Source organism: Bufo gargarizans, chromosome 2 (genome assembly GCF_014858855.1).
Source record: "Bufo gargarizans isolate SCDJY-AF-19 chromosome 2, ASM1485885v1, whole genome shotgun sequence".
Lineage (NCBI taxonomy): Eukaryota > Metazoa > Chordata > Amphibia > Anura > Bufonidae > Bufo > Bufo gargarizans.
In genome coordinates this window covers 556421340-556479837 of record NC_058081.1, presented here as the reverse complement: position 1 = coordinate 556479837, position 58498 = coordinate 556421340, and the positions used below count along the sequence as shown (strand labels likewise).

The window sequence follows — 58498 nt, the reverse complement described above, 5'->3', positions numbered from 1 at the left end:
ACAACTTCTTTAAGTATTATCTGGTATTGGTTGGTATTACACATATTTATATATAAACATATTCCAAGTTTTGATTTATAACTGCTTAAAATCAAGGAGTGTTTTTGTGTTCAACCTGTACAATTTATTATTTGACCTATATATCATGAATAGGTGATAGGTCCATAATGTTTGATTGGTGGAGTCAGATCCCAAGTTGAATTCATATGCAAGTGAGCACTCGCAAGTGCCCAGGGGCTGCGTTTAGTGTGTAGGTGCCCAGGCTGCTCTGCCTTCTTTTCACTTTACTCCTCCTCAGACTCTGCCTTTGCCCGCCCTCCAAGTCTCTTGCCTCATCGATATGGCAAAGGAAGAGGCTGGAGTAAAGTGAAAAGAAGGCAGAGCAGCCTGGGCACCTACACACTGAACGCCGCCCTGGGCACTTGTGAGTGCTCATTTGCATATGAATTAAACTTAGTTTTTCCTGCTGGTGCAAGTCTAAAGAAAAGAACAAAGGTACCGTTACAGTCCTGTATAGGTGTGCTACAGAGCCATGTAAGCACTGTATATGACCATATGGAGGTGACAGACTCCCTTTAAGGCTGAGGCTCAGACCCCACTAATAAAACATTGATGCTATATCTAAAAGGGGTCCGCAATATCTGATTGGCAGGGGTTCGACACCCAGGAACCCCGCCGATCAGATGTTTGAAGAGAAGGCATAGTGGTCATTCCACTATGTGTAATTACAAGTACTCGCTCCATCCAAGTGAATGGAGCAATTACTCGTCATTACACTGCACTTCTGAGACGAAGTGCAGTGTAATCAACAGGAAGTGGAGCTCACATGGAGGGCAGCCTCCTCTTCAAACAACTAATTGGCAGGGGTCCCATGTGTTGGACCCCTCCTATCATATATTGATGACCTATCCTTAGGGTAGGTTATCAATATATATCGCAGCACAACCCCTGTAAAGGGTACCTGAGTTTTCACAAAAAGTCTGCATAATGGCTGTCCGTGTGGAGCTTAAAGAAAATGGTTTTGTGAGATGTCTCCCTGGGGCTACTGCTAGAAGAGATAGAAGACGTATTATTAATATTGTTAAGCAAGCAAAGCAGGAAGGGGACGTGGATGTTCTTGTCCATCTAGGGACAAATGACCTGGCTTGCAATGAAGTGTCAGAGGTGAAAAAATCTTTTATCACACTTGGTAATGACGTACAGGATTTTGCATCCACCATTTCATTTTCTGAAGTTCTGCCTGTACATAATGTTCAGAATGATAGGCAGAGGCGCATAAAGGAGTTTAACATATGGCTTGGTAAATGGTGTCAAGAGCAAGGATTTGGCTTTGTTTCTCATAATAGCTCTACTTGGAACAGAAAGGAACTGTACAAAAAAGATGGTTTGCATCTTTCTCTCAAAGGAACAAATGTACTTAGTGAACAACTCCAAGAATTTGCGAAAGAGTATTTAAACTAGGAAGGGGGGGCAAAAGAGTGAAAATAAAAGAGTCCAATTGCCCCCCGAAACAATGCCAGAACAGGTCAGATGCACAGAGGTTAAGAAATGATAAGCTCAGAGTCCTCTCTACAAATGCTCGCAGTTTAGGTAAAAAAATCAATGAACTTGGGTCAATAATGGCATCTGAGAATGTAGATTTAGTGGCTGTTACGGAGACATGGTTTAATGAAAGAAATGACTGGGACATAACCATACCAGGGTACTCTTTATACAGAAGAGACAGAGAAGGCAAGAAAGGAGGAGGAGTGGCCCTGTATGTGAAAGATAGCATTAAATCTAACCTAATACAAGTTGGTGAGGCCAACATAGAGTCAGTTTGGGTTACGTTGCAGTTTGCTAATCATGCAGTAACTCGTGTAGGTGTGATATATAGACCACCTGATCAAGTTAAAGAACTAGATGATCTACTAGTTGAAGAAATAGCTAAAATGACAATGAAAGGAGAAGTTATCATTATGGGAGATTTCAATCTTCCAGATATAAACTGGAAAACCAAAATAGCAAGTTCTACCAGGAGTACAGATATTCTAAATTCCCTACTGGGGTTATCCCTACAACAAATGGTTGAGGAGCCAACCCGGAGGGAGGCCATTTTGGATTTGATATTCACAAATGGGGATTCGGTATATGATGTCATTGTAGGCGAAACCTTGGGATCTAGTGATCACCAGTCAGTGTGGTTTAATATAAGAACTGTGAAAGAGTCCCACCACACAAAAACAAAAGTTTTAGATTTTAGAAAAACAGACTTTTCAAAAATGAAATTAGTCATAAATGAGTCCTTATCAGACTGGAACGGATTACATGGAGTCCAGGAGAAATGGGACTACTTAAAAGGTGCATTATTGAAGGCAACAGAAAATTCAATTAGACTTGTCAGTAAAAGCAAAAAAAGGAAGAGACCACTGTGGTACTCGGCAGAAGTGGCCCAAATCATTAAAAATAAAAAGCTAGCATTTTGTAATTATAAAAAAACCCAGAGCAATGAAGATAAGGAAATCTACAAGATTAGGCAGAAAGAGGCCAAGCAAGTTATAAGAACTTCTAAAGCGCAGGCAGAAGAAAAACTAGCTCAGTCTATGAAAAAAGGGGATAAGACATTCTTCAGATATATAAATGAAAAAAGGAAATTAAAACAAGGAATAACTAAATTAAAAACAAAGGACGGAAGGTATGTAGAAGAGAATAAAGGGCTAGCCGACTGCCTTAATGAATACTTCTGTTCAGTTTTTACAAAAGAAAAAGGAGAAGGACCTCCACTAGAAAGGATGACTAATAAATCGTTTGATGCATGTGTCTTTACAGAGGAAGATGTTCTAAGTTTGCTGTCTAAAGTGAAGACAAATAAATCACAGGGGCCTGATGAGATACACCCAAAATTATTAAAAGAGCTTAGTGGTGAGCTGGCAAAACCGTTAACAGATTTATTTAACCAATCATTAGTAACAGGAGTCATCCCGGAAGATTGGAAATTGGCAAATGTCGTGCCCATTCACAAGAAAGGTAGTAGGGAGGAATCGAGCAACTATAGACCAGTGAGTCTGACATCAATAGTAGGCAAATTAATGGAAACCCTATTAAAGGATAGGATTGTGGAACATCTAAAATCCCATGGATTGCAAGATGAAAAACAGCATGGGTTTACTTCAGGGAGATCATGTCAAACAAATCTTATAGATTTTTTTGACTGGGTGACTAAAATAATAGACGGTGGAGGTGCAGTAGACATTGCATATCTAGATTTTAGTAAGGCTTTTGACACTGTCCCACATAGAAGACTTATCAATAAACTACAGTCATTGAGCATGGACTCCCATATTGTTGAGTGGATTAGGCAGTGGCTGAGGGACAGGCAACAGAGGGTTGTAGTCAATGGAGAACATTCAAAACAAGGTCATGTTACCAGTGGGGTTCCACAGGGATCTGTACTGGGACCAATTTTGTTTAATATCTTCATAAGTGATATTGCAAAAGGCCTCGATGGTAAGGTTTGTCTTTTTGCTGATGACACAAAGATATGTAACAGGGTTGATGTTCCTGGAGGGAAACGCCAAATGGAAAAGGACTTAGGAAAACTAGAAGAATGGTCAGAACTCTGGCAACTGAAATTTAATGTGGATAAGTGCAAGATAATGCACCTGGGGCGTAAAAACCCAAGGGCAGAATATAGAATATTCGACACAGTCCTGACCTCAGTATCTGAGGAAAGGGATTTAGGAGTAATTATTTCAGAAGACTTAAAGGTGGGAAGACAATGTAATAAAGCAGCACGAAATGCAAGCAGAATGCTTGGATGTATAGGGAGAGGTATAAGCAGTAGAAAGAGTGAAGTGCTTATGCCGCTGTACAGAACACTGGTGAGACCTCACTTGGAGTATTGTGCGCAGTACTGGAGGCCATATCTCCAGAAGGATATAGATACTCTAGAGAGAGTTCAGAGAAGAGCTACTAAACTAGTACATGGATTGCAGGATAAAACTTACCAGGAAAGGTTAAAAGACCTTAATATGTATAGCTTGGAAGAAAGAAGAGACCGAGGGGATATGATAGAAACTTTTAAATACATAAAGGGAATCAACTCGGTAAAGGAGGAGAGCATATTTAAAAGAAGAAAAACTACCACAAGAGGACACAGTTTTAAATTAGAGGGGCAAAGGTTTAAAAGTAATATAAGGAAGTATTACTTTACTGAGAGGGTAGTGGATGCATGGAATAGCCTTCCTGCAGAAGTGGTAGCTGCAAATACAGTGAAGGAGTTTAAGCATGCATGGGATAGGCATAAGGCCATCCTTCATATAAGGTAGGGCCGGGGCTATTCATAGGATTCAGATATATTGGGCAGACTAGATGGGCCAAATGGTTCTTATCTGCCGACACATTCTATGTTTCTATGTTGTACAATCTGTTTCGACTTCCTTGATGTTTTTTTAGCCATATCATTCTATGTTTCAGCTGCAGAGCTAGATGCATTTCACTCAGAAGCAGTTCTTGAGCTCACAGAACAGATAAGGAGGGGAAGTCAGATTTAGAAGGGCAGGCCACTGTTATCTTCAGAAGCAGTGTGTACAGTTCTTTTATCAGGCTCAGGATCTCAGCTAGCTCTGACAGGCCCCCTTTTCCTCTCTGCTGTGTTCTGCGCCTCTGTTACTAGGGATGGATCTTACCTGACAACAGACAGTGGACTGTAAATTAGGTGGAAGTGAGACCCCTAGTGGTCGTGACATTACAACTTTTTTCAGGTGGATGGAGGCATATTTTTTTATGAAGTGATTTAGAAATGTGCTAGTTACACCATTCTCTATTAAATTAAGTGAAATTGTGTGAAGGTACAGTGACCCTTTAAGAATTTTCTATCAATAATTTTGACCTAGAAACCAGATTTAGCATTAGAAAACCAGGAATCATATTTCCTTACACGAGGTCAGTTTTAGCCAAAGGTGGAAATCTACGGTCTTACTGTGACAGATTTTTCAGCTTAACGAGTTTCTCTGGTTACAACCTCCCACATCCTCAGCGCTTCCTAGAACTCCTAGTACCTGAGGATATAACTAGGACCAAGGCTATACACAGAATATAACACATGATTATGTAACACACAGTCATTCCTTCATGCATGAAAAATCATAACTAAATGATAGTGGGGCTGCCCTACAGAGGACAGGAGACTGCTGGGGCCCTGATGTGATGATGGACCCCATCTACAACGATGCCCATACGGTGCAGGCGCAGAAGAGTTTTTGGTGCTTGATAAATATAAATGCTGGGACTCGAGTCACATTTGCATCCCTCCCAACCACCCCAGATCTGGCGGGACAGTCCCGGATTGCAGTGGCAGTCCTGGTATAGGAAGTAGAGACGGCTGCCGTAATGATTAAGCAAGAGCCGTCCATCAGCTCCCTGCTCCATCATTCCTTCCCCTGCCTGCACTTCACACTACAGGTCTGGGCAGAGGGTGGGGCAGGGGGCGGGGCCTGGAGCTCCGTGTATCATCCTTCCTAAGGAACAAGGTGAGTATGTGAAGTTTGTTATTTTTTTTACTGCCCGTGAAGGGGGCACTTTACTTGGCATATTACTGTGAGGGGGCACAACTGGGCATATTAGTGTCAGGGGGCACAGTTGGATATATTACTGTCAGGGGTCACAGCTTGGCATACTACTGTCAGGGACACAGCTAGGCATATTACTGTCAGCTGGCATATTACTGTCAGGGGGCACAGCTGGGCATATTACGGTCAGGGGGCACAACTGGGCATATCACGGTCAGGGGGCACAACTGGGCATATTATAGTCAGGGGGCACAGAATGGCATATTGTGAGTGGGCACAACTGGGCATATTACAGTGAGGGGGCACATATCTGGCGTTACTACTGTGAAGGGGCACATACAGTCAGGTCCCTAAATATTGGGACATCGACACAATTCTAACATTTTTGGCTCTATACACCACCACAATGTATTTAAAATGAAACAAACTAGATGTGCTTTAACTGCAGACTGTCAGCTTTAATTTGAGGGTATTTACATCCAAATCAGGTGAACGGTGCAGGAATTACAACAGTTTGCATATGTGCCTCCCACTTGTTAAGGGACCAAAAGTAATGGGACAATTGGCTTCTCAGCTGTTCCATGGCCAGGTGTGTGTTATTCCCTCATTATCTCAATTACAATGAACAGATAAAAGGCCCAGAGTTCATTCCAAGTGTGCTATTTGCATTTGGAAACTGTTGCTGTCAACTCTCAAGCTGAGATCCAAAGAGCTGTCACTATCAGTGAAGCAAGCCATCATTAGGCTGAAAAAACAAAACAAACCCATCAGAGAGATAGCAAAAACATTAGGCATGGCCAAAATAACAGTTTGGAACATTCTTAAAAAAAAGGAACGCACTGGTGAGCTCAGCAACACCAAAAGACCCGGAAGACCACTGAAAACTACTGTGGTGGATGACCGAAGAATTCTTTCCCTGGCAAAGAAAACACCCTTCACAACAGCTGGCCAGATCAAGAACACTCTCCAGGAGGTAGGTGTATGTACAGTACAGACCAAAAGTTTGGACACACCTTCTCATTCAAAGAGTTTTCTTTATTTTCATGACTATGAAAATTGTAGACTCACACTGAAGGCATCAAAACTATGAATTAACACATGTGGAATTATATACATAACAAAAAAGTGTGAAACAACTGAAAATATGTCATATTCTAGGTTCTTCAAAGTAGCCACCTTTTGCTATGATTACTGCTTTGCACACTCTTGGCATTCTCTTGATGAGCTTCAAGAGGTAGTCACCTGAAATGGTTTTCACTTCACAGGTGTGCCCTGTCAGGTTTAATAAGTGGGATTTCTTGCCTTATAAATGTGGTTGGGATCATCAGTTGCGTTGTGGAGAAGTCAGGTGGATACACAGCTGATAGTCCTACTGAATAGACTGTTAGAATTTGTATTATGGCAAGAAAAAAGCAGCTAAGTAAAGAAAAACGAGTGGCCATCATTACTTTAAGAAATGAAGGTCAGTTAGTCCGAAAAATTGGGAAAACTTTCAAAGTGTCCCCAAGTGCAGTCACAAAAACCATCAAGCGCTACAAAGAAACTGGCTCACATGCGGACCGCCCCAGGAAAGGAAGACCAAGAGTCACCTCTGCTGCGGAGGATAAGTTCATCCGAGTCACCAGCCTCAGAAATCGCAGGTTAACAGCAGCTCAGATTAGAGACCAGGTCAATGCCACACAGAGTTCTAGCAGCAGACACATCTCTAGAACAACCGTTAAGAGGAGACTGTGTGAATCAGGCCTTCATGGTAGAATATCTGCTAGGAAACCACTGCTAAGGACAGGCAACAAGCAGAAGAGACTTGTTTGGGCTAAAGAACACAAGGAATGGACATTAGACCAGTGGAAATCTGTGCTTTGGTCTGATGAGTCCAAATTTGAGATCTTTGGTTCCAACCACCGTGTCTTTGTGCGACGCAGAAAAGGTGAACGGATGGACTCTACATGCCTGGTTCCCACTGTGAAGCATGGAGGAGGAGGAGGAGGTGTGATGGTGTGGGGGTGCTTTGCTGGTGACACTGTTGGGAATTTATTCAAACTTAAAGGCATACTGAATCAGCATGGCTACCACAGCATCTTGCAGTGGCATGCTATTCCATCCGATTTGCGTTTAGTTGGACCATCATTTATTTTTCAACAGGACAATGACCCCAAACACACCTCCAGGCTGTGCAAGGGCTATTTCACCATGAAGGAGAGTGATGGGGTGCTGCGCAAGATGACTTGGCCTCCACAGTCACCGGACCTGAACCTAATTGAGATGGTTTGGGGTGAGCTGGACCGCAGAGTGAAGGCAAAAGGGCCAACAAGTGCTAAGCATCTCTGGGAACTCCTTCAAGACTGTTGGAAGACCATTTCAGGTGACTACCTCTTGAAGCTCATCAAGAGAATGCCAAGAGTGTGCAAAGCAGTAATCAAAGCAGAAGGTGGCTACTTTGAAGAACCTAGAATATGACATATTTTAAGTTGTTTCACACTTTTTTGTTATGTATATAATTCCACATGTGTAAATTCATAGTTTTGATGCCTTCAGTGTGTGAATCTACAATTTTCATAGTCATGAAAATAAAGAAAACTCTTTGAATGAGAAGGTGTGTCCAAACTTTTGGTCTGTACTGTATGTCAAAGTCAACAATCAAGAGAAGACTTCACCAGAGTGAATACAGAGGGTTCACCACAAGATGTAAACCATTGGTGAGCCTCAAAAACAGGAAGGCCAGATTAGAGTTTGCCAAATGACATCTAAAAAAGCCTTCACAGTTCTGGAACAACATCCTATGGACAGATGAGACCAAGATCAACTTGTACCAGAGTGATGGGAAGAGAAGAGAATGGAGAAGGAAAGGAACTGCTCATGATCCTAAGCATACCACCTCATCAGTGATGCATGGTGGTGGTAGTGTCATGGCGTGGGCATGTAAGGCTGCCAATGGAACTGGTTCTCTTGTATTTATTGCTTATGTGACTGCTGACAAAAGCAGCAGGATGAATTCTGAAGTGTTTCGGGAAATATTATCTGCTCATATTCAGCCAAATGCTTCAGAACTCGTTGGACGGCGATTCACAGTGCAGATGGACAATGACCCAGAGCATAGTGCAAAAGCAACCAAAGAGTTTTTTAAGAGAAATAAGTGGAATGTTATGCAATGGCCAAGTCAATCACCTGATCTGAATCCGATTGAGCATGCATTTCACTTGCTGAAGACAAAACTGAAGGGAAAATGCCCCAAGAACAAGCAGGACCTGAAGACAGTTGCAGTAGAGGCCTGGCAGAGCATCACCAGGGATGAAACCCAGCATCTGGTAATGTCTATGCCTTCCAGACTTCAGGCTGTCATTGACTGCAAAGGATTTGCAACCAAGTATTAAACAGTGAAAGTTAGATTTATGATTATTATGTCCCATTACTTTTGGTTTCTTAACAAGTGGGAGGCACATATGCAAACTGTTGTAATTCCTACACCGTTCACCTGATTTGGATGTAAATATGCAGTGTCCCAGGGGGTCAGTAGTGTATGCTGGGCTTTGTAGTGCAGATTGACCACTAACCTGGGATCCACTGTCGTCTTCAAATCGGGGCGAATGCTGGAACAGGCAGGTAGTTCAAAGTTCGTGACGCCAGTGTCAATTAAACGGTGACACGCCGTGTATGATATTATAGAAGAATGAAGCAAGCATAGGGTAGCCAACAAAAACTGGAACTTTACTGAATATCAGCGATAATAATACATGGACGCAGTTGGAAGCGCCGTTCCATGAAAGACAGTTGGTTTTCTATAAGAATACAGGTGGTTCTTGGAATTACAGGATGGCCGGTCTTAGCAATGTATAATACAGAGTGTTGATTGCAGGAGATGCAGTACAGGCGGCTTGCACACTATTCCTGACTGGTCCTGACACATGTGACTTTCTCTCCAAGGTCTAATGCCCTTTATCTGGCGTACCCTTGAAGCTGTCCTTATCTAGTACCTCCTCTGTTATCTTGAGTACCTCTTGCTTTATCTGATCGGCCTCTGTGGTATTCTGTGTCTTGGCTGATGGCTTACTTATGCTGTTTCATCTGAACGGATGGTGACTCAGGAGGGGAACCTTCTCCTTGGATCCGGAACCCGGTTACAGGGCCTTTAATACCCTCTCCTAGTCGGCAGGCTTCAGGCCTGCTCTGCTCTCACAGGCCCATAGCCTGGCCTTCACACAGACACAGGATCATTTCTGACCTCTGCTCCCACTGTCTGTCTCCTGCTACTACTTCCTGACTGGGCCTTATATAACCTAGGGTTCCCTAGCTCCCTCTAGTGACTCAGAGCTGGAATGACACCCTAGCCGGCCTGCACATGCACGTTTCACAGTAACAGGAAAATACATAGCAGTACATTGACAAGATGTTCTATACCAACCTCCCCTTAAATACAGGGGGAACGACAATACCCAAGTGACCCTTCAGTAGTGACGGGGTATTACTCTCCCGTACACTACAAATACCCTCAAATTAAAGCTCACAGTCTCCACATCTTGTTCATTTCATTTCAAATCCATTGTGGTGGTGTATAGAGCCAAAAATGTTAGAATTGTGTCAGTGTCCCAATATTTATGGACCTGACTATCTGTCATAACTACTGTGAGGGGCACATATCTGGACTTACTACTGTGAAGGGGCACATATCTGCCATAGCTACTGTGAGGGAGCACATACACTCACCTAAAGAATTAGGAACACCATACTAATACGGTGTTGGACCCCCTTTTGCCTTCAGAACTGCCTTAATTCTACATGGCATTGATTCAACAAGGTGCTGATAGCATTCTTTAGAAATGTGGGCCCATATTGATAGGATAGCATCTTGCAGTTGATGGAGGTTTGAGGGATGCACATCCAGGGCACGAAGCTCCCGTTCCACCACATCCCAAAGATGCTCTATTGGGTTGAGATCTGGTGACTGTGGGGGCCATTTTAGTACAGTGAACTCATTGTCATGTTCAAGAAACCAATTTGAAATGATTCGAGCTTTGTGACATGGTGCATTATCCTGCCGGAAGTAGCCATCAGAGGATGGGTACATGGTGGTCATGAAGGGATAGACATGGTCAGAAACAATGCTCAGGTAGCCCGTGGCATTTAAAGGATGGCCAATTGGCACTAAGGGGCCTAAAGTGTGCCCAGAAAACATCCCCCACACCATTACACCACCAACCTGCACAGTGGTAACAAGGCATGATGGAGACATGTTCTAATTCTGTTTACGCCAAATTCGGACACTACCATTTGAATGTCTCAGCAGAAATCGAGACTCATCAGACCAGGCAACATTTTTATAGTCTTCAACAGTCCAATTTTGGTAAGCTTGTACAAATTGTAGCCGGTTTTTCCTATTTGTAGTGGAGATGAGTGGTACCCGGTGGGGTCTTCTGCTGTTGTAGCCCACCTTTCTTTCCCATTCTGACATTCAGTTTGGAGTTCAGGAGATTGTCTTGACCAGGACCACAACCCTACATGCATTGAAGCAACTGCCATGTGATTGGTTGACTAGATAATCGCATTAATGAGAAATAGAACAGGTGTTCCTAATAATTCTTTAGGTGAGTGTATCTGGGCATTACTATTGTGAGGGGGCACATATCTGGACGTAACTTGTGAAGGGGCATAAATAATGTGGGCACAAATACTGAGCGGTGACATAAAGGGGGAATAATTACTATGTGGGGGCAGTTAGAGGACTGGCTGGGATTAGGCGTTTTATTATGTTTTGGGCGGAGTTAGAGGCGTGGCCTAGTGCAGAAAACATTTGCCGCGACACGCTTTGCGTGCCGCACATGGTGTCCCTCGTGCTCTTTTTCAAAAGTAAGGAGGTATGCATTGGGTGGTCTGATGCCTCTACTACAGAAAAAGATGCAGAAGACATAGCTGTATTGGCTTATTGTGCCAGATAATAATGGCTCCTTTAATAGGCCAGATTTATCCTACAACGATCGCTATGAAACATGCCACGCTGTATACTACATATCATATAATGATATTACTAGTCTAATGTATTTCATCACATCACTGTATTTTCCATTTTACCAATCTCTTGGATATATTACTAGTATCCTAAAAAGATGGAGATTATTGACCTCCAGTCTCAGGTCCCATTCGCAGTATTAGGACTTATGATATAATAATGCTACTAATTCACGTCATCAACTGATGGTGGAGTAAGTCGCTGTATCTCAGAGATCCCGCACTCCCCGGTGTTATATCACTGTCACCAACAACTTACCCACTCCAATCCCAGGGGATGGGTCGCAGGAAGAGAGCCACCATCTCTGGAGCTGACTCTGAGCAAGATTCAGGGAACAGTGAGAAGTTTTTCTCTCCCACAGCTGACATAAAATCCAAGATGGCGCCAAGTACAGCTTCTGCGCCAGTCAACTTCCCTGCGGGTGTACAGGCTGCAGCGTCGCCTGTTCCACACCCAGCCAGCCTGTATCCTCAAGGATTCTCTGCTATCATGGAGGGCACAGAACGCGTTTCCACCTCTCCAGTGGTGAGTGCGCATCCCTCTCCAGATTGGCCACCTGAAGCAGCACAACGCGACCCAGTCGTCATCTTGGTCCTCTTCTTCTGCGAGGAAGAAGGGACGTGAAAAGCAGGAGGATGATTGTGACTGGAAGGCTCATATTAGAGTCAACCTTACCAGACAAGAAATGGATGCTATGTTCCTGAGTCTAGAGACTTCTCATAAAAAGGACACATTCACCATATATGGGGCAGGGATTCTGTGCTAGAAGATGCTCAGGAGAAAATACATGATTCCATGAAGGCTCAAGCCAAATTACTCCAGATCCACTCAACACAAATATCGGAGATCCAGAACAACCTGGGTGATATAGAAAACAGAAGCAGGAGAAATAACCTCCATATCAGAGGTCTAAGAGAGAAAGTCGAAACCCCCATTTGAAATTATTGGGCCCAAACTTTATTTAGCACTCTCCTTCAATATGTAAGAAAAAAAAGGAATTTCAGCTCACCCCCCCCCCCCCCCTCCCATCCTCCTTCGCCGTGCACGGATCTCGGAGCAGGAATCAATTAAAACAGTAGAAAAAATCCAGCAGCAGGCTCAGGATAAGATCCAATGGGCCAGATTTATCATTACTCTGACAGCTCACTCCACTATCACATATGGCTAAAGTCAGATTTATGATCGGCCCTTTAAGACTGTAATAAATGTGGTTTGACGGTAGCAGTTTATCCGTCAGTAAACAGCTTTACAAAAGTCGCACATCTTTACGAAAAAGTCGCATGTTCTATAAAAAAGTCTCATAAGATAAGCATGGTCCTCACTGGAGTGAAATTGCGACTTTTTTGCGACTTTTCAAATAGTCCCAATAGGAAATCTGTCTAGAGATTCATTTACATAAGAAAACACACCCACTTTCAGAAAACTGGCGATCACAGTGCAGAGCAGTAAAAAGTCGCAGTTTTAGCGGTTGCGCATTTTTTGGGGACTTTTTCACTCCATTATTCTGACCTGAGCTAATGATAAATCTGGCCCAATGTCTTTATTACTTCATTATAAAATCCATAGGCTGACCAGATAGGCAAGGTCTACGCGTTTCGACTGTACATCTTAATCATGACCACATCGTGTTATCACACACTCTGGTTTAAAAATCCTCTCTTGCCATGAGGCGCGCCCCCAGCCAGGTGCCGAATAGTAATCAGCTCCAGACTAGTGCTGCCTCCAATGGCTCTCAAAATGCTACTCAATTATAACACAACAAAAAACGAAAAACAAAACGGGAGCGAGTCAGTACTCATAAATCAAATCATATTGATTATTCATGCCCTTCGGATTTCTTGTGTTCAGTGTAAAAATCAAAAAGGATTCTATTCAGCAAGCGCCTATTTAAACACCCTTTCTATACCCATGGCACTCAGGCTTGTCAGGCCACCCTAATGAACGTCTCTAAAATGTCTAGATAGCATAGAGACGTTCAGCAGCAGTTTGAGATTGGAGACTTCCGACAAGTGCTTTCTTATTCTCCCTTTCAGACTGTTTGAGGTGCATCCCACGTATTGAACGCTGCAGGCATTGCAGGTCGCCAAATAAATTACCTCATTCGTGTAAGGCCTCATGCACACGACCGTTGTTTTGGTCTGCATCCGAGCCGCAGTTTTTGCGGCTCGGATGTGGACCCATTCACTTCAATGGGGCCGCAAAAGATGCGGACAGCACTCAGTGTGCTGTCTGTATCCGTTGCTCCATTCCATGGTCTGCAAAAAAAAAATATAACCTGTCCTATTCTTGTCCGTTTTGCGGACAAGAATAGGCAGTTATATCAATGGCTGTCCGTGCTGTTCTGCAAATTGCGGAATGCGCACAGACGCCATCTGTGTTTTGCGGATCCGAAATTTGCCGACACACGGTTGTGTGCATGAGACCTTACAGTTGGTATACGATCTGATCTTAAAGACCTCCTCGGTTACACTGGATTCAAACCTTTTACCCACTGTAATATAGTTTTTACAAATACTATGTCCACATTTGTAACTGCCCACAACATTCAGCCATGTGGGTTTGCCAGTATCCAACCTTTCTATGAACAAGCTAGGGGACAAAGCGGAGTACAAAGTAGGTGCTCGTCTGCTTACCACTTGGAAGCCTGGCTCTAAAATTTGTCGCAAGCTATCATCTTGAAATAAAAAGGGTAGATATTTCCTGATAATACCTTGTATCTCCTGAAACTGGCGACGGTAGGAGGTGACAACCCTCAGTTGTTTGTTGTCCTATGTGGAATCAATGCCTCTCTAGTCACGTTTTACTTTCTCTTCTGCCTGCTTCAAAATAGGGAATGCCTTTTATTACATGTTTCGGGTGGCATGATGAGGCTAAAAGCAGGGTATACCACTTGCGTCTTTTCTATAACTCCTACTAACCACCTTGCCCTCCTTAGGTTACTTTCACACTTGCGTTTTTCTTTTCCGGCATAGAGTTCCGTCCTAGGGGCTCTATACCGGAAAATAACTTGCAGTGTCCCAGAGGGTCAGTAGTGTAGCTTTAGGGTTGATGGTGTTCCTGGGTATTGTAGTGCAATCTTGACCACTAACCTGGGACAGCTGACTCTCTGAAAGGGGGTGTAGTGATAGGTAATGTTCGTGACGCCAGTGCCAAGTAACGGTGGCACGCCGTTTGCTGATAGCAGGAATAACTGAGGAACCACGGAATAATAAAACAGAACTTGAACTTTACTTGTTCTTTAGTAGTCATCATGCATGGACATAGTTGGAAGCGCAGTTCCTTTGAAGACAGTTAGTTTCTGTACATTGAAGACAGTCCTTATGTAGCAAGGTGATTTCAGAGGGTTAAACACAGGACTTGCAGTACAGGCGGCTTGCACTCTATTCCTGACTGATCCTGTAAACATGGAAACTATTCTCCAAGGCCCGATGCCCTAGCTCTGGCGTATATCCTTGGGTCTGCACTTATCAAGTACCTCCTCTGCTACTTCGAGTACCTCTCGCTTTATTAGACTTGCCTCTACTTCTTTCTGTTTCCTCAGGCTGGTTAACTGTGGCGTTCCTGCTTTAGCAAATAAGGACTCAGGAGGGGAACCTTCTCCTTGGATCTGGAACCCGGTTACAGGGATTACAATACCCTCTCCTAGTCTGCAGGCTCCAGGCCTGCTCTGCTCTCACAGGCCCATGGCCTGGCCTTAACTCGCACACAGTCTAATCTCCCTCTCCCTCTCTGCTATTCTTCTCCCTGACTGGGCCTTATATAACCTAGGGCTCCCTAGCTCCCTCTAGTGACTCAGAGCTGGAATAACACCCCTAGCAGGCCTGCACATGCACATTTCACAGTAACAGGGAAGTACATAGCATCAGTGGCGTACCGCCCATAGAGGCAGACCACGCCACTGCTATGGGGCCCGCGGCACTGGGGGGCCCGTAGCGCAGAGAAGGCCCCGCCCACACTATTTGGCCCCGCCCACTCATGAACTGCAGCCGGCTATGCGGCTGCTTTTCTCCAGCCCCAATTCATCTTCCGCAATCGCCGCCAAGTCGTCCCCCCCCCCCCGTTTGACCTGACCTCCTCCTGACCTGATCCTGACAGTCTGCTGACGCGGAATCGGGATCAAGCCAGCCTGTAGCGCTCGAGCCGCTGGCCAATCAGCACAAGGTAATTCTGTTGAGGCAGCTGCTGATTGGCCAGTGGCGCAAGGGGGCGGGAGAATCGGCTCGAACTTCGCCGTCGCCAGAGTGCCTGAGCTGAGGAGAAGATTCTGAAGCACCGGGCCCGGCTGTGTCCCTGGCTGGCTGGCCTGAAGTAAGTCACTCAGACTCAGAACAAGTACCGTTCGTTCGTGCCGCCGTGTCACTGCCGGCTGCACTCCCTGCAGCAGTGCCTGGCCCGGCCGACTCTGACTATGACTATATTATATATTATGCTGCCTGAGGCCCGTATTAGTTTACAAATCTCTGGGGGGCAGGGTGATATCTGTTACTTCTTTACAATGTGCCCCCGTTGCCTGTCACTGCAGGGAGCTCGGCCCATATGCTGCATGTAGTTGCAGCATATGGGCCGAGCTCCCTGCAGTGACAGGCAACGGGGGCACATTGTAAAGAAGTAACAGATACCTGCAGACCAAGAAATCCTTATATGATGTCCCGCCTTTCCTCCTACTCTTTCCTGTATGAGCCCCCCCCTGAATCCTCTATGAGCCCCCCTAATGCCCCCATTACCCCAAAATGTCCAGGTTCGGGGAAGAGTAGGAGGAAAGAACACTGTCCTCTATGAGCCTCTCTCCCCCCCCCCCCCCCAGTCCTCTATGAGCCCCTCAACCCCTAATGCCCCCCAAAATGCCAGGGGGGAGAGGAGTAGAAGGAAAGCACACTGTCCTGAGCATTTTGGGGGGCATTAAGGGTTTGGGGGGCTCATAGAGGACAGTCTGCTTTCCTCCTACTCTGTCCTGTATGAGCCTCCCCCTGAATTCTCTATGAGCCCCCCTTATGCCCCCATTACCCCAAAATGCCCAGGGGGAAGAGAAGTAGAAGGATAGCACACTGTCCTGAGCATTTTGGGGGGCATTAAGGGTTTGGGGGGCTCATAGTGGACAGTGTGCTCTCCTACTTCTTCCCCCCGGGCATTTTGGGGGGCATTAGGGATTCTTTAATGGGGGTGTGGCATGGGAGGAGCCAGGACAGGAGGTGGGACGGGCCAGGGGTGGATAGTGGGTGGGGTTAGGGGGCCCAATTCAGATGCTTGCTATGGGGCCCAGTGATTTCTATGTACGCCCCTGCATAGCATTACATTATGAAGATGACTTATACCAACCTCCCCATAAATAAGGGGAAACGACAGCACACAAGTGACCCTTCTGTAGTGACGGGCATTACAGCTCCCGTACACTACATACTGATCAGTTTTATCCTAATGCATTCTGAATGGAGAGTAATCCGTTCAGGATGCATCAGGATGTCTTCAGTTCAGTCTTTTTGACTGATCAGATTATCTCCGGCGAAAAAATCCGAAGACTTGCCTGAATGCCGGATCCGGCATTTTTCCCCATAGGAATGTATTAGTGCCGGATCAGGCATTCAAAATACCGGAATGCCGGATCCGTCCTTCTGGCCTGCGCAGACGGGTAAAAATGTGAAAAAAGATACAAGACGGATCCGTCTGTCCGCATGACAAGCAGAGAGACGGATCCGTTCTCATTCACAAATGCTTTCAGTCATATCAAAATCGGCAGATCGGGAGGGAAGTTCCAACAACGGAACTGCCCGCCGGATCACACTGCCGCAAGTGTGAAAGTAGCCTTATTTGATAGCTTAATCTCCAAAAACTGAATGTCCTCTGAGGACAAATTATATGTAAATCTAAGATTCATATTGTTCTTATTCATGTGAGAAATTACAGAAAATGATAATCGTTTTGGATCACCTATTATGTATCAAAAAAGCCTAAGAAGGCGATCATATGAAATATGTATGAACTAAAACATAACTTTTAATACACATTACTAATATAAGGTATCCCTGGAAATGAACAATATACAATACATTACATAGAAATTGTGGTAGGAGAAAAATGGTGCACGGCGGCACCTATAGATAACCAGTTGTCCTACCACAACCCGGAAGGTTCCAGAGCTCCACGGTCCCCTGAAGGAAGCTAAAAATGAAGTTTGAAAGCTATCCCTGGGTGAAATAGCGTGGTAATGAAAAATGACAGGAAAAGGGGAGAAAAATCCCTAATTGCGCCCTAAGTGGGGGGTACTGCTCTGGCCCTGATAACTAGATATATGTAGCAGCCTAACAGCAGAGCACCCGCCCTGATAAGGACGACCCTGTCAGGAACCTTTCCCTGAAATAAATAGCCCTAGTACGCCCTGCTCCAATCTATCCCTACATGCACGTTTCACCTTCCGAAGAAGGGCTCATCAGGGGAAACATGGGGAGCTGAGAACAAAATGTAATTAGGATCCGTGGTGAAAGCCGTGATACACTGGCCCCCAAAAGATGTTAGAGCTGGATCCAGATATGGAATCAGCTCAAAAAAACAAGAAACAGGCAGTCTTGTGGCGTATGATAGTGGTCACAATCTGCCTTGACTAGGGGCCCAATAACGCAGGCGATGATAAGCCTAACTTACCCAGACAGGCCGCTGGTCTTTTAAAAGGAGTGCCATCCCAAAGCGAGGCCTGGCTCTCTCCCTGGGATGCGGCGAGCACCGATGACATCACCGCGCATTGGACGCGCCTGTGCATGCGCAACTCGGCCGACGTGGTTGCCAGGTAACCGGGACGCGTCTCCGGCAGACGTCAGCATTGCGATCCAGCAGATAGGTGGCCACAGTACAGGAATGGTATTTGGGGCGTTATAATAAGATCATTTTAAAAACTAATGGCATCAAGCGGGTCAGAACACCCATAGCAAGGTTACAGAGTGAAAAATTCAAAACAGGGGTCAGCATTCCACAGAATCAAAACGTCTACCGTACCTATATTCTATATGTATTCTATATGTTCATATTGTTCTTATTCATGTAGTTGATGCATTCAAACAAACTCTGGTCTGTGGAGTTCCAGATCATCACAATGTCACCTATAAACCTCCCATACCACACGATCGAGGACATGAAAGTGTTATCCTCGGTCATGAGATGACACTCCTCCCAGGGGGGCATGTATATATTTGCGAACGAGGGGAAGAACTTCGCACCCATGGATGTTCCCCTCGTCTGCAAATAAAAATTCCCATTGATAGAGAAACTCCTTGAGAGCAGGACTATATTTCCTATATACGTCCAGATGTCTTTTCAAGCTAAGCAAGCCCAAGTGGTGGGGAATTGAAGGGTAAAGTGCCACCACATCGCATGTGGCCCACCTGAAGCACTACCTCCATTTTTTTCTACTTACAATATCCAGAACATGCTTTGTGTCCCGCAAATAACTTGTTATACATTTCACTAATGGTTGTAAGTACTGATCCACCCATTCTCCCAATCACTACCCCAAACTCCCTATTCCCGACACTATAGGTCGTATTGGGGAGGAAAGATTTTTTTTATGTATTTTGGGCAGCAAATGGAAGATTGGGACCAAGGGTCTTTCCACCATGAGGTAATCTCTGGTTTTTACATCCAGTACTCCCATAGAAACTCCTTCATCCAATATTTTACCCAAAGCTAAGCCAAACTCCCCAGTGGGATTTGCTTTCAACATCCTATATGTAGAGGAATCAGTAACTCCTCATTGCACTTCTTGTAGAGGCCTGCATTCAAAATCACAGTACATACCTCCCGGACGTATATCCCTTATCGGCATTGATCGTGCACACGGGAGCACAAAGCATCATCGATTACAATGATGCTGTGCACGTCGGGCCGCCCACAGGGATATTGTCCCGCACTCATAAAATCATATCATATGAGGATTATGGATCTTGAAGCTTTTACCCCTATCATCAGAAATAGGGATAGATTCACACTGCAGGGAGGCCATCATACGATTGCAGTGCTGCTCTGCCAAACTTAAAGGGGTTCTGCACTTTGTTTTAACTGATGATTTATCTTCTGGATAGATTATCAGCATCTGATTGAGAAGGCCGCGGCGCTGCTGGAGCACCGCTGTCTTCTCAAACAGCTGATCGGCGGGGGTCCCGGGTGTCGGACCCCCGCCGATCAGAAGCTGATGGTCTATCCAGAGGATAGATCATCAGTTAAATGAAATTGCAGAACCCCTTTAAAGGTACTACATTTATGGCATCAGAAATATTTTCCCTCCCCTCACCACAGTAGTATCAGCATTTCCACCAGGATCCCCTATCAAATCAAAATGTCTTTTTACTGTCAAATTTCGAGCAAATTTATTCACATCCAATATTGTATGAAAAAGGTCAAAGTCCGAGGCAGGAGAAAAAGATAGTCCTTTTCTTAATAAATCTTGTTCCGACTCCGTGAGATTTAAAACCTCCTCTTCTACGTCTACTTCGTTCCTGCCCTCATCGGATATCTGGGGCCCTCTTCCATGTTTACGGCCTGCTCTCTGGATCTTTTTTTTAGCTTTTTGTACACCGCTCATTTTGTACCGCAGATGCCTCCTGGAATATTTTTTTTTATGTCTTTGTTTTAATTTTTTCCCATAATTACTGTTTCTGTCTCTCATTATGTTTCATAACAGTTTTTTGTTGTTGGGTTTTGGTAACTGTCCCAGGGGAATGATCTCCCTCTTGGGTAGAAGCAGACGAATCTGGGGATCCCTCAGCACTTGTGAAGCTAGTGTCCATTCACACGTCCGCAGTGTTTTGCAGATCTGAAAAACACTGGGCCGACACCCCAATATAAATGTCTATTCTTGTCCGCAGCTGCGGACAAGAATAGGACATGTTCTATCTTTTTCCGGAGCCACGGACCGGAAGTTCGGGGCCCGCACACCAGAAATGTGGATGCGGAAAGCACACTGTGTGCTGTCCGTGCAGTGGCCAGGTCAGGGTGGTTAAAATGTTCAGTATTTGTCGTGATGCCAATTGCAGCGTGCGCAGGGTATTGTCACAGGGCCCTTCAAAGGTGTTATAACGCACGTCCCAGTTTAGGAATGCCAGATTGGTGTGATGGCTTATAATGTCTCTGTAGGATAGTGGTAGTGGTGTCAATGGTGTCTACTACTTGGGTACGGCTGGACTCCTGGCTCACTTGCAATAAATTGAGTGTAGTGATAGCAGAAACTGATGTCCAGACCTTTGGTAAAGTTCAAACTTGTCTTTACTGAAGATAACTTTCATGCAAGCAATAGTCAGCTTTGGTCTTAGGTCCCAGCAGGCTTTCAGCAATGGTTGGCAGGAATGAGTCTTCTGCTCTATCAACCTGGAGCATGCAGGAAAGGACGACTGCTTAGTAGCTTTGTAACTGTTGCAGGAATTTGGCTTCTGCACTTCTTTATATCTTCTGCTTTATGGGGACTGACTAGCTGAGGAGGAATATGGCTTCTCCTGGGTTTCTGGACTTTACTCACAGTTATCGTCTCAGGGTATGCTTTCTTCCTGGAACTGAAGGTTATCTGCTTGCTTCATCCAGCTGAGGCTGCAGGGCTCAGGATGGAGATTTGATCAATGTCTCAGCCGAGACAAGATCCTGTCTTTCTTCCCTATATCGGGGAGCTCCTAACACACACACCCTACCCCTAGCAGGGGTAGGCTACACTCCTCACTAACTTCCTTCTCCACCCAGGGTGTAGGCTGTGGGAATAGTCAGCACCGCCACAGAGGGGGATCTAAGCTGGAAGGAACCATTCTAGCTTAGTTATACTAAACTGTAGCTAACGCCTTACCAATCCATTACTGCCACCTGCTGGTGAACATGGAAAATTACAACAATAGTTTACATCTAACATGGTTTATGCACACTTGTGAATGACATAATGTAAAATCATATCAGATGACAAGGTAACGGCTCCTAGGAGATTGTAGCGGGGTAGAAGAGTGTCGTAACACAATTCTGCGGTGTTATATCCACATCTCTTCCGGCCCCATTGAAAATGAATGGGGCTGAACAGTTCGGACCCATTCAACTGACGTCTAAATGGACCCTTATTCTGTGTTGGGAGTATTTTCTGCGTCTCTTGCCTTTTAAAATAGATTTGCCCCCAGATTTTTGCTTCCACAAATACACTCTGTTTACCAAATAGTCCTGCACATCCCTTTTAAATTTTGTCTCTTTAATATTATTTTATTTTCCAAGGCATTTCTTTTAGATTTTTATCTAATGTCACAAACACATACTTTTCATTAAAGGGTAGCAGGGTATTTTGCATCGCTATGATTTTCTCACGATTAAGGCCCCTTGCAGACGTGTGTGAGCGGAATAGGTCCGGATGCGTTCAGTGAAAAATGCGCGATTTCACAAGCAAGTTCATTCAGTTTTTTATGCGATCGCGTAAAAAAAATTTCTCGCGGGTGCAATGCAAGTTTTGCATGCGTGTGATAAAAAACAGAAGGCTTACAAACAACATCTCTTGGCAACCATCAGTGAAAAACGCAACGCATCCGCAAGCAAGATTTTCACGCAGCCCCATTCACTTCTATGCAGCCAGCGTTGCGTGAAAATCGCAGAATATAGAACATGCTGCGATTTTCCTGCAACGCACAAGTGATGCGTCAAAAACAATGCTCATGTACACAGACCAATTGAAATAAATGGGTCCGGATTCAATGCGGGTGCAATGCGCTGAATACTTGCTCGTCTTTCAACAGTGCTTCTTCCTGCTCTCCAATCAGGCTGATTAGTCTTACTGAGCATTCAGACAATGCAGCATTCCAGATTTCCATAAAGTCCAACGAATAATTAAATGGATTTTTTTTTCAGCCGTAGCCCACTGGGAATCATCGATTTGTCAAGATAAAATCTTAACGTCTTGGCATCCCACCAGGTGCGCATTTCTATGGATAACAAAGACTCAAGTTTCCGCATTAACAATTTCTTGTTAGGAGTGTCGTTAAAAGCTGTATCGGCTGTAGTTGATACATCAAAAATAATATCTGCTTTATTCAGTCTTGCACTACAGCCCATAACATCATCAAGGCACATTGCTCTCGGCATGCCTTCTGACAAATCTGGTTCAGCCATTATGCGACCAACGCTTTAATGTATAGTTGGTTGGTGGGGAGCAACGAAATAATTGTCCAAAGCAATTCGACGTGCACGGATCCCAGACCAGGAATCAATCAAAACAGTAGAAAAAAATCCAGCAGCAGGCTTAGGATAAAAAACAATGGGCCAGATTTATCATTAGCTCAAGTCAGAATAATGGAGTGAAAAAGTCGCACATTTTTGCGCAATCACTAAAACTGCGCAAAAATTTGCAACTTTTTTCTGCTCTGCACTATGCTCGCCAGTTTTCTGAAAGTGGGCGTGTTTTCTTATGTAAATTAATCTCTAGACAGATTTACTATTGAGACTATTTAAAAAGTCGCAAAAAATTGCGCAATTTCACTCCAGTGAGGACCATGCTTATCTTATGAGACTTTTTAATAGAACATGCGAATTTTTCATAAAGATGTGCGACTTTTGTAAAGCTGCTTTCTGACGGATAAACTGCTACCGTCAAACCACATTTATTACAGTCTTAAAGGGCCGATCATAAATCTGACTTGGCTAAAACTGACTTTAGCGATATGTGAAAGTGGAGTGAGCTGTCAGAGTCATGATAAATCTGGCCCATTGTCTTTATTATAAAATCCATAGGCTGACCAGACAGGCAAGGTCTACGCGTTTCGAATGTACATCTTAATCATGACCACATCGTGTTATCACATACTCTGGTTTAAAAATTCTCTCTTGCCAGAAGGCACACCCCCATCCAGGGTACGCTATCCTATCTAAGGGTACTTTCACAATAGTGTTTAAGTTTTTCGGTATTGAGTTCCATCCTAGGGCTCAATACCGGAAAAAACGATCCAATATGTTCCTGGAAAAGTTCTCAGCTTTTAACAGCGGCTTGAGGAATTAGCTAGTATTGTCAGTTGCGTATAATTTTGGTGCATTTTCTGCAGTAATTTGTGTATGTATATATTTTTTTATCCGCACAATGTATAATTTTGTGTAAGATGTCCTTGTGGTGCATGCGGTCCGCCCCGGCATCCTCCATTGGACGCATTTTTTTTATGGGTATTGCCGTTAAGGCATTCAAAAGGGTCAGTTGGAGTTTCCTGGAGGCAACGTTACGCAAATTGGGCCTGGGTCTTAGGATGAGGTAATGGATCATGGCATTATATCACAATACTTAGCCCAAATAAGGATTGTTTCCCTGTATACCTCAATTTCCATAAGAAATGGGACTCGACAGAGGTACCCCCTCTCCCAATTTCTATATATCCTTGTGATGGAGTCTTTGGCCAATGCCCTCAGACATAATTCCTCTATTAGAGGAATATGGACGGGTAACATGTAGAATAAATTGTCCCTGTTTGCCGAAGACCAACTCATCTTTAACTCATCACCTAGGATAGGTATTCCACCAATCCTACAAGAGTTTCAGGTCTATAGCAGGCTTAGTAATTTCAAAGTTAATATCCAAAAATAGGAAATGCTTAAATACTACACTATCCTCAACTGAAGTGAGGAATCTTAGAGATCTTTCCTTTTCAATGGCAGAACATATCCATTAAATATCTTGGGGTTCATTTGCCAGCTCATACCACCAAGGCGTTTTCTCTTAACTACTTGCCTATGCTCTCAGAGTTGGATAAATATCTTGATAAGTGGCTCCAGTTGCACCTTTCCTGGTTTGGAAGGATAAATATGCTTAAACTGGACACACTACCCAAGCTCCTATAGCTGTTGGATTCTGCCTTTAGACCTGCCTAAATCTTTCCTTAATAAGATATGTAACGTGACCTCTAGGTTTGTATGGAAAGGTGGCAGATCTAGGCTGAGACTTAATGTCTTGGCCAGGGGCGTAGCTATAGGGGGTGCAGAGGTAGCAGTCGCTACCGGGCCCAAAGACCCTTGTGCCACATAAGACACTGGCATTATAAAAAGTGCATGCTGGTCAATTTACACCTCTGGCTGGAGGGAAGGGGTTAGGTCAAGAATTTGGCATGAGGGGGTGCCGTTTCAATGTTTGCCTCAGGCAGCAGGAAGGCTACGTGCTCCCCTGCCCCTCTCCAACAAGGACTGAGAGAAGGGGGGCCCAAGCTGAACTATTGCACTAGGGCCCATTAGCTTTTAGCTATGCCCCTGGTCTTGGCACTGCACAAATCACTTACTGAGCTACAATTAGTAAATGTGCTTTGGATCTTTTCGACCACAGATCCTATAAATTATGGGTCCAGATGGAACATCTTAGCGCAGGGGTCAGCAACCTTTGGCACTCCAGCTGTTGTGAAACTACAATTCCCAGCATGCTTCATTCATTTTTAGAGGTGTTCTGAGAAGAACACAAGTATGCTGGGAGTTGTAGTTTCACAACACCTGGAGTGCCGGAGGTTGCCTACCCCTGTCTTAGCGGTTCAGTCCAAGCACAGGGGGTTTGCCTGTCACCTTTGTTGGAATCCTTATTAAAACCATGGAGACGTTTTGCCCTCAAATTAAGTTTGCGCAGCCCAGGTAAAATGGGTGGCAATGCCAGGTCCTTGTTCCCTTGTGGCAAGAAGTGATGTCTCTCTACAATGCACTTAATGGAGAGTCTTTAGCTCTTACTCCGGAGATGGGTCTTTTATCTATTTTCCCAATCCTGCTTTCTAGGGTCCAAAGGGGGCTTTTGGGATTTTTTTTATTTTGGCGACGACTCATCATTTCATCCCTAAGAAGTGGAAGTCTACTTCCTCTCCCTCCCTGCTCTGGGTTGAGGCTCTGAATCAAAGCATGACGACAGTGGAACTCAGAGCTGAAGATGCACAAGGCAGTCAATATGCAAATTTTTCAATTTTTTTACCGGATTTTTTTTTTCCTCTCTCTCTCTCTCTTCTTCTGACGGATCACAAAAACGGAAATCTAAACAGTGATGTGCATGCACCCTTATTTTAATCTTTCTTGGTACTGTAGTCCACCCATTATTACTTTAGCTGCCCTCCTCTGAACCTTCTCCAGCTCTTTTGTGAACTGGTGCCCAGAATTACGTAATACTCCATGTGTGGTCTGACTAAAGTGGCAGAACTACTATATGTTGTCATGTATATCTATACCTCTTTTGATGCACCCCTTGAACTTATTGTCCCGACACTGGTTGCTACAGTTATGTTTACTGTCAACTAAAAAGTCCAGTGATATGAGATGCCCAGAATCAATGCCATAACCCAAACTTTGGCAACTTCTCCACAGCAGTAAATAATATATTACTCAATCAGGACAGGATTGTTGCCTGGTTGTCTTGTATTCCGAAGCCTAGCGTATTAGGCCACCCTGCATAACAATAGTGGTGCCGCTAGCTTATGTGCCAGCAGTGTACCGCAAGTCCCATTCTCTATGATAAGAAAGGAGGTACCCTGGAATAACAGGGGGCTGGGGTTGGGCCAGACCAAGTTCATATTTTTTTGGAAAACTTTGCTAAGAAAAAAAGGCTACAGGAGGAGGATGAAAATTCATTCAGCTGCAAGGGTATTTAGTGCACTGATGTAACAATACCATATACTGTATAATTCAGTGCTCAGGTCATTTGTAGTGAGACCCTTTGTTGATTTCATTCTGAAGAGGGTTGTGGAAGACCCAAGGGCTTTTGCCCTACATAAATTTCGACCCTGAACTTGCTGAACTTCGAGAATTGTTGGGTGCACCCTAACTAAAATTGAATCATTATCCATTATGTCCTCAGTTTCGCATTTCTCAGTAGGTTTAGATGGGATGGGGGGGGGGGGATGTCTACTTTATATGGACTGAAGCAAACTGTGATTTTGAGTTTCTATGAAATCTAAAAATGAACAAAAAATGTCTAAATATAAAATTGCCATTTGATAAGACTTATTTGAAGTATCAGATATATTCTGCTTAGCAGGTAAGGACAGACTGCTGCTTTGTGGATTAGTGTAGTCATTTATTCAGGATATGGAAGATCCGTAGAACATCTTTTGGTAATAATTCACTAATCTGCTTCAGGGAAAAATGATAGAGAAGATCCATTCAGCCTTCACACTCCCACAACCGGTGACCATGGCAGAGGGGGGCATGTCCTACATGAACATTTAAATTCTTTGAATGAGCTGACGAGATCAGCAAACATACCTTGAAGAACCATTTAGTCTTCTAGTTATGCTCCCTGCTGTAAGGTAAGTAGCCCCAATATTTCATTCTATATGGCCATACGTGTTTGCAAATGGTATACACTGGAGGTGCACCATATTTTGAGAAACCCTATTGGCATATGGATGTGGAACCTGATCTCTTCCAAACTAGGTTTGTTGGCTGCCACCCCTGGCATTTTCCTCTCCAACTTCAGGAAGCTGGCCCACGCTCCACATTTATGCACCTCCATCATGAGACAGACATTCTTAGCAGTGCAGAGTTTATCAAGTACTGCCATTATATTGTAACTGCCTTTGATGGTCTTTGTGTAGTTTGAGGTCATGGACAGGTGGAGGAGAGTATGGCTGCATGATCGGACTACACAGTGTGTTGTCTGTTACAGTGGTGATACATTACAGCATCCTAGGAATTATAGAAACAAAAACAGGAATATCATGGAGTGGCGTTTTACACCAGTCTATGATATCCCCTTTGCTGCCAGAGGTTGCACCTAATTTATAACAATGGGCATACCTTGTTATAAATTAGGCACATCCTCCGACAGTCCATGAGCTGAGACTGAAATCTACAGCAGCTTCAAGCTACCATAGATTTCAGTCTTCTTTTACACAAAGAAAAATGGCGTAAAAGAAGAAACATTTGCCGAACCCGCTGCACCCCTTCCTTTAATGGAAAGTTGAGAGATTGTGTAGAAACATCACTTGCGCCTATATTTAAGTTTGCAATTGTTTTTAAAACAGAAAACTGTTGTGTGGGGAAATGATACATTCCTGTTAGGGCTGCCTCAATGTGAACATGGTTCTTCTAAGGAGAAATAAGGGGCATTGCCATGACAAACGGGGCATATTGGGGTTTCAAGACACCATGTGCAGAAAATGGAGGTCAAAACACAATTGAAATTGTGTAAACTTATAGTGCTTCTGGAAATGGACTTATCAGACAGCAGTTATAATTTTGCTATTTTAACACAGAATGTTTACTCCTCAACTAATATCCTTGGTCCTGGTTACTTACTTGTCTGCTGTGCAAGGGCGTCTGCCATGTCATCTCGTCAATGCCACCATATCTGCCGAGAAGGACCACTGTCCAGTGTGCATCACCTTTACAACCACAATCTGCAGTGGTCACTGTTGGGCAAAGGTGAGCTTTGGATTTTGCTTTGATTCAGTTGTGTAAAATTAGAGAGCTCCTGCAATGTTGTCACTATGCGGTCGTGTGCATTACACCTTTAAAGTCTGTGGGTCCGCAAAAAATTGGAATGCAATCTTTTTTTGGCGGACATGCTGAACAGTCTGCCAAAAAACAGATCCGCATTTTTTGCGGACAGCATATGGCCATCTGAATGAGCCCTAAATGGAATGTTCCTCAAGTATACCGTTTAAGGCTACTTTCACACTAGCGTTCGGGTGTCCGCTTGTGAGCTCCGTTTGAAGGGGCTCACAAGCGGCCCTGAACGCATCCGTCCAGCCCTAATGCATTCTGAGTGGATGCGGATCCGCTTAGAATGCATCAGTCTGGCAGCGTTCAGCCTCCGCTCCGCTCAGCAGGTGGACACCTGAACGCTGCTTGCAGCGTTCGGGTGTCCGCCCGGCCGTGCGGATCCGTCCAGACTTACAATGTAAGTCAATGGGGACAGATCCGTTTGAAGATGACACAATATGGCTCAATCTTCAAACGGATCCGTACCCCCTTTGACTTTCAATGTAAAGTCTGGACGGATCCGTTCAGGCTACTTTCACATTTAGAATTTTTTTTACAATATAATGCAGACGGATCCGCTCTGAACGCAAGTGTGAAAGTAGCCTAATCACGGGACATTTCAAGAAGCGTTTTAAATTTTGCTGGCAACATTTTTTGATTACGTAATACCCCAAAGAGTGGAGGGGAGTCTGTGAAATTGTCGAATCTCATATATATTCAGTAGAATCCTTACTATATTCCCCAGAAGTGTTCAAATATACAGGAACATTATATCACAAAAACAGAGTGATTTGTACAAATCTGTGTTTATATTCAGCTGAATTTTTCCTACAATAGTCCTGAATTTTGTGTATACTTGGGGAAGATTACCCATACAATAAGGGTTTGCTATATAGAGTGTACAACACCCCAACCTAGGGGGGTATTTGCAATAGAGCCGCCAACATTTACAACATTTTATGTATTTACAATTTTATTGCTTATTATTATTAGAGTTATTTTAATAATAAAAAGGATGGATGTCATGGTTATAGTTTAGTTGGTCCGTTAATTGTCCCTTTACATATAGTTCAATTATCTTATTCTTTCTCACTGTATTGTGGGTACCGCCAGGAGTGCACCAGTCCATTTCTTGAGACTACTGTAGAGCCGCCAAGCCTTTTTATAAAAAATTTTTTCTAAATGGAATGTGTTTATTTTTATTTTTTTAACAGGATCCAGTCTATAAAACTGCTCTTGCTGCAGTTAAACAAAAAATCTGCACGTATAAAGACATTCGCTATGACACCATCAAACTACCAGACTGTTTACCTGGCACAGACCCTTTCTTCACCTACCCTGTGGCACTGAGTTGTGACTGTGACCTCTGTAAGATGGACTACAGCGACTGTACCGTGGAGAGTAGTAGTGAGCCTGATGTGTGCGTGAAGAGCCGCCTAGATATGTAATACCCTCCAGCCAAAGCACAAAACATGGAGATTCTATAGGCAAATTCCCCAAATCTATAATAAAAATCTACATATGTAGCGGATCTGCTGATGACTGTAAGCATGTAACGTACACTACCCTTAATAAATCCAAGTGCTTTACACATCACTACCTCATTCTTTGTAGACTTGCCTCAGTGATTTGGCACAGTAGTCACTCAATAAGTCACATGATGAAATATTTCAATGATTGCTTCTTAAAATAACGAAATTAATAAAGCAACCCGACTGCCTCCGGTCATCTCATCTTTAGCATGCAGCGTTGTTATGGCCATCAAATACAATGGAATTTAATTCTGGCAGAAATGTAAATGTATACACGGCAGGTTTTCGCTCTTTTGTATTTATTACTTTGTCTAGGTAACAAAATGGCTTCAAAAATGAAAAGTGCAAATCCAACCTGAAGCTGGGCAACAATCTAATGTCTATTGGGGCCTCCCCACAGATGTCTGATAAAAGAAGAAAGAATGTGTATGGGCAGAGTAAGAAATCAAACAATCAATAGCTGTCGGACAAATGATCATTCGACAGACGGCTATATCTCCCGACTCTCCATCCACATTAGGCTCGGCTGAATGTGTATGTATTCTATGGGGAGAGCAGAGAAAGCCGCTGCCAGCAGACACTTCAGATGGAGGCTTATCTTCCAGGAGAACAAAATGATTGGGCAAAAATATTCACATCATCTGTCAGGGGAGAGTTGGGAGCTCCCCATACACATTAGAGTGTCGGCTGAACCCACCATTCTTAGCAGGTTCAGCCAATAAAAGACTAATGTGTGTAGCAGAGGTAAGCCAGAGGTGCCCGACACCAACTTATCCCTCTCTCCTCATTAAAATAAATACGTACCTTGCCAGGTCAAGATCGGTCATGCACTAATTCTCATGGCGGCTATCTCATGTCCATAGCCACCTTAAAAGCACCCTGTATGCAACACAACAAGTCTATAATACCAAAGTCAGATTTTTTTTTTTCTGTTTTTGTTTTAATTTAAAAAAACAAAAAGGGAATGCAAATAAAGGCATGTGACAACAGCGGAGACTACATAGGGAGGGAGTGACAACAATAACGTTCATTCAGATCATCAAGAGGTATCCATGGTATCCCCTTCTGCAGGAAAAATAAATAAAAAGGGACAATTTCAGCTCGTCAGGAACCTGAATACATGACAATATTATGAAAGTATCTACATTCTTGCAGTGGGTGAATACATGCAGGTGCACAGTCCTGCTCTCCCTGTAAGGAACCTCAATATATTGTAATGGCATTTAGAGCATTTCCCTCTTCGAGATTCCAGAAACAAATGGTTACCAAGTCAGGACTTTGTTAGGGGCTAAGCTTCCCTACTGGCTATGAAGCTTTAGTCACACAGAGATTAGATGTTTTCTGAAGCTGTTCTGTCAAGGGTTTTCATTCGTTGTTTTTCATAGTTTTAAAAGCGCTTGGTGCAGTTTTGCCCCTTTTTGTGCAAAATCTTAGAGAAATGTCCACAGCTTTGTCATTTTTTTTTAAAACACAATGAAAACATAGCAAAGACGTACAATATGCACGAAACAACAGGTGGCCAAACAGCTATTTGTCCTAACTCCACCATAAACATGGAAGGACACCACTGTTTTATATGTATACCTAAGCTTAGGAAAGGGTAACCATGTGAGACTGGAAGATCAGTATCCACTTGGTGGTGTAGACTGCGCAGTGGTAGGCCTCATTCACATTAACTATTGTCTATCAGTACTTGCCAGCCAAAACCCGGAGAGGAACACAACAGTTTAATGAACAGACTTCCACCTCTTTCGTGTTGTGGACCCCTCCTGGCTTTAGCTTACAAAATATGATGACGATGGATTAACACAACCGAGGCCTTAGTGTGCTGCCACACTTTGGCATGCCAGGGTACTGCAGCTCAGCTCCCATTCAAGTGAATGGAAGCTGAGCTTCAGTACACTGGAGTCAGAAACTATACTTGTCTACATCCACACATTGTTATTTTACAGCACTGCAGCAGCCTGAAACAGCTGATCAGAGGGGGTTCAAGTTGTTGAACCGCCACTGATCTGATATTGAGGACCTATCCTGAGCGCCATCCTACACGCTCCTCTTCAAAATGTCTAAGGTCATGAACAAGGTCTGGGTTGCACTAAAACGTTGGCCAATGACTAAATACAACTTTTTCTGGATGGATAAAATATAACAAAATAAAATTAGTTTATACAAAAGAAATTTGAGTGCCGTGGTTTGTTCTAAATTTATGAAGATTTAACATACTACATTCTCGAGGTGTGCCGTTCAAATCTCTTGTTCAAACTATCCTGAAGGCAGACCATCATTATCTATAGCCCAGAAAGCCATTGATCAACTGATCTTGCAGACTTTAGGCTGAGGAATTGCCAACAATCTAATGCAAATGTGGATATCCCACCAACTGTCATCAGACCTTAGCAATCAGTGAAAACCAGCATTATTTCAAATGCCAGGGTCAGGAGAGAATGGTACGTTAATACACAGTCCGAGTCAGTTTGAGGAATCCTATTCTCCTATAAATGCATTCATCACATCACCATTACATCTTATCTGAAACACTCACTCATTTCATTGAACATGAAAGCATCCTGGTATTCTTTCATGTACTGTGTTGATCGAGATTCATCAAGGAAAAGAGAGTAAACACGCTTTATGTCATCCACCTGAACATCATTCCCCTGAAAAAGAACCAACATCCAGTTACTGACGTAACCTAAAGGTAATACACACCTCACTCCTGAATTGTTACGCTCTCTATTGTACCTTGTTACAGCCATTTTTCAATTTGCTTTATTGCTACTAAAGGGGTTCTCCAAGATTTAGTACAATCAGACAGGACGCAGGATGCAATGTAGAAAACCTTTAAAATGTTCCATTGCTCCCATGTCACTGCTTAAATCTATGCTGAGCCTGTACTGATGAGATCACATTCATCGGTCCATTACTGGTACACCAAAGCACGGCCTCAGCAGTCACATGTGTAATATTGGCACAACACCACTGTGTCCAGTGACTGGATCAGTGCTTCAGACTAAAAAAATAAAAAAAAATAACCAGGAGCTATTGGCTCCCAACCTAAAAAAATGTAGTAGCCAAATTACATTTTTTAGTCGCCAAATTTAAAATGCATATACCGTTTAAAAAAAAAAAAAAAAAAAAAAAAAAAAAAAAGGACTTGAAGATGAGACGCAGGTCACAGTAGTGAGCCAGCACTACATATAGGAGAATACAGCACCACATACCTTTCACATCCAGTGATATCTTCTGGGGGACACGGTGACTAAAAATGGTGAATTGCGCGGTTTTGAGTGTTTTTTTTTTTTCTGTTACGGCCTTCACAGAGCGGAAATATTTTTTTATATTTTAATAGCTCACACTTTCTGACGTGGCGATATGTAAAATGTTTATTCTTTATTGTTTGTAAATTTTATATGTAAAATTGGCAAAGGGGGTGACAAACTATTATTTTTTTATTTTTTTTACTTTTTATTTAATAACTATTTCCCCCCTTAGGGACTATAACCTTGATCTTTTCATCCCTTATCCTATTCCCCCTGATAGAGCTCTATCAGGGTGAATAGGATCTCGCACATCTCCCTGCTGCCCTGGGCTTTGTGCACACAGCAGCAGGGAGCTGAACATGGCAGCCAGGACTTCAGTAGTGTCCTGGCTGCCATGGTAATGATCTGAGCCCCAGCAGTTAACATTCAGAGCAGGGAGGAGGAGACGCCAGTGTCTCTCCTTCTCCCTGACAGCAGCACTGTCCAATCGCAGCTCAGAGCCGGGGAGGTTTTTTTTATCGCTGGCTCTGAGCTGCGATTGGACAGCGCTGCCGTCAGGGAGGAGAAACACTGGTGTCTCCTCCTCCGAATGTTGAAAATACCAGGCCACAGCGGAAGAATGGAGCGGCGCCCAGGAATAATAGTAAGTGCACTTAGATCCCTGGGCGCTACTCTGTGTAGCCTGCTACTTAGTTCATATTCTTTGGACCCGTGAAAGGTCCTCTTTAACTCATTTATACAAGTGTCGGCAACGGTATCACAGACCCGGCACCTGGCCTCAATAACAGGGCAGGCGATCTGCGGCAATTAACCCCTCAGATGTGGCACCTGAGGGGTTAATTGCCGCTGATCGCATGCCCTGTTATTGATACCGCTGCCGACACTTGTTTTAATATGTTTTACATTCATTGGTGGCGCAGTGGCCACAGCTCCTCCCAGCTATCTCTCCACTGATGGTAGTGGCGGTCGCGTCACAGTGGAGAGGGAGGGACTCCTTCCTTCTCCACTGTGCTAGTGAAAAGAACGTAGGCTGCGCAGGAGGACGGCGATACAGTCGAAAAAGTCTTGTCGCCATCTGCAAATTTGAAGGAGCATTGGCGATTGTTTTGGTCGCCATCTGGAGCCCTGTGGATGCAGCAGTCACTGGATAGAGGAAATGCATGTGAGTGCTGCAGGCACTACAGGGTTCGGAGCAGTAAAATGGGACAGTTTAAAGCTGTGTAGCATTTTGTTTTTAAATTTTACACCGTTCTCTGCCATATTTTACAAAATCCTGGAGAACAAAATCTACTTGTTTGTGGTTGTACACAGGCCGTGCTTCTATATATGTATTGTACAGCACCATTAAATACAAGAATGTGATCTCAATAATTACCAATTATAAATAATGGAACTATAAGAAGGATATGACTGTAGAGTATTTAACAGAAGTAAAGAGATTTTTTCATACATACAAGTAAGGTCTCTTGCACACGACCATATGGCTATTTTAGTATTTTGCGGGTCACAAAAAACACAGATGACGTCCATGTGCATTCCGTTTTTTGCGGAACGTAACAGCTGGCCCCTGATAGAATAGTACTATCCCTGTCCGTTAGGTGGACAATAATAGGACATGTTCTATCTTTGAACAGAACGGAAAAATGGACTGCATACAGAGTACATTCCGTTTTTTTTTTTGGTGGACCCATTCAAATGAATGGTTCCATATACGGGGAACCATATACGGGGAAAAAAAAAACGGTCGTGTGGATGAGGCCTAAATCATAAAGTTTTCTATCACAATAAGTGAAGGCATAGCATTGGGATTTGCCCTCAGTTTCTCACTGGTGGGGGCCGACATAGGACCCTCACCAATTCACATAATGCAGGGGCTGCAGTGATACAGCCCCCTTCACTCATCTTCCCCGCACAGCAACACTCCAATACAACAGTTACAATATCATCAAAAATTACATGTAATATATTAGTTGATTTTTTTTGTAATCAGTAAAAATATTAAAAAGGGCTTTTCCCGGATTTAAAGTGTAACTTTTTTTTGTAAAGTATAGGGGCAGTGATACTGACTATTTTTGTAATATACTTTAATTACTGAAATTGTACATTTCTGTTAGAAAAATAGCTCTGAAGTGGCCCATTTCTTGAATTAGCAGCGCTTCAAGTCTTCTATTGGACTTGTATATAACTGTCCCTATATAGTGAAGAATGTCAGGGTGATCGATCCTTACCAGTCAAATAGTCCAAGCTCTCGTCTGAGTGCTGACGCTTCTTCATACTATACCAAGCACAATGATGAACATTGTGTTCTTGCTATTGCAGCTCATTCACATAAATGGGATAGAGCTGAAGAAAGAGCATGTGACCGAATAACTAATCAGAAAGCATGCCATGGGTTTGGACCGCCTGTAATTAGATATTTTTGACCTACTGGCAATATTTAAGTCCCAGAAAACCCTTTAACCTGCTACACTTTAAGGTGAACACATGCAGCTGTCTGTGCGAGCAAAGCACTTCCCCTGTGATGAGGAGCCTGGGCCAAAGAAAGAACACAAGGTGTCGGATGTGATATGTGCCTCACCTTCCTCTTCCTGCAGACGAGGCTTGCAGCAGTGATGAGTTGTATTGAGTATCTCAGAGAGGTCTCCAAGCCAATTCTTGTTAATACAGTAGAAGCGTCTTCACTCATGTCCACGTCTTCCTCTTCACACCTGAATTAGAGCATCCATCATTACAACACTGCACAAACCCCTGACATTACTCTATAAATTCCATCATCTATGTAGTGCCAACACAGCAATGTCAGCAACTGCCTGCGCTGGAAACCGGAGAAAACCACAGAAACACAGGGAGAAGATACAAAGTCCATGCAGATGTTGTCTTTGTTCAGATTTGAACCCAAGACATCAGCATTGCACATACTCCAGTAACATCATTTTCATGTGGCCACATGCCATGCTTACTAGTATCCCCGAGTGGTTGATGACCACTGATTGAGTGCACATACTGGTCCAACAGCTTGTACACCTAGACCAACAGGTGTCCATCGGCGCTAGATAGGCAGGTGATTGGAGTACTGCTTTTTATTTTGTTTTTGCACCTCTTTTCTTTCTTTTACAACTACCGGACAACCCCTTTAAATTTCAAAACCAAACTCAGCCCAGGAATGGCAGAAGGGACTTACCTGATCTTTAGGATCTGTTTTGTTTCCTTCTCATTATATGGTGAAGTGGAGATAATCAGTAACCGATCCAATAAATCAATAGGGATACCATGCGGACTCTGGTAATTTGTACCACGGATCCTGGGGAGGAAAAAAAAAAAAAAAAAAAAAAAAAGGTCTGCAGTATAGCACACAACTGTAAAAAGGTGAAAATGTGTTAACATTTCAGACATTTATGGCATAAGCACAGGATACACCGTAAAGGTCTAATAGATGACGATGCCTACTCTGAGACCCCACATATTTCTAAACGGGCCTATCCCACCTGGATACAATGGCCAGGGGTGGTAGGAACTGTGGAAACGGAGGAATGGACTGTGCCCCATCTGTCTCCTCACAGTGCTTACATTGTATAGCAGCTATGCTTGGTACTGCAGCTCTGTCACATACACTTGAATGGGACTGGACTTTGCCTAGGCCAAGTGACTGATTAACGTGATGATCACTGGCCTCACAGCAGCACCGCGGCCTTCTCAAACCACAGATTGGCAGTAGTCCCGGATGTCAGACCCCACTGAACAGTTGCAAAACTTTGCTTTACTTTTATTTTACTGTTACTTTTTTGCTGACTGGCTAACACTCTTCCCATATAATTCGCGTAGGAACTTACCTTGTGATTCCCCTGTTGGTGGCCATAATGAGAACTGGAGCCATGTCACTTTCCAAAGCCCGATTCAAGAAAGAAAAACACTCAATATCCAACATGTGAACTTCATCAATGAACAGCACCTAAGGAGGACATTGAGGAAAATCTATGAGGACACCGAAGCTCACCCAATTCAAATTGGCACATGTGACTAAGCAGCAAGTGTCGGCAGAATGACTATTTGTCTCCTCACCCCTGGGATAATCTCAGCCTTTCCTTCCTCTCGCCATTCTGCCACCTTCGCATTAATCTGCTCTCGGACCTCAGATTTGATTTCTCCCGTATCACCTGCATTTTAAAAGAAGAGCTATGGTAAGGCTGTGTTTTTGCTCTAAATATTGCGCTCAAGTTAGAAAATTACATCTTTGGGAGTAACTTTTAAGTTTACCTTAAGTTTACTTAAATTCAATTTTACACATTAATCACAAAATGCACATACAAATTAATTCAAAAAAATGTAAAAAGTTCTCTTTAGTTCAGTGTGCAGATGCCCGATGTAACGGTTTTGTAATGCGCGATATTGTGCACATTTTGCTTTTGCATTTGTTCAATAAAAAGAGTTTATTAGTCAAAGTTTGTTAGTCAATTACGAACTACACCAATCATACTCATAGGACCCCATTCACCCAAAGTGTTCAAGACTGTCCTTTGACCTCTACTGGGCTGGTAAGTGTGTGAAATTATATATATATATATATATATATATATATATATATACACACATACAGTGGAGGAAATAATTATTTGACCCCTCACTGATTTTGTAAGTTTGTCCAATGACAAAGAAATGAAAAGTCTCAGAACAGTATCATTTCAATGGTAGGTTTATTGTAACAGTGGCAGATAGCACATCAAAAGGAAAATCGAAAAAATAACTTTAAATAAAAGATAGCAACTGATTTGCATTTCATTGAGTGAAATAAGTATTTGAACCCTCTAACAAAAAAAGACTTAATACTTGGTGGAAAAACCCTTGTTTGCAAGCACAGAGGTCAAACGTTTCTTGTAATTGATGACCAAGTTTGCGCACATTTTAGGAGGAATGTTGGTCCACTCCTCTTTGCAGATCATCTCTAAATCCCTAAGGTTTCGAGGCTGTCTCTGTGCAACTCTGAGCTTGAGCTCCCTCCATAGGTTTTCGATTGGATTAAGGTCCGGAGACTGACTAGGCCACTCCATGACCTTAATGTGCTTCTTCTTGAGCCACTCCTTTGTTGCCTTTGCTGTATGTTTTGGGTCATTGTCGTGCTGGAACACCCATCCACGACCCATTTTCAGTTTCCTGGCAGAGGGAAGGAGGTTGTCGCTCAGGATTTCACGATACATGGCTCCGTCCATTTTCCCGTTTATGCGAATAAGTTGTCCTGTGCCCTTAGCAGAAAAACACCCCCAAAGCAAAATGTTTCCACCCCCATGCTTGACGGTGGGGACGGTGTTTTGGGGGTCATAGGCAGCATTTTTCTTCCTCCAAACACAGCGAGTTGAGTTAATGCCAAAGAGCTCTATTTTGGTCTCATCAGACCACAGCACCTTCTCCCAGTCACTCTCTGAATCATTCAGGTGTTCATTGGCAAACTTCAGACGGGCCTGCACATGTGCCTTCCTGAGCAGGGGGACCTTGCGAGCCCTGCAGGATTTTAATCCATTGCGGTGTAATGTGTTTCCAATGGTTTTCTTGGTGACTGTGGTCCCTGCTAATTTGAGGTCATTAACTAACTCCTCCCGTGTAGTTCTAGGATGCTTTTTCACCTTTCTCAGAACCATTGACACCCCACGAGGTGAGATCTTGCGTGGAGCCCCAGAGCGAGGTCGATTGATGGTCATTTTGTGCTCCTTCCATTTTCGAACAATCGCACCAACAGTTGTCACCTTCTCTCCCAGCTTCTTGCTAATGGTTTTGTAGCCCATTCCAGCCTTGTGCAGGTCTACAATTTTGTCTCTGACATCCTTGGACAGCTCTTTGGTCTTTCCCATGTTGGAGAGTTTGGAGTCTGCTTGATTGATTGATTCTGTGGACAGGTGTCTTTTATACAGGTGACTAGTTAAGACAGGTGTCCTTAATGAGGGTGACTAATTGAGTAGAAGTGTCTAACCACTCTGTGGGAGCCAGAACTCTTAATGGTTGGTAGGGGTTCAAATACTTATTTCACTCAATGAAATGCAAATCAGTTGCTATCTTTTATTTAAAGTTATTTTTTCGATTTTCCTTTTGATGTGCTATCTGCCACTGTTACAATAAACCTACCATTGAAATGATACTGTTCTGAGACTTTTCATTTCTTTGTCATTGGACAAACTTACAAAATCAGTGAGGGGTCAAATAATTATTTCCGCCACTGTATATATATACACATATATATATACACACACACATATATATATATATATATATATATATATATATATATATACACATACATATACACACACACCTTTTTTTTTCTTCTTTTTTTTACATGGGAGCCTATGGGCAATTTAGACTTTTACAGATCACATCTCACCACCTATGCACTTGACCCAATCCCATCCCACCTCATCCCTAACCTCACCACAGTGTTTATCCCAGCCCTAACTCATCTCTTCAACCTATCACTAACCTCTGGTGTCTTCCCCTCTCCTTTTAAACATGCTACCATTACATCCATCCTCAAAAAGCCTTCACTTGACGCATCTTCTTTGTCCAGTTATCGCCCCATATCACTTCTTCCGTATGCCTCAAAGCTTTCATTCTGAACGGTCCTCTCACCTCTCCTCCTGCTCCCTCTTTGACTGGCTTCCGACCCCACCACTCAACTGAGATTGCCCTTACCAAAGTCACCAATGACCTACTAACAGCCAAAACCAGAGAACATTACTCTGTCCTCCTTCTCCTTGACCTGACCTCTGCCTTTGACACTGTCGACCACTCCTTTTAGTTACAAACTCTCTTGCCATCACTGACCTGGCCCTCTCCTGGATCACATCATACCTCACAGACCGGATATTTAGCATCTCCCACCACCTCGTCTCATCCCCTCTCTGTTGGTGCCCCGCAAAGCTCTATCCTAGGACCCCTGCTCTTCTCCATCTACAGTTTTGGCCTGGGACATCTCAGAGTCCCATGGCTTTCATTATCACTCTTATGCTGACGACACAAATCTACCTCTCTGGTCACCACCTTATTATCCAGAATCCCACAATGTATATCTTCCATATCATCCTTCTCATCATATTCCCCCCCCATCTTGCTCAACTCCCCCAACAGACCTATCTATCATGATCACTGGATGCACACCCTCCCCAGTCAATTAAGTCTGCTGCCTTGGAGTGACCTTGGATTCTGCCCTCTCCTGACAGCACACCCAAGCCCTTTCCACCACCTGCCACCTCCAACTCAAAAACATCTCCCACATCCGCTGTTTCCTTAACTTTGAATCTGTGAAAAAGCTTGTACATGCCCTCATCTCCGTCCCCATTGACTTATGTTGTGTGCCAGGATGGATCCGTTTGGCTCAGTTTCGTCAAGCGGATGGCAAAACGCAGCAGGCAGTGTTTTGGTGTCCACCTCCAGAGCCGAATGGAGACAGAACGGAGGCAAACTGATGCATTCTGAGCAGATCCTTTTCCATTCAGAATGCATTAGGCCAAAACTGATCCGTTTTGGACCGCTTGTGAGAGCCCATGACGGATCTCACAAACTGAAAGCCAAAACGCTATTGTGAAAGTAGCCTAAATTCTGTAGGGAGAAAGTATTAAAATCGAAGTATTTGAACGAATCGACTTCAGATCTATGATTTGAAGCTCGATTCGCTCAAGCCTAATACAGAGCTTGATAGGCAGTATCACACGAGAAAGTCTTTGACAAGGCAACAGTAGACTGCAGGGCAGATGATAGACTTAGAGACACAGGTACAGTGAACAGTATTGTACATGATCGGCTTACATACATACCAGGGGTGTTAGGAGCCCATTAAAAGAATTTTAATTTTGGCACCAGACAACCTCTTTAACATAAAAGCCTCATTTTAAACTATAGATCATTTTCCAATAACACATTCCCTTTTACATGCAGCAAAATGAATAGCTGCCTGCAGTTTCCCCCAGCAATAACAATCAAAAATTCAAACGATCAACAGAAATAAAATTATTTAGGGAAAAACACATTAACCAAATTATTCAAGAGTCTGGAAAAAGAAGGCATATACTAAACAATGGTAATGCCTCATTCACATGTCAGTGATTTCCAGCCAAACCAGGTACGGCTCTAAACACCGAACTGGTGCAGATCTTTCCCTTATAACTGATGTCTGTGGTTATGGCTCACAATCACTGACCAAAACACTGAGGCTTAAAGCTGTACACACAAATGAAATAGCCGTCAGCGGAACGAGGGTTCAACGAACAGGTATTTCTCCTGACCACACACTGTCAGCTCAACTGGAAGGCACTGCCAACCGCTTATCTCCCCGAGAACAAAAGGATCGGGCAGCTGAAATCCCACAGCTCCAGACATCTTGCCCCATACACATTAGATCGCTGGACAGTTCAGCGGAAATTGGCGGTTCTGACCGATGTAAGGTGGAAGATCATACATGAAAGTACATTTAATTTTGTATGCCGTATAGATAGAACTTCTATTCTACCGAGTTTGCAGATTTATATGAGAAAAGCTTGTACGTTCCAGCACCAAGTATGTATGTAAGCAGATACAAGAATAATGTGATACAATCCAGTTGTGACAATGCCTTAAAGCGTAAGATAATAGTCAGTATATACCCTTTATATAAAGACAACTAATAAAGAAAATGGAGAGATCACATGGCAGGTAAGACCCACCTGAGAAAAGGGCAAGGAATCCTTGTGTTCTGCTATTTATTACATCGATTTCATGCAGTGACACTGTATGCACCACTTCCTTCCGTTTTTGGAGCTCACCATCAGGACACTGCACAAACTTTGTCTGGGGTAGAGGAAGGTTGCAATTAGATCTGATTTAGAAAAACTAGTTTCAAATACTACTTTAGGTGATTCGGATAAATAATCAGAGAGATAAATAAAGTTCATGTCTCTATTAGCAGATAGTGGCTACATATAGCTGTCATGTCTGTGTATTAGGGCTCATTTACATGACCCTGTGACCGGCTGTGTGACCGGCTGTGTAAATCTCATATTGCAGCGTAGACCCATTAACTTGGTTCAGGATCCACAATACACCGCAAAAGATAGGACCTGTCTTTTTTATAAATATATATATATAATTCTTTATAGATTTTCCCAATTATACAAAATAAACCTCTCTTGAGGACACGTCCTGTCTTTTGCAGTGCGGAGTCACGGACCAAAAAGCCCATGGAAGCGCTCCCGATCTGTGCCTCCGCTCCGCACCACGCCGTATCTTGAGGATTGTGGACCCATTCAAGTCAATGAGTCCGGATCCGTGAAACAGAATTCATACGGCCAGTGCGGAACCGTTGTGTGAACGGACCATTATACAGATGAGCCAGGGAATTTACCTAAAGTGCCACCGCACGCGAATTAAACATTTGCTACCATGTCCCCTCCACCCCACCCCAGCAAGGTGATACCTTGTGGCCACCTTTTCAACACGAAACCTTTATAACATAGAGACTGTTCATGGTAGACAACCCTTCTAATGTATGTCTTCCGCAGAAAACCTTCAAGAAATCCTATCATTAAATGGTTGTACCTGGGATCCCATGGCATCATAATCCCTCGCCCTTGTGAAGGCACGGCCCAATTTTGTGATTTTGCCTGTTGCTTTATCAATGGTTATGACATCTCTAAATTGGAAAAAAGTGAAATAGGTAAGATGCCAGATTTCCCAAACATATGACCGCAGACTGTATAGAAAATAAAAACCCAAAGTATATCAAGCGAGTTCTTCGGACAAGTGTTATCCTCTAAAGCAAGCATTTTATAAAGCTACCCTTTCTCCAACCCCACCACACAAAAATGTACAGCAAAGATGTGGCACAGGTTGTTATTCTGGAATATTGTCAGCAACACAGGAACCTCCACAATCCGTCACCAAGAAACTTGCCGAATGAGACTGGATTGCCTAAAATGGCCAACCCCTTTAATCTGTAATGATGCTGAACTACAATCAAACCTAAAACAAAGTGTCTTTGTAGCATTTAACTTTTCCATCTTACCCAGCCTGGACCTTTTCTTTTGTCAATGATTCAATCATCTTTGTGCCCAGGTCATAAATGGTTTCCATCTCTGTTGTTTTCAAGGTCAGTTTACCTACTTTGGCGCCCTTAAAGTGGAAATGATATGATATTGTCTGAATAAATGGTAAAAGCTGTACAGAACAAGCTTTAAAGTGTACATAACCTTTCAACAACTTTAGCATTAATGAATAGTACACTGTGTGTACGAGGAATAACACTATTTCTGGCCATTATATCCCTTGTATCTGGCATTTTTTAGCAGTGTTCGGCTTTCCAAGCTGAATGTCTAGTTTGCAGTTCTCCCAGACATGGTGGGTCGAGACCGGTTTCCATCCACTGCACAGAGAAAACAGAGGAGAATCTGCTTCCTAACCTTCTCTTACTCACTCAGAAGCACCCCAAGGATCATGGAGGACATTAAAAAAAGGTAGTGACCAGTATGGTTGTGAATAAAGCAAGTTTATATCTCAGCCCATGTAGTTGCATCAGGCTGCTTGTCTGTGTGTGCTCCTTCTTACTCCTCCTCTCTAAATAGACTTGCATTGACCTGTAATATGATCCCTCTGTAAACTGCTACGATCTTGCATGGGTTTAACTAGAATCTCTCACCCGCTTTTCACTAATATAACCACCTGCAGTGGCCAGCAGTACATAGTAACACCATCCTGAACATTCCTGTTTGTCACCAGGGTGTGCCCAGAAAAAGAAATATTATCCATATGCAAATAGAATCCAAAGTGCCCAGGTGGGCGGGCTTTCCTTTTGCCAAAGTGCTCAAGTCCTCCTCTTTTTCCTGATGTCTGCTCCTCCCATCTCCCTTGATGTCACAGCACTTCCTTTCCAAAACTCATGCAGGCGCCCTCCGATACTCTTCCGGCACCTGTGCGCTGCCTTTCCTTTTCTGGGCTATTGCCCCAGGAATCTGTTTTACGCAGGGCGATAATGGGCATCAGAGGGTGCCCAAGTGAGATATCCAAACGCTGTGACGCCAGAGAAAGAAGGCTTTGGAGGTTAGGTGGGAGCAAACATGGGGGAAAAGAAGTGGGCTTGGGCACTTTGAAAATGAAAGTACGCCCACCTGGGCACATTGGATTTCATTTGCATATGGAAAAAAGTTTTTTTCTGGGCATTCACTGCACATCCTGATGACAAACAGGTATGTTCAGAAGGGTGTTATCATGTACTGCTGATCACTGCAGGTACTAAGGTACTGGTTATGGGAATTGGGAGGATTAGGCCAGGCATGCTCAACCTGCGGCCCTCCAGCTGTTGTAAAACTACAACTCCCACAATGCCTTGCTGTAGGCTGTTCGGGCATGCTGGGAGTTGCAGTTTTGCAACAGCTGGAGGGCCAGAGGTTGAGCATGGCTGGGCTAGGAAAACAGTTGATAACATGAGAACCAGACTTTTTTCACTGATAAGACATATCCCAAAGTGTCTTATGGGTGATCGTACTAATGATTTATGCAAAGTTGTGTGTCCATTTAAGGCTACATGCACACGACCGTGCCGTTTTTGGCGGGGCGGGGCGGAACGGAACAGGCGGCCCATTGTAGACATGCCTATTCTTGTCTGCAAAAAACGGACAAGAATAGGACATGCTATTTTTTCTTTTTTTTTTTTGCGTGGCCACGGAACGGTGCAACAGATGCAGACAGAACACTGAGTGCTGTCCGCATCTTTTGCGGACCCATTGAAATGAATGGTTCCACATCCGAGCCGCCGTTTTGAACCCAAACAACGGCCGTGTGCATGAGGCCTAAAACAAAAGCAGCTATTACAAGCCGCCAGAAAAAAAAAAAAAAACACAACATTGCAAACATGACAATTCTCACGAGATACCTATACACTGGGACATTGCAGCCTTCAATTGAAGGAATATGTCGAGAGACTCTCATGGCACATACAAAGGCTCAAAACGCACTGTAAACAGAGCCTTAGAGGAATATTTAGTATGTACAGCACATTCAATGGACTTTCCTTTTTTTTTGTCCATCGTCAATGTATTTGCAGTCTAAACACAACCAGCTCCTTATAAACTGGTTACAACACATGCAGACTATACATAATGTGGTGGGCGGTTTCATATCAAAAGTGAAAAATAGGAAATAAAAATAATAACTTACTGTTCCTGTAGCTGGTCTGTCAATTTGCACCTCTACAACTTCTCCTTCAATTATCTCAGTTTCCTCTCTGGGTAAAAAGAAACATTTAATGAATATAATATATAAGAGTATGGTGTATGGGATATTACCTAAAATGTGCTAGCAAAGTCTGCAGAAATGCCAAGAAAACAGCTGAATTATAGTAGTGAGGAGAAAGCGGCTACAAATATTGACAAGGATACTTAAAGGGGTTGTCTCATCATGGACAATGGGGGCATATTGCTAGGATATGCCCCCATTGTCTTATAGGTGCGGGTCCCACCGCTGGGACCCACACCTATATGGAGAATGGAGCCCCGCAAGGTGGCTGAAAGACTCTGGTCCAGCCACCACCAAGCCGGCTCCCCATAGAAGTGAATGGGAGCGTACCGCGCATGACTGGCCACCGCTCCTATTCATTTCTAGGGGGCCGACGGAAATAGCCAAGCCAGCGCTTGGCTATTTTCGCTGGCCCAGTAGAAAATGAATGGAGGGCAGCTGGCATGCACAGTGCACCCTCCTTCACTTGCGGGGCTCCATTCTCGATATAGGTGTGGGACCCAGCGGTGGGACCCGCAACTATAAGACAATGGGGGCATATCCTAGCGATATGCCCCCATTGTCCATGATGAGACAACCTCTTTAATGCTTGAGACTGGAGTTACTGCATACAGTAATGCTACTAGGCTAGGCCATCAATATCAGATCGGCAGGGGGCCAATACCCGGGACCCATGTCGATCAGCTGTATGAGGAGACGGCACACGCAGTGCACACGTGCCGTCTTCCTTTCCACTAATGTATATCTATGGGACAGCAGCAGCAGAGCAGGAAGAGAGATGGCACGTGTGCACTGTGCGCGCCGTCTCCCCTTACAGCTGATCAGCGGGGTGCCAGGTGTTGGACCCGATCTGATATTGATGATCTATTCTGAGGATAAGTCATCAATATTAAAAAGCCCGTTTAACTACTTTAATGCATGATGGGTTACCTGTAGAGGAGCTAGTCAGATAAATTGGTAAAGACAAACTGTGACCCGTTGTACCACTTACTTGATTCTGACTCCAATAGAACGACGAAAAGCTTGCGTCAAAGCCTCGGTTTTGCTCATTTCCAGAGAGAAGACCTCACTGCCAGAAATGGCAGTGAACGGAGTATCCGAGCCCAAGGCTTGAGCCATGCCTGTGCAGAATCAGAAGGATGATTATTCATAGACGGACTGGGAAGTCTAACTGCATGCAACCAGAGCTCGATCAGGATTTACTAGTAAATTATCCTTATACATGGGGCTGTCGGGTGGAACAGAAAAAGATTTCCTATCATCTAAACTCTAAATTGTCCAAGATTAGAAAAACTAAAAACATGGCTGCTTTCTTCCAGAAAAAACACCACTGCTGTCCATTGACTGGGTCTGGTATCACAGCTAGAGAGCGGGATTGAGCTGCAATACTAGACATAACCCATTGATGGGTGAACTGAGGTTCCAATAAAAAAGCAGCCACATCTTGAGAATTCTGGACAAACCCTTTAATGGCGTTTTCCAAGAAAATAAAGATGCAGCCAACATTATGGTGACTGCAGGCGCGTCAGGACGGTCAAAATGTTAAGCCGTTCAAGATAAGGTATCACCTATTTACCAGGTAGGTGATAAATGTATGATGGCTGGGGACACCCCCTGTACTGTGGCACCCTTTGATCACCAAAACGGATCTCGAAACCCCATTCCTTCACACCACATGACCTCTTTCTGGAGGTGATTGAACCAAGCAGCTAACTGAACAGAGCTGCGTCACAACTTACTGTGACAGATCTATGAGGCTGTGTGTAGCATGCAGATTGTGCAGCGGATTCACAGAGCTAGTTTACCTGCACATCCGCGACATTTCCATCCCACTACTCTGAAAGGCCATTAACACGGGCCGAGAATCAGCAAGATCATACGGTAATAGATCATTCATGCAGACACAAAATTAGTTTTTTTTTTTTACGGCAGTACATCGTGCTACGTAAACAGCTCCTGCTGCTGGCAAACAAGTCTGTATGGGGAACAGCGATGGCATACATACTGTGGAGTAGATCACCGCATGTAATAGCAGAGGTCTCCTTCTCTGACGAGCAGGCGATTGTCAGGAAGGAACGCTTCCTACCCGACAATCTGCTGCTGTTTTGTTCCGTGTAAAGGGACCTTTACAATGGCTATGGAGATCAGACGACTGTGTGCTTAATTTTATATACCTGTAAGTAATTGGCATGGCTGAAATGGTGAAGCCCACAAATTTGAAGAAATCCTTACATGGATTAATCCTGACCATGAGGCATATGGGCAATCAAATCATACATCAATAGCACGGCTGTAAACTAGTTCCTTACACGACGTCTTAATCAGATTACATGGAATGGTATAATGAACACATGTATTACCCATGGCAATCGCAGTCTTTCCGGTTCCGGGCTGTCCAGCTATTAGTACAGCACGTCCTGCGATCTTCCCCTCTTTGATCATCTCTAAGATAACCCCAGCTGCTCGGCGCGCTGCCAGCTGTCCAACCATGCCCTGCGATACCTGTAGATGAAGCACAAGTGGTGATTATTACATGGGAAACCCTCCACTACTGTAGTCATACACAACAGGGGCCAAGGCATAGTCTCCATCATGAGGGGGTGTGAAGCACTGCTCCGAGGGGAGATCACCTCCGTACACAGCACTGTATGGAATCCAACATAAAAACCACTGGGTGAAATTGGAGGCATACAGAGGTATAATAAAATGCCCCCTGTATGGGTGGGCCTATACAGTACCCTATAAAAAAAGGACATTACCTGCCGTGGTTCAAGAGCATCATCCAGCCCAAGCCCTCGGATGTGAGAATGAGCACCTAGAATCAGAACATTTTTACATTATAAAAGTCCAGCAGATTCATTCAATTTCTGTCCACACATACAATGTAATACATAAAAACCGATGCCTTCTCTGGGCACATGTCCTACGTAAAGCAGCAATCAGTGAGGTACAAACAACTTGTAGGTATGTGAAATGGAATTTCCCCCACAGTGCAGTACTACGGAGGCAAAGCCCCCTTCGGTGGACCTCCAAAGTGATTCCCTACCTTCTATATGAACTCTTACTATACGTCACCGCTGTCTGGGCCCCGCGACAATGGTAATGCCAAGGCTTTCGCTTTCCCTGTGGCACTACCAACTTAACCCCTAAGAATGTGAAGAATTCTGATTTTGCTTCTTCACATTGCAGCCGTCATAACCTTTTTTATTTTTTTGGCTGCTGCAGATGTATGAGGCTTTTTTTTTTATGTAGGACCGCCTATATTTTTTTTGCTACATGTACATGAGCAATTAACCCTTTCCTGACCTATGATGAAAAAGTATGACGTGGTTGGGTGCAATGTTAGCGGCAGGACTGGGGCTGTAATTTGAAAAAGTATGACGTGGTTGGGTGCAATGTTAGCGGCAGGACTGGGGCTGTAATTAGTGATGTCCGGATCATGAACGAATCGTTCTTTTGAACCGATTCAGTTCACTGATCCGGAAGAGTCGGTTCCTCTGACTGAGCTGATCCGAATGAAACGGCTCAGTCAGATCAGCATAGAGGCAGCAGCAGGCAGTGTAATAGGAGCCGACAGTGGACGCTAGCCCCGCCCCTCCCTCCAACCAATCAGAGGCAGCCAGCACTGACTCCCAGCACAGGGGGAGTCGCAGGGACTCAGAGAATCGTCTGAGTCTATTAGTTAAAAGAATCGAATGAGTCAGAGACTCATTTGATTCTTTGAGTTAAAAGAACCGTGAGTCACCGAGTCCCTGCCAGGCTCCCTGCAAGTCCGTCCGGGGGGAAGGGGGGCATTAATCTAGCATGTAGCAGAGCTGTGTGTGTACAGGGTGCATGCAGCAGTGTAGCATCATGCTACACTGCTACATGCACCCTGTACACACACAGCTCTGCTACATGCTGTAGCAGAACAGGAAGTCTGGTAGGGACTTGGTGACAATAACTATAGCCACTATATCACAGTCTGCTTCACTGCAGCAGAGCTGTGTTTGCCAGGAGCCAGTCCCTCCTGACCTTCGGTTCACTTGAGAGCCGACTCAGCAAGTGAACCGAAGATTCGATGAGCTGAGCATGCGCATTGATCTTCAGTTCACTTGCTTCTGCCGGCTCAGGAAGTGAACCGAAGATCCGATTCATGAATCGGTTCATTTGAATGAGCTGATTCAAATGAATCGATTCAGCTGAAAGATCCGAACTTCCCATCACTAGCTGTAATACACAGCTCCTCCTCCTGTGAAGCCACTTAGATCCCATGGTTTCTGGGGATGAGCAGATGGGATTGGAGGCATCATCAGGCACACCTCCCCCCACACCGACATGATTGTGGGGTCCCGATGGTTGCCATGGCAGCCAGAGAGCCTAACAATGGCCCTCATGTCTGCCATGTAAACAAACCTTTTAAAGGGGTTCTCTGGGATTTTGATATTAATGACCTATAATCAGGATAGATCATTAATATCAGACAGAAGGGAAGGGGAGTAACTTTCAGTACCCTAGCCGATCAGCTGCATGAAGAGGATGCGGTGCCCCATGGCAAGCGTAGGCCTCCTCTTTCCCATTCAAATAAATGAAGCTGAGCTACAATACCAAGCACAGCTGCTCTCAAATGGACAGCTCTGTGCTTAGTAAGATGCAAGGAGGCGGTTGTGCTCGCTGGGGTTCTGCGGTGTGCAGTGGTTTCCTAAAACGGAAGGTGCTCGTGAGTATACAACTGACAGGAATAATAAACTGCAGTACAGAAGTGATTGCATCAAAAGGTGTACAAGTCCCCTGGTGGGACTGAGTAAAAAAATTTAAAAAAAAAAAAGCTTCCACAGCAAAAATAAAATTTGGTGTCACACCCCAAAAAAAAGTACACAGTACACATAACAGGTATTACCACATCCACCCCCCCCCCCCCCACTATGAAAATGTCAAATTATATGTATCCCAAAATGGTGTCATTGAAATGGTAATTTGAAAAAAAGTATTCATTTTTATGACTTGAAAATGTGAGGATGAAAAATAGATTGTCAAGAAAGTTGTAAAGTGTAACAAGGGTAATGCAGTTTCTTAAAATTTCTTGTCATTTATTAAACTTGTGTGTTGCCCATAACACTCATCTAACGTTTCCCTATTAGTAAGAAGAAATCTCCCTGCTCCTCACACAAGTTTGGGTGTTGTCAGGGAGGAGCCTTGTTACTATGGATGCTGTGCTTGTTGTCGCCACGTTTCCTAGGCAACGACTCGCCACATTACCATACTGCACAGCACCAACTGCCCTGCACAAGGGTCGCATTACACAACTTACCGATCCTCTCAATCCTGGTGACATCCCGGACTTCTGGCACCTTGGTGGCCGTCTGAGAGAAAAGGACGCAGCGTTATCAGTAAAATGTAATACAAATACATGGTAGTTCTATGTGGGCTCTACATTAGCTGCAGCTACTTAAAGGGGGTTCCCATTAACATTTATCATGAGGCTGATCACACGGGGGTCCGGAGTTCCCTGTGTGGATGCTGACAGATACTGAATCGCTGTACTCCGTAGTCCCACAGCTATTGGGGAAGTGGTCACAAATGCCAAGGATCATATATGTCCTCACTTCTATCGATGTCTATAAAACTACAACTCCTAGCATTGCCTGATAGCCTGCAGCTGGAGATTGCTACCACCTGCATGTACAGCCATTAAGATGAATGGGATTCCAGTGAAATACACAAGCCCCACATTACAACACTGAGCCAATTAAAGGGGTATTTCCTTCTTGACGTTTAGACCGTCCGCTCGGGAGATGACATGTCCGACTAAAACCGATGTCGGAGGCAGGATCTGCACCTGTCCCGAGAACATGGTGAGAAAGAAAGGGCAACAGCGCTGTCCCGAGAACATGGTGAGAAAGAAAGGGCAACAGTGCATGTGGGGCCATTGCCGAAAATAAGCGTGTAAAAGTGCTCTGCTTTTTCAAAAAAGCCTCAGGGAAGTTAAAGGGGTATTCTGTTTATGTTATCTCCTACTAGATGGGTGGGGGTCATACCGGCTGTGCCGCCCCCATGAATGGCACGATCGGTTGTGCATGCACAGGGGCCACTCCATTTAATGTCTATGGGAGTTATAGTACAGCACTCCGCTATCTCCAGAGGGGCCGCACTGTGCATTTCATCAGGGCTCCACAGGGTACATGGGTCCCCATTCTCAAAACTGGTGGGGGGCCCTGCTGTAGGACCACCACAGATCCAATAGTTATCCCCATTCCAGGGATGCTCAACCTGTGGCCCTCCAGCTGTTGTAAATCTACAACTCCCACCATGCCCTTCTGTAGGCTGTCTGGGAATGATGGGAGTTGTAGTTTTGAAACAGCTGGAGGGCCGCAGGTTGAGCTATTCTTTAGGTAGGGGATAACTTAACACAACTGAAAAACCCCTTTAATGGAGAGAGCCACGCCAGCACGGCCTCCACTCTAGTCTCAGTCGGTCCCTGTGGATACGCCACTAAGCGCCCAGTTGGCAATACCCCTTAGATAAAGACGAGCGGAGATGTGTGCACTAAGTCCACAACACTAAGGCGACTGTAACCGGAGAATAAACCAGGTATCTTACATGGATCCATACTCCAGAGCTGCATTCACAAATCTGCAGGCTTCCTTGTGCATTAGGCCATATTCAACTGAAACTCCATCCACATGAGGGGGGAAGAAACTCAGCAACATGCTCCTCATCTTCCATGGAAGCAGTGGATTTAACCCTTTCAACACACAGGGCCAAGAATCGGCAGCACATGCAGATTTGGCTAGAGAACAGGTCCACCTTGTGGAGTTACTCCTATAGGAGCTCATCTGATTTCTAAAGGACCGGGGTCAGCAAACTTGTCAACGGTTTCCACTGTCAACCAGCAGAATTGTGAATGCAGCTCTGGGGCATATTGCAGGCTGTACATAAGCTGCTAGGTTACTCCATGCTTTCTCTAGGTCTTCCATGAACTACAAGGAGAAGCCAGGAGGACTTTCCCCTCCACAGAATAAAGGGAATGGATTCCCTGCCTTCTATGGAGTATGGCAGCATGAAGTGACATTCTCACGAGGAATACCGGCCCCTTCCGTGACTGCACGGCCCGCTGCTCTCTTACCGCCATGGTTGCCATGCTGCCGTTTCTCCCCACGACACAACCGCCAGAGACACGAATGGTGCAACCGTGATACTGCCCCGGCTAGGAAACAAACCCCAGCCTCCACGTTCCGCGTGAACACGCCCACTAGGGGAGGAGCCAGGTAACCGCCTAGACGGGGTGTGGAGGGGTAATGGCACTAGTAACATAGTGTTCCTTCCTGTATGGTCTGAACTGTCCCATATGTAGTCACATAACGCATATCATGCATATATATCAGGATGAAGGGTGGGTTCACACAGTGTTTATTGCTGCGTTTTTCAGCTTTGTTTCCCCCCGTCAAAATGGAAATTTACGCTAATGGAAATACACTAAAAACATCCTCGTTCTGACATAAACTCCTGGTTTGCGATTTTTAACCCTTTCCTGATATGTTTATGCATTTTCGTTTTTCACTCCGTCTTCCGACCTAGAACCAGGGATCTGCAACGTTCGGTACTCCAGCTGTGGTGAAACTACGACTCCCAGCATGCACAAGTGCTTGGCTTTTCTCAGAAGTCCCATCAAAGTGAATGGAGCATTTTGGGAGTTGTAGTTTCACAACAGCCGGAGGTTGCTGATCCCTGTCCTAGACCCAGAACTTTTTCAGTTTTCCATTCACATGGTATGAGGGCTGGTTTTTGTGGGACAAGTTGTACTATTTAGGATGTAGTGGAAAGTGGGAAAAAAATTCCAAATGGGGTGGAATTGGAAAAAAATGCAATTCTGCCACAGTTTTATGTTTTAGTTTTTTTTACAGCATTCACTACTATGCGGTAAAACTGGTACCAATCCTGCGATACCATATATGTATACTTTTTCTTGCGTTTATACTGAACATTTTTTATGACCTATATAACTTTTTTTTGTAGTTCTGTTTACGGAGCTGTGTGAGGACTCATTTTTTGGCGATCTGTACTTGTGATTGATACCATTCAGCAGTGTGTACGACTTTTTGATCACTTTTCATTTAATTATTTGTAGGAGGAAAAGCAACAAAAAAACGGTGTATCGGCCATTTTTACACTTTTTTTTGTTTCCCATTTTTCCGTATGGTATAAATATTTTAAAATTTTCATAGTACGGGGCATTTTCGCACACGGCGATACCCATGATGTGTATTTTTTTTTATTTTTTTCATTTTGGAGAAAAAGGGGGTGATTTGAATTTTTATATCTTTTTTTAAAGCTTTTTTTTATTACACTTTTTTTTATAGTTCGAATAGGGAACTATAACAAGCAATCATTAGATTTCTATTCTCATAGACTCCAATATATTAGCATTTTAGTCTATGATGATTTTACTGTGTTTGTATGGAGCCCTATCACAGGCAGCGGCTCCGTAGAAACTACTATGCAGCAGCCTCCTGTCATCCTGAATGATAGGGGCTGCCACATGCATGCTCCTCCGATCACCACATGGGGGAGATGGAGGATACCCAGAAACGCTCGCTTCCGGTATTTCACGTGCAGTGGTCAGGTTTAACCATGTTATCTGAGAGGTTTAATATCCACGATCGGCATTCCTGAGTGGACGCAATCTTTAAAGACCCATAATGTGATTTGTGATTATTAGGTCACATGTCGTGAAGGGGTTAAAATGCCATTTGCCCATATTTTTTTCTTCTTCCGCAGATGGCATTTAACCACTGCTCTCACCACTTTCTAAAAAGGGGATATGGTACGGGCAGGGATATCGGCGGCAGCCGCTTAATCATAATTTACTCCACTGGCTAGGGTTTCTTCTTGTCAATTAAAGGGGTTGTCTCACCTGGAACACTGTTGGCATATATGCCACCAATGTCAAATAGGAGCGCCTAACGTTCGGGAGAGCGCACCTCGCATGTGCGACCGCCCTCCATTCACTCCTATAGAACTGCTAGAAATAGCTGTGCCAGCTCCCCTCATAAAAATAATTGGAGGGCGGTCCCCTCCTGAAATCAACTTTATTGCTGTCCTCAAGATGATAATGCAGTTGGATACTGCTGTTGGGGAGGCAGTATTTTGTGATGCAGTGCAGTATTTGGTTCTGATGGGGCTGTATTTTGTGCTGCACTGTGGTATTTGGTTTTACAGGGGCGGTATTTTGTGCTGCACTGTGGTATTTGGTTCTCCAGGGGCGGTATTTTGTGCTGCACTGTGGTATTTGGTTTTCCAGGGCCGTTATTTTGTGCTGCACTGTGGTATTTGGTTCTCCAGGGACGGTATTTTGTGCTGCACTGTGGTATTTGTTTCTGCTTGGTCAGTTTTTATGCTGTACTGTGGTATTTGGTTCTCCAGGGGCGGTATTTTGTGCTGCACTATGGTGGTTCTGCTGGGACAGTATTTTGTGTTGCATTGTAGTTTTTGACTCTGCTGGGGTGGTAGTTTGTGCTGCCCTGTGATATTTGGTTCTGCTGGGGCAGTACTTTGTGCTGCACTGTGGTATTTGGGTCTCCTGGGGCGGTAGTTTGTGCTGCACTGTGGTATTTAGGTCTCCTGGGGTGGTAGTTTGTGCTGCCCTGTGATATTTGGTTCTCCTGGGGCAGTACTTTGTGCTGCAATGTGGTATTTGGGTCTCCTGGGGCGGTAGTTTGTGCTGCACTGTGGTATTTAGGTCTCCTGGGGTGGTAGTTTGTGCTGCCCTGTGATATTTGGTTCTCCTGGGGCAGTACTTTGTGCTGCACTGTGGTATTTGGGTCTCCTGGGGCAGCATTTTGTGCTGCACTGTGGTATTTGGTTCTCCTGGGGCAGTACTTTGTGCTGCACTGTGGTATTTGGGTCTCCTGGGGCAGCATTTTGTGCTGCACTGTGGTATTTGGGTCTCCTGGGGCAGTACTTTGTGCTGCACTGTGGTATTTGGGTCTCCTGGGGCAGTACTTTGTGGTGCACTGTGGTATTTGGGTCTCCTGGGGCGGTAGTTTGTGCTGCACTGTGGCATTGCTGGTCCTGCCTAATTTTGATGTCCCGCTTTCTGTCTATTTGGACCCACCTACAACATACTGTAGGGGCCACTTTTTCCAGGAACACTTTAAATTCTCAGTCCACCCCTGGAGGAAATGGTGAATGTACATGCACTACTGTGGATGAGACACCCTGTAAGTATTGTGACCATGGCAAGAATAGTGTTTCAAAAATGAAATCATTGTGTAAAACTTACATAAATTTAAAAAAGCAGACATATTGGGAATTGCCGTATCCATAATAACCTGCTCTATAAAAATATCACATGACCTAACCCCTCAGGTGAATACCATAAAATAAATATGAAAAAATGGGATAAAAAAAGAAATTTTTTGTCACTTTACATCACAAAAAGTGTAATAGCAAGCGATCAAAAAGTCAAACGCACCCCAAAATAGTGCCAAACTGTCATCTCACCCCGCAAAAATCATACCCTACCCAAGATAATCACCAAAAAACAAAAAAAACTATGGCTCTCATACTATGTAGACATTAAAACATGATTTTTTTTTTGTTTCAAAAATTAAATCATTGTGTAAAACTTACATAAATAAAAAAAAGCAGACATATTAGGTATCGCCGCATCCGTAACAACTTGCTCTATAAAAATATCACATGACCTAACCCCTCAGGTGAATACCGTAAAAACAAAAGTGTAAAAAAAGCAATTTTTTGTCACCTTACATCACAAAAAGTGTAATAGCAAGCAATCAAAAAGTCATACGCACCCCAAAATAGTGCCAATCAAACTGTCATCTCATCCCGAAAAAAATGAGCTCCTACACAAGACAGAAAACTATGGCTTTCAGAATGTGGAGGCACTAAAGAATAATGAAAAAATATTTGGTATTGTCGCGTCCGTGACAACTTGCTCTATAAAAATACCACATGATCTAACCTGTCAGATGAATGTTGTAAATAACAAAAAATACAAACGGTGCCAAAACAGCTGTTTATTATTACCTTGCCTCACAAAAAGTGTAATATAGAGCAACCAAAAATCATATGTACCCTAAAATAGTACCAACAAAACTGCCACCCTATCCCGTAGTTTCCAAAATGGGTCACTTTTATGGAGTTTCTACTCTAGGGGTGCATCAGGGGGGGCTTCAAATGGGACATGGTGTCAAAAAACTAGTCCAGCAAAATTTGTCTTCCAAAACCGTACGGCATTCCTTTCCTTCTGCGCCCGCCGTGTGCCTGTACAGTAGTTAACGACCACATATGGGGTGTTTCTGTAAACTACAGAATCAGAGCCATAAATATTGAGTTTTATTTGGCTGTTAACCCTTGCTTTGTAATTGGAAAAAAATTATTAAAATGGAAAATCTGCCAAAAAAGTGAAATTTTGAAATTGTATCTCTATTTTCCATTAATTCTTGTGGAACATCTAAAGGGTTAACAAAGTTTGTAAAATCAGTTTTGTATACCTTGAGGGGTATAGTTTCTAAAATGGGGTTACTTTTTTTGAGTTTCTACTCTAGGGGTGCATCAGGAGGGCTTCAAATGGGAAATAGTGTCAAAAAACCAGTCCAGCAAAATCTGCCTTCCAAAAACCGTATAGCATTCCTTTCCTTCTACGCTCTGCCGTGTGCCCGTACAGCAGTTTACGACCACATATGGGGTGTTTCTGTAAACTACAGAATCAGGGCCATAAATATTGAGTTTTGTTTGCTGTTAACCCTTGCCTTGTAACTGGAAAAAATTGATTCGAATGGAAAATCTGCCCAAAAAGTGAAATTTAGAAATTTTATCTATTTTCAATTAATTCTTTTGGAACACCTAAAGGGTTAACAAAGTTTGTGAGGGGTGTAGTTTATAAAATGGGGTCATTTTTAGGTGGTTTCTATTATGTAAGCCTCACAAAGTGACTTCACACCTGAACTGGTCCTGAAAAAGTGGGTTTTAGAAATTTTTCAGAAAAATTTCAAGATTTGCTTCTAAACTTCTAGGCCTTCTAACGTCCCCAAAAAATAAAATGTCATTCACAAAATGATCCAAACATGGAAGAAAGTTTTATTCTCTGCTGAGAAAAAAATTAACCTTGATGGTCCTGATGGTTTCCAACGTTACTGGCATGACAAGCAGATCCCAACTGAGATGTTTTCTACGCGCCACAATAGAGGGGGCGCCATAATGGTCTGGGGTGCTTTTTCCTTCAGTGGAACAATGGAGCTTCAGGAAGTGCAGGGGCGTCAAACGGCGCTGGCTATGTCCAGATGTTGCAGAGAGCATTCCTCATGACTGAGGGCCCTCGTCTGTGTGGTAACGACTGGGTTTTTCAACAGGACAACGCTGCAGTACACAAGGCCCGCAGGACAAGGGACTTCTTCCAGGAGAATAAAATCACTCTTTTGGCCCATCCTGCGTGTTCCCCTGATCTAAATCCAATTGAGAACCTTTGGGGATGGATGGCAAGGGAAGTTTACAAAAATGGACAACAGTTCGAGACAGTAGATGGCCTTCGTGCGGCCGTCTTCACCAGTTGGAGAAATGTTCCCACTCACCTCGTGGAAAAGCTTGCATCAAGCATGCCGAAACAAATTTTTGAAGTGATAAACAATAACGGCGGAGCTGCTCATTACTGAGTTCATCTTTGGAAGTTGGATTTCTCTTTTGGGGGGGGTTTAGTTTTTTTTGGAGGTGTGGTCCTAAACTTTTGATCAGCTGAAAAACAGCCTGTTTCAGTTTATTCGTTGTTTTCATGAAATTGAATGATCAAAATTTTTTTGTCTCGCTGCCATTTCTTCTTGTTGCATGTTGAAGCTCTCCTTGGAACCTTGTTAAGATCCAGCCATGCTAAATATGATTTTTTGCAATTTTTCAAGTGGTCTTAAACTTTTGATCAGGACTGTATTAGGTATCGCTGCGTCGGTATCAACCTGCTCTATAAATATATCACATGATCTCCCCGTAAGGTGAATGCCATAAAAAAATGTAAAAACTGTGCCAAAAAAGCAATTTTTTGTCACCTTACATGAAAAAAGCAAGGTATCACTATCTGCCTTAAAAGCAGAGAAATTCTAATTTTGAAAATTGCAAATTTTTTGAAAATTTTATGAAAATTTAGGATTTTTTAACCCCTTAAGGACTCAGCCCTATTTCACCTTAAGGACTTGGCCATTTTTTGCAAATCTGACCAGTGTCCCTTTAAGTGCTCATAACTTTAAAACACTTTGACTTATCCAGGCCATTCTGAGATTGTTTTTTCGTCACATATTGTACTTCATGACACTGGTAAAATGAAGTCAAAAAAATTATTTTTTTTGCATAAAAAAATACCTAATTTACAAAAAATTTGGAAAAATTCACAAATTTCAAAGTTTCAGTTTCTCTACTTCTGTAATACATAGTAATACCCCCAAAAATTGTGATGACTTTACATTCCCCATATGTCTACTTCAGGTTGGAATTATTTTGGGAATGATA

General features: G+C 43.7%; 2 protein-coding genes across 3 annotated transcripts; one reads left to right on the top strand and one right to left on the bottom strand.

Annotated features, from left to right (window-relative positions):
• The first annotated feature begins 26662 nt into the window (after positions 1 to 26662).
• Positions 26663 to 29600, top strand: LHB (luteinizing hormone subunit beta). The gene is made up of 3 exons (XM_044278143.1): positions 26663 to 26792; positions 27741 to 27909; positions 29184 to 29600. The coding sequence occupies exons 1-3, from the start codon at positions 26776 to 26778 to the stop codon at positions 29415 to 29417; spliced, it is 420 nt and encodes a 139-aa protein (XP_044134078.1). The 5' UTR covers positions 26663 to 26775; the 3' UTR covers positions 29418 to 29600.
• A 543-nt stretch (positions 29601 to 30143) lies between these two features.
• On the bottom strand, positions 30144 to 52213 carry RUVBL2 (RuvB like AAA ATPase 2). 2 transcript variants are annotated; one of them, XM_044278141.1, is made up of 15 exons: positions 52110 to 52213; positions 50295 to 50346; positions 47764 to 47819; positions 47365 to 47506; positions 45996 to 46125; positions 44927 to 44993; positions 42780 to 42886; positions 42314 to 42407; positions 41443 to 41566; positions 36821 to 36915; positions 36592 to 36710; positions 35943 to 36062; positions 35340 to 35469; positions 32044 to 32158; positions 30144 to 30566 (listed from the first exon to the last, which is right to left on the bottom strand). In XM_044278141.1, exons 1-15 carry the CDS (start codon positions 52122 to 52124, stop codon positions 30541 to 30543), a joined length of 1392 nt encoding a protein of 463 aa, XP_044134076.1. In that variant the 5' UTR covers positions 52125 to 52213; the 3' UTR covers positions 30144 to 30540. The 2 variants fall into 2 exon arrangements, with proteins under 2 accessions (XP_044134076.1, XP_044134077.1); XM_044278142.1 differs by having other exon boundaries at positions 50295 to 50347; positions 52120 to 52159.
• Between the last annotated feature and the right edge of the window lie 6285 nt (positions 52214 to 58498).

Excerpts from the sequence above, each read along its gene's own strand:
- RUVBL2 (XM_044278141.1), bottom strand. Across the intron at positions 42,887-44,926 it reads ACAGACCAGCTACAGGAACA|GGCGCCAAAGTAGGTAAACT; the intron begins GTAAGTTATTAT and ends TTCCACTTTAAG. Across the intron at positions 41,567-42,313 it reads ATGATGCCATGGGATCCCAG|ACAAAGTTTGTGCAGTGTCC; the intron begins GTACAACCATTT and ends CCTCTACCCCAG.
- LHB (XM_044278143.1), top strand. Across the intron at positions 27,910-29,183 it reads GTGGTCACTGTTGGGCAAAG|GATCCAGTCTATAAAACTGC; the intron begins GTGAGCTTTGGA and ends TTTTTTTAACAG.